Genomic DNA, 72,089 nt, shown 5'->3' on the forward strand with positions numbered 1-72,089 from the left:
TTAGCATAATGTGCTGTGTGAGTCATACGTTTTCTGCTGATGTCTTCTGTCATGTTGTTTTCTGGCTCTGTGAAAACGACTTTCAGCAGCAGCAGTTCAGCAGGAGATTGAAGGTTAAGAGGGGGATTTTCAGGTACTTAAGCTTTTACTCTGACTCTCTGTCTGAACCGTATCACACACACACACAGGCATGCACACACACACACACTAACAAGGGTTAGCCAGCTAAAACCATGAAGATATATTTGAGTAATGATAAATTCTGCATAATTTGCATAAAATTAGGGCACATCTTTCAACACCATCTAGTTCCTACTATGAGTAAGCTCTTTTCAAGCTGTCGTTTTTATTATTTTTTTAAATATTGAGATAAATATCATATCATAGACTTTTTATTGTGGTATTACTGTACCTTGAGTTTTTGGTTTTGTTCCATCCCTTGCCGTGTCTTTTAGAAGACACAGCATCAGTATAACAAAACCGATTCTGATCTGCAAAAGCAGAATGGTCAGCACAACAGTATGAGAAACTCGACGGCCTCAGTCAGCAGTTTGATGGGTCTAAAGTCGCGCTGAGCTAAATGTGGAGGAGGCTTGTTATTGTATAATCTTCCATACTACTTTTGAAGGCTGATAAAGATGTATATCACATCTGTAAACATCAACCTCATCTCATTTATACTGCCTGTCTTATAACTCTTTATTTAAGAAGCACTTTGTCAGACATCAGGAATATAATTCAATAGAATATTTTATTGTTCAAACTGGGAGTGTGGGGAAAACCGGAGCACCTTGAGTAAACCCACACCGACACAAGGGAGAAACTTGTTGTGACTCTTGGTTTCTCAGTGGCTGGATAATCCTCTGGTAGCAGACTTTGCTGTCGGGGCAGCTGTAGCTCTGGTCGATCTGGTCGTCCACTAATCTGAAGGTCTGAGGTTGGATCCTTGGCTCCTCCCGTCCGCATGTTGAAGTGTCCATGAGCAAGAAACTGAGTCCCAGAGTTTGTGAACGTTTCTTGAAATGAATGTGATATGTTCAGTAGCTGTAAAGCTGTTAGATAGACATGAAAAACAGATCATTTATCTCCTGCAGCTGCTGGTTTATGGGATGGACGCGATTAAAACTAAGGTGGACAGTAAACCTGCAGTGAAAGCCATGACCTGGAGCAGCTCTTTCCACCACTTACGGGAGGCAGCTTTCTTTGCAAGCTGAGCAGGCAAGTCTTTGATGTGAGCCTGCAAGGACTGGATGATGACAGTGTCCACAGCTGGATCCTGCAATAATATCACAGTCTCCAGCTGCCCGCAGAACTTCTTCCTCAGGTCTTTCAGCACAGCCTTGCAGACTGTCTTGATGCTCTTGGCGTCCATGCTTAAGTCCTCAGTGACGGCGAGCCCCTCCATCGTTTGGTTCACCAGTCTCTTTATGTGGGCGACCCACTCCTCTCGTTTGCGCATCTGAAGAGCATGACACTTTCTCAACACCCTTGCCGTGAGCAGGGTGACAAACAGCCGGAGCTGGTTCTCGCTTACTGTCCCGGCTGTAGACTCACGTCCAGAGGGATCATGAGAATCCGTAGATGCTTGACTTTGGCCCATGATGATCGCAGAGCCGTCGTCCCTCTGCAGGATCGTCTCTGGTGCTCGTTCCTCAGATTCGGTTCTCGTTTTTGCTCCTTCCATTTTCTTTGATACAAACTTGTGTTCAGTGGTTCAGTGGCCCCTGAGTGAGATCTGATCCTGAATGTAGGAAACTGTTTTGACGTGTTCCACTTTATGCTTTGATGTGCTCAACATCCTAGAATCCCAGTGTGATGTCACAGACACACACGTGCGCGCACAGACACACACACAGGTCACTTTACCTGCCTATGGAGTTAAGTGGTTTCCTCTGTGAGGTTTAGTTTGTCAGTGTGGCTCAGGATTAGAGCTCCATGTCTCCTGAAATGCACTGATGCTTTTACAAAATGATTTCTAGGTGAATCATTTTGTAAAGGGTAAAACGAGGACAGCAATAGCACGTTTACAAAAAAGGATCCCTGCTATTTTTTTTTTTTTAGAAATGACCTGCTTCACACTTAAACATAGCCATTAAAATGTTGTTAAAAATAAAACATCTAAAAAAAAATGCTGCTGCGTTGTGTATTTTAACTCTGTAATCTCTCATGATTCATTTATTCTGTTTGGTTATCTTTTGAGAAAAAAAAAAAAAAAAAGAAAAAGTAATAACACTGAAATGTTTGTAAAGTTTAATTATGTAGGCCTATTTATCAATATGCATGCTACTACATGTGGTAAACAATAATGGTTGCATATACTCACAGTAGTATTTTTTCTGTAGGGTAAGAGAAATGATTATGTGTATTTTATAAGATTATTAAACATTTTATTTCAACATTTATAACGAACTTCCTCCTAGAACGGTCACAGAAAATAAGCATATGTTCTGGCAAAAGGCCATAAACAAGCTAATTTAAAACATAAAAGCATATAGAAGCATTCAAAATTATGTAATATGTATAATATACATATTGATGGCTACTTCTAGTGCATGCAAAGAAGAAAATAAAACCAAAAAAGTTAAAAACATTCTTACTTTGTACTTTGTGGCACGATTTGAGAGTTCCAGTGAGTTATAGGTGCTGAGTCAAATAGTGTTGCAACCATCCCGGGTCTCCCCTGCTTCTTCAATAATTCTACTGATCAGGACAATTCAGTCTTTATTATTCATATTTTAATGCAGACAAATTAATGGAACTCGAGACTGCATGCAAAGTTTTGTTGACAGAGACAATGATAGCCGCTAAGCAACGAGGATGCATTTTGAAACAGTCAACATAATCACATATGGCCGAAATAGGTAAAAATGGTCACATTTTCTTTGCCTATTGTGTAATTTGAATAAAAAAAACCCATTTTAAATGAAAATACAGACACTATTAGGAAAGGTCAGGATCCATTGTATTTTCTAATTAAACAAAGTTATTGCATATATAAATTTGAAAAAAGTCACATTTTGGTGTTAATGGAAATGTCAAATCAATTTTTAGTTAGGCTATAAAGACTAATTTCCATTCTGGTTACATACTGTCTTTAAAATCTATGTTTAATTTGGCTTATTAGACTGCATTAAATGCACTGAAATCTCCTGTAGCCCTTGATCTTATGACTTCTTTCTTCAATCCCAGTTTTTGAGTGCAGTCCAAGTCCCTGTCTGACTCTGAGCTCAGAGCAGGCAGACAGACAAAGCCCTGAAAAGGGGTCTGGTCCCTCGACTCCCCCGGCCCTTTGTTCAAAGTGGGGCTGTGTTGTACTTGCTGTTTTAGAAAGGGCCCTTTTCAGCTAGGCCGTAAGGCGATCCTGGGCCTTTCCTAGCCAGGGTGTGCCCCAGGCGTCTCTGGTTTACCTGCGGGACCAGGAGGGGTGGGGTGGGGTGGGCTGGTCCTCCTTGGGCCAGGTAGTAGTAGTAGCATTAGAGGGAGGAGAGGGTGGAGGAGAGGAAAGCAGCTGGTCAGTGGAGAGGAAGAGAGAGAGAGAGAGAGAGAGAGAGAGAGAGAGAGGGCCACATAGAGAAAAGAGGGGAGGGATGGAGGGATGGATGTAAGGCGAGAACGCTGAGAAAGGACAAATAAACAAAGGTGGCGATGAGGGTCTGAGGTGAATTAATTGTATCAAGCTCTTTCTCTCTTTGGTGGCGGTCTCCAGAGACAGCAGCACAGGGAACACTAGACAGTGGATACAGTATAAGAGACCTGCAGCTCTTTAAGAGTCAACCAGCTGGGTAACACGTATATTTCATGGGCCCTTTAATGTGCAATTTAATGTTTAACTTTACTTCACTTCTACGGAGACGAAGCGACATCACGTCATGTTCTCACAGCGGATGAAATTTGATTGCAAAGATTTATTTTAAGCATCAATGCAGATGTTCAATGATCAAACAGGGAAAACTAGTAGATGCAGCAAAAGCAAAGGAGTCCACCTCAGTGTCATCAGTGACGTCCCTGTTTGGCTTGTCCCCAGAGCTGTACCTATTTTTTTAACTGGTGGTGGAAAGAGAACTAAAAATCTGTACTCAAGTACAAGTACTGTTACATTACTAAAAATTACTCAATTACAAGTAAAAGTACTGGTGTTAGAAAAATAGTTAAGTAAAAGTACAAAGTACTTGTCTCACAAACGACTCAGAGTATTAGTTTCTTTCGAACTGTTTATGTTTAAGACATTATCAATAGCAGCTAATCAATCAAATCTTCAGTCTAAATTTCTCCCAGCATCCTCTCTGTTCTGCTCAGTGATCACAGTCACCTCAAATTTCCATTTTCCTTAAGCAGTAGTTGAAAATGCAGACAATCAATTAGTCATTAATAATCTATAAGATACAAAACACGTTACTGAAAACTTTTTTCTAATTTTCATTTTTATTTTTATTTTTTCAACAAATGGCTTCGCCAGACAAAACAGTGTCAAATGAGGTGCAGTTACTGCCATTTCTAAACAAAATACTCATGGATACAGTGTTAAATTATTAAATTCTTGATGCTGATTGATCATTGATCATTAACATTCTTACTCCAAACCTGCTGCTACTGCAGTGTTTAGTTTTTCGTCCATATGTCCTGGTTGTCCATTGGTCCACTGCAATCAGATCACCTGATTGGCTAGAAAAGTTTGGATGTTAATTCAACTTGTACTTGGTACTCCATTATGTTTTTAGAAGTAACTAAGTAGATTACATGGTGTAATGAATACTTACATAAAAGTACAGACTTGAAAATCTCCTCATACCCAAGTACCCAATAAAACTACTTAATTACAGTAACTTGAGTATATGTAATTAGTTACTTCCACCCCAGTTTTTAACTGTGTATTAAAGAAGATCTGAAGAAAAGTGAACCAGACAGAGTCTGAAAGGTAAAGATATGTTTACAGAATCCGTGTCGGTCTCATCAGCTGATGATGTCGATTATCCAACCAATTAAAGACTGCTTAAAACACCCAGGAAATAATCTGTAGTTCATTTTTTGAATTTGGGTCAAGTTGAATGTAAACAGCAGCAACAAGACGGTGATGATAATATGATTAAAATAAATACAGATGAATAAATATATGAAATGGATCCAGATTTTATATGTAAACTCACATCAATTCAGCCTCTGAGGAATGGGGAAAAAAACCCCATAAATAATAATAATAATAATAATAATAATAATAATAATAATAATAATAATAATAAATAATATAGATTTTTTATTTTCACTTCTCTAAAATATACTCCTGACTCTCTCTCTCTCTCTCTCTCTCTCTCTCTCTCTCTCACTTTGCATCCGTGTTAAAATTGTCATGAAACTTCCGCCTTCCAGTGCACCATGCCTCAGACTCAGCCTATTGTGGGTTTGGATGCTGACATACAGTTTCCTTTCAAAATGAGATGGATGGCCACTGTTAGAAAAAACAAATGATGCCTGCTGTTTACTGACATTAAACTTATTTCCAGTAAACCTACCATTAACGTTATGAGTCATGCTTGGGCATTCGCTTTCAAAATAATTATATTTTGAGGACATTATCGGCTTAAAATATTCACAGCTCAATTTCAGGAGGGGTTTTGTTGCCTGTACTTGTGTTTTGGAAAGAAAGACACTGTTTACACCACTTGCAAAGTCCTAACTTTAAAAGTTTTTGCAGTGTTTCGGGATACAGCTGAACCTCTCAGAAAGCTGTGTAACAGTCAGTCTGAGTGCTAAAGAGGAAGGAAGAAGGCGGAGTGTTTTGCTGTGGTTTGGTCTCTCTGTCTGAGTGAAGAGATGACACCAAGCTCAGTGGATAAGTTGTCTGGTGTAACTTCTGTCCATCTTTCATATGCTGTTGGGGGCTCATTTTTACAGCAAAGATAAGTGAAGATAGTGGTTTCATATGAGAGTAGATGACCTAAGACATCCATTGATTCCAACCCAGAAGGGGGCTAAATAACACTCCAAAGTCAGGCTCAGTGTTGGTGAGGAAAAAACTGGCATGGCCATTTTCAAAGGTTAATCCTGTGCAGTTTGGTGCAAAATATTTACTTTATTGCATGAAGTATAGATGGGTTATTTTTGCTTATTCTAAAAATTGTGTATATTCTTGCAAACTGGGGTTCTTACATAACACAATCATGAACTATTAACTATCATAGTGGTTACTTGTTGGACTTTAATTCAGTTATTGATCTTATCAGCTCAATGCTAAAACATGAACCCCTTGAATAGCCAAAAACTCTACTGTCAAAAATGTAGATTTCTATGTCTACACTATAAAAAAATCATCCAAGATTCTAATGGAATCAACTAACCTTTTCTAATTGACTTAATGTTATTTCTAGAGTGCATTTTACTGCTGTACAGCTACATGGTTGCTTGTAATGTTCTAAATGAATTAAGTTTGAATTGAGAAATTTGGATTCATCATCTTGTTCGTTGTTTTCTTTTTAAGTTTATACACGTAGGTGAACCAAGAATTCTGATTACAATGCTATTACGCTACTTAACACATCAACCAACCATAAAAACGTTTGTGGTTGGCCTGTGTAAGTAACGTTAGCAGTTGGTCTATGTAGCTAAAGTTGGCAGCTGGTTTGTGTAGCCGACACTAGCTTTTGGTAGCTGAGGTCAGTGGTTGCTCTGTGTAGATCAAGTTGACAGTTGGTCTGTGTAGCTAACGTTAGCAGTCGTTCTGTGTAGCTAAAGTTAGTCATTGGTCTGTGTAGCTAACAGTTGTTCTCGGTAGCTAAAGTTAGCATTTGGTCTGTGTAGCTAAAGTTGGCGGTTGGTCTGTGTAGCTAAGAGTTGCTCTATGTAGATATTGGTTTGTCTGCTTAGCTAACATTAGCAGTAGTTCTGAGCAGTTTGAGTTTGAGGTTGGTCTGTGTAGCGAACAGTTGATTTGTGTACGTAAAGTTAGTGATTGTTCTGTGTAGCTAACATTTACGGTTGGTCTGTGCAGCTAACATTAGTGGTTGTTATGTATAGCTAAAGTTGGCGTTTGGTCTGTGTAGGTAACATTAGCAGCTGGTCTTACTTGAAAATGGTTCTTTAAAATATATATTGAGACAAGATAATGGTGAAATTTCCACCTATAGTGAAAGCAGTTTTCAAGGGATGTTTGATGATGATGGCAGCTGTCAGATTAGCTGGTTTCACTAAAACCATAGTGATGTTGAGATTCATGAAGTGTTGTAATGTGTGTGCACTGCACATAGCAGTATATTATTATTTATGTTAAGTGTGTTTTAAAACTGTAATCCTGTAATTGTATCCTTATTATGTAATCCCATTACACGTAATCCATTACTCCCCAAGTCTGATTGCAGTATGGTATACGGTTATAACCGGAAGTATAAAATAATTCTCGCTGTTGTGTTTTATTTTGAAATCTACGCAGGAAGTCCCATGAGTTAACTCCGTGCAGCTTGACTCTGGTGACAGCGGGTGGGCAGAGCTGCGACTGTGACAAAGTCAGTTATAACCTGTAGTGACGGCGACTTTTACACAGAAAATTAGAGGAAACCAGTTTTCATGTATCTGTAGCGCTTAACTCTGGTGAAGTGTGATAAGGATTATTCTCGGATTATTAAATTATTCTGATAATCGGTCTACAGTCATATAAATGATGAGTTAATGTAAATGAGGAACACTGATGATAACACAGAAGGAAGAAGGAGAGGTGATGGAGGAACCGCCACGACATGAGACCAAAACAAATGAAGATGAGGCTTTTGTCTGAGGGGACCACAAACAGGGTTTTAATGGTTTATGGGATTTGAAGAACTTTTCTACCATGCGTAAGAGATGGATCCGTCGGAGGTTGCCCGTCTTGATTTTCACCTTCTTTATCATCCTCTACGTGGATTTCCAGTTACGCACCAGCAGCCTCCCTAAAGTCCGTGAGGGCCCCCAGATGATAATCTCTCAGCGCCCCAGTCAGCAGGTTTCACCCCCGGTAGAAGACGCACAGAACCCGGCTAGAAACAGCAGCAGCAGCAGCAGCGAGGACGGAGGAAGACATCCGGCCGCCTCTGAAGGCGCACATGCAACCCGGCCAGAACTGAAGCTGGAGGACATCTTCATCGCTGTGAAGACCACTGGGAAGTTCCACAAGACGCGCCTGGCGCTCCTCTTGGAGACGTGGATCTCCAGAACCAAGGCGCACGTAAGTGTCCGTTAAGCTGTGGAAGTGCGTAAAGTTTAGACTCTCAGCTGCTGCTCTCAGCCAAAGACACCCGCATCAGTAATTAAAACAGTATCCCCACTATTAGATTTAGTTACTTGTCAATCAAAGTGGACTGTTGATCTCTCTGTGACAACAAAGTGATTATCATAGAAAAATCCTGAGAAAAGATATAGAGAGATTTATGATTGCAGTTTTTGCCTTATCTGTTCATATATATTAATCAAACTTTCTTAGAGAGTTGAGGAACTGCCATATTATGCATTTATGTCATTAAACATATTCAAAACCTCAGTAAGCCTATAAACAGATCACTTCCTTCCTGGTTTCTTCGACTGCAGGTCTGATGATTGCCTTGGTTAAGGTTAGGTTTTGTTCCCAAGTGAGTTGATTGGTCAGTTTACTGCATCTGATGAAGAGACTTCACAAAACAGATAAAGAAAACATTATGAATTCCAACATGCACAGAGAAATTTGAGAATTGCCTGTTGAAACTTTGGTGTCAGTCTAAAAAAGGACAATTTCAACAGGTTTTCTTACTTTCATCTGTGATACAACTCAAAAATGTATGGTGTGTGAGATTTACACGGCTTTGTTGGCAAAGTATGACAGAAATGGAATATAATATTCATAAGTATGTTTTCATCAGTGTATAATAAACTGAAAATAAGAATTTTGTTTTTGGTACCATAGAATGAGCTGTTTATAGCTACAGAGGGCTCGTCCTTATGTTGCACTGCCATGTGTCTACAGTAGCCTCGACTGGACAAACCAAAACATGCATGCATTTTGCGCAAGTTTTGCAGCAACCATAGGTTCTCCTACATGCTTGGAAGGGGAGGGTGAGATGAAGTGTTTTGCAAATGCACTAAATACCACTAAATCCTACATACTGGTCCTTTACTTCAGCTTTATTTGTATAGTGCCTAATCCAAGGAAAAACTTCCTTTTAACAGGATGAAACCTTCGCCCAGATCCGGGCTCTTCATTAAAGGGCGGCGGCCATTAATTAGGCCTTTTCACTGGCACTTTTTGCCATGCTGAGTCAAAGCGTGCTGCACTGATTTGCAGTTTATGACACAGAGCCGTGCCAAGCTGCACCCAAGATAGGCCTGCTCTGGAGTGGGGCTAAAGTGAGCCTGACCCGCCCGCGAGCGGGTTGCAGTAACGTGTCGCTGATGGCGACCAACTCTCTCACCCTCCAACAAGCAAGTGTCATGATACTCACCCCGCGTGTGCAGGAGAGCAGAGACGAAGATGTTTTTTTAAAAAAGTCCCTTTATGTTCAGCTCTCAGTACTTTTGTAGCTTTTAAGTGAATCTCTGCTTTGAAATTAAGTTTCTCTCCCGTGTTGCTGTTTGAACTTTCAGGTATCTGCATTATTTAAGTGCTGATTCAACTTCTTCATTCAAGTAAAAGTAAAAAAAAAAAAAATAACAAGCAACAAGACCGTTTTTAAAATGCAAGGAGGAGAAAGTACAGATAGTTGAGTTAAAACATAAGACGTAAAAGTGAAAAGTTGTTGGAAAAATAAATACTCAAGCACAGAAAACTTTACGTAAAGCTACTACAATGAACAATGAACTTTCACACTGAGTTGTTTTTGGAGGCCGCATGGACAAAAGCGGTAGTGTATCTAACCTCGAAATTAGGGCTAACATAAAATGATCTTAATAAAAATCTTTTCCAGCTTCTTTCACCTGGCTAACGTGCTACTACTCACAGTAACTTTATCTGGGAAAATTTTAGCACAGGTTTGTTTTATCTGATTTCGAGGAGAATCCGACCCAAAGGCAGGCACCGAACTTTTTGTGGATGTTAAGATGAGATGGTTTCATATTTTCATATTGTATTTGTAGCAAAGTACAAATACTTCTGTACTTTGCTACTTTCCACCTCTGTTAGGTATTGCCATCAGTCTTTAGTGATAAAGATTTGAACTTTTTAGGCTCAGCCAAAAAGTAACAAACCTGTTAGCAGTCCTTGTCTTTGGGATATCTGACATTCTACCATAAATCCAGTTTAAATGTTTTATTGCAGATCAGTTCTGGTATTGAGTGCTGAATTTCAGGGAGCAGTGGCCCATTTTATTCCTCCCCATCTTCTCTTTCAGTTCAGTTATTGTTAAATTCAAAGGTGGTTTACTGTCTTTAAATACAAAATCAGTTACTGCCAAAGCAAAATCGACAAATAACACCGTGTAATCAGATTCAAACGGTGTCTGGTGGCTCTCTCTCTCTCTCTCTCTGTCTCTCTCTGTCGCTCTCTCTCAAACACACACACACACACACACACATACACACACACACACACACACACACACACACACACACACACACACACACAGTAGACTGGCGGCATTGTGCTTGTCTTCTCAGTGAGGCTTTGCCAGCTCCACAGTGATGTGATAAGTAGCTTGTCAAAACAACACACAACACTTTACCAGAAACATTATCTTCAAGTTCAGCATCTCAAAGCCGCGGTGGATTGATATGACCAACCTGGCCTGTAAAATCAGAGTTGGGTTAATCTTCAGGAATGACTCATGTAAAGGATTTTGAGTTTGTTTTGTTGGCCGAGAAATGAAGACTCAGAAGTTACAGGTTGACAGCAAGGATAGACAGACACACCATGGGCTTTGTTTAACAAGAAACCGTGGAAAAAATGAAATGCTGACTTAGTTTTCAAGTCTCCACACTGCAAAACACCCACTTTGTAACAAACATGTCTTTCAACTGTGCTCTAAGACTACACTTGGTTCACATGTTGGGGTTTATGAAACAGCTAATTTCCTTTTTTTGAAATAAGTGAAACAGATGAGCAATGATCTTGAGAGGAAGCGTTCATCTCGCAGCTTCTCGTTTTCTGTCTCACAGTGGAGTTTTCAAGTGTTTTAAGTAAGAGGTATTATTTTAAGGAGTGAAAGAGGAAGCTATGGATACTGTCTGCCCCTATAAACCCTTTTACACTGGATAAAACCCCCCACTAATACCCACTAACATGTGGCTCTTGTCTTTGGTGGGAAAAGGGTACAATCAGCATTCATTCTCAGTAGTGTTGTCACGATACTGGAATTTTTGATATTTTCAGTATCACTGGGCAAAAATGTCTCAGACCTGAGTGCATAAAATTTTACAATAAGATTTATTAAAAGATATATTTAACAAATGAGAAGAGTGATGAGAAGAAGACAGCGCTGTGGGTAGGTGAGAGGAGGCGGGACTATGTGGGCACTGCTGCAGTGTGTGTCAACTCAATGTCGGAGAGAAGAGAGAGTGAGAACGTGCAGTCGGTACTGTCGAAAAAAGAGTATTGAAAGTATTCAAAATATTCAGTATCAATATTTTTGACAACACAAATTCCTGAGTCATGTTTTTATCACAGACCCAACTAACCCTTTGGTGGAAATGCTAATGTTTGCCCCTTTTTGGCAAAGAGGGCTTGTCGCCTCTGTTGGTAACTTCAGCAACTTTTTTGCTCCTTTTCCAACCGTCATGTGCACTGCTTGGCTTGACATGGTGTGAGTCGGTGCATCAGCCCAGCACAGTGGAGTTTGTACCCACTTGAGGGTTTGTGTTTAACCGATGATGATCTTGTCTTTGATCGTGTGGCTGTAATTTCTTCACAATAAAAGTCCCCCATTAAAAGCTTTTATTATGAAGCAGCAAAATCAGGAAATGTTGTGTTTTCATCTGCAGTAACTTAACATGACTCCTCTGCAGCTGAAAGTGAACGTAAAACAATATAGTAACAGATATCTGAAAGTACAAACAACGACACAAGAGACAAACCAAGCTTCAAACCACAGGGATTCAGTTAGAAACTACAAAAATAGAGAGAGCTGAGACTTTAGAAACTCTTTTTCTCTGCTCTTCTGCACACACAAATTCAGTCTCGGCTGTCCGGCACACATCAGACAAAAAACAGAACGTGTTTAGCGGGTTTGGATACATTTAAAAACCTGACAAATATGTGCTAATATTGGTGTAAAAACAATATATATTGCTTTGGCCAATTAATGTATTTGAGAAGACACCCACAGAAACAGACAGGTACATATATACACATGTACGTGAACACACAAAGATGCAAGTATAGTAAGCAATATAAGAAAACACACACACACACACTCAGGAAGCTGTGCAGGCAGGCTGTCTGGGTCGAAGGGAAGCAGCCGCTGTGTAGAGACTCTGTTAACAATGCTGAAACGGAAGCTGGTCATAGAACAGGAAGTGGAGAGGCAGATTGCGGAACAGAATGAACCTCATCTTACCTCCGCCCACATAGACACACATATATTCACACACACTAAACAGCGCACACACATATCTCAAGACTTTGTCCGTCTCACAGGGTGAAGAGTCAGTTCTAACCAAACTGCTAGTTCTGCTAAGAGCCGGAAGGAAACAGAGGCATTGCGACAAAGACTGTCCCCTAACCACAACATGAGACGGTAATATACTGAAGATCTCCAGAATGATCTAGGGCCCCTCTCTAGCTCCCCTGAATCATTTTCTTTCAGCCAGTACAGCAGCTTGTTCTTTGCCCCATTGCTTCAAACTGTGACGCCTGTAGGTAACCCTCCAGTGGTGGATCAATGGGTCAAACAAACACAGGACTTTGACGCAGGAGACATGGGATGTGTCTCATGTGAAACCAACAGTCAACTTTGATTTCTTCTTTTCTAAATTAAAATACACGAGTTATCTTAAGTTAGCCTATGTTATGTATGTTAACTTAAGCAACTAACGCACATACTCCGACTCAACCAAGTAGTTTTGTTGCCTTTATATTGAAAGTGTTCTCGAACGTTGCATATTTATTCCTGCTAACTTGACTAGCAATGCACCGATTGCAAATTTTTTGGACGATTCTGATCTCTGATTTTTTTCTGGGTCTGACCTGACGTTGATTATATTGGCCGATTGTGATTTTCAGTTTTTCTAAGAACTGTTTCTAAGGACAAACAACAATTTTTGTAACTTTTCTTTCTTTCTTTTTTCCTTTTCTTTTCTTTGTAAAATTCAATTAGATGTTCATAATAAAACACCCACTATTAAATAAGTTTGACGTTTTCTCCAAAAGTGCTCCAAGTGACAACCAGGTCTTATTACATTATTATATTAAGGTTATGTACCAGAGGGAGCACTGTTTGACGCGATCTCATAAGGAAGCAGATGTACACGAACCAAAGACTGACATGGTGCAGCAGTTTGCTGTATTAAAACTTTGCAATGCAAAAAACAGAGGCAGAAGTGAAACGAGTCTGGATGAGAAATTCATCTGACATTTGTTCAGCTGCTCCTTCTTCTTGTAGACTGTCTGTCTTCTCTTTATCCTGATCCTGGAATCTATTGCTAACGCTGACATCATGCAAGCGTGTGTCTGAGTCTGTGTGGCTGTGACCAGCACTGATGTGGCCGTGATGTTACTGTCTGTGTCACTGTGTGCAGGACGTGACCATTGTGCAAATTTGACCGATACAGAATCGGATATGCGACACTGACTGGTCTCTGGCCAGTCGATCGGCGCATCTCTAAATCTGACAGGCAGAAGTGACCCTAGAGGGGTACACAGGCCGTCTTAGTTGAGAGGCTGCTCACTGCAGAGCCAGTTGGTGGAGTTAGGACCTAGTCCAGCGCCACCTCTAAGTCCAGCTGCACCTCAAGACTGACAGGAGACCAGTTTGCTAACAGGGACTGGGTTACCCCTGATATTTTATCCTTTTAGGCAGAGTCAGGAGATCACCAAAGTCATTAGAATTCATCATAGGGGGGCCATGAATGCTTGTCCAAAATTTTGTGCCAATCATTTTTTTTTATATAGAGACATTTCACAATATATGTGAACCTGTGGTGGCGCTAGAGGATCATTATTGCTTCTGGACACCGTGGATATCTGTATCAAAATTAATGGCAAAATATATTTAATTAAAAGCCAAAACTATTAACTAAACTTTTAGGATATATTCATTAAGCACAACTGTATTGCATTACTGGACTCTATAATCTGTTGTTAACAACACAGTCCTGGCTGTTGGTATCTGTGTGATTGCACTCCTGGCTGTGTTGTTAGATGTTAATATTGAAGAGAGTTACGACAGTAATGTTTGGCCTCAGAGGAGCAAAACTGGTGAGGCAGATATTTATTGAATGTGAAACCTCACCAGGAGTTAGAAAGCTTGTATCAGCACCTTGTCAGTTTAAAATTTGAATTGCTGGTAAATGACTTTGGAGGGAGGTTGCTGGATATTAGTGCATGTAACTGCATTTTATTTTCTTTAATAATGATCCCTCTTGTGAACCTTCGAAACGTGTGTAGATGGTGTTGCAGGAGTCTCTGCAACTACAACTAGTTTATTCTGTGAATCAGATTATGTGCACTTTTTTTTAATCTTATTTACATTATGTTTAAGGATCAGTTTGACACTTGGGGAAATATTAAAATGTATTGGCTTTCTTTTTTATGAGAGTTAGATGATACCACTCTCATATCTGTGCGAAGGTGGAGCCAGGAAGTAATTAGCCTAGCTTGGCAAAAAGACTAGAAGCACAGGGAAACAGCTAGCTTGGATATGTCCAAAGTGAAAAAATCCACCTGCTGGCCCTTCTAAAGCTTTCTTTTTTGTTTTAGAGGGGATTATGTGCTTTGTGTCACTATTTATTGATGAACAGTGAGGCTCAGTCTGAAATTCTATACTAACATGCTGTTTAGTGTGCTACAACAGCATGTGACATTTTAGTATGTCCAGAACATTACTATGAAACAAATAGTACGCATGGTGCATACTGCTGCCAGGGAAATATTACATTATATACAATCACTGGACACATAAATATCCCACAATGCAATGCAGTAGTGACAACAACAACAACATAACAGACAATGGCACACAGCGACCAAAGCTGTTCTCGTGAAACATCAGTTCTTCTATGGAAATATAAGGTTTCACTTTGTTTAATGTAATATATTCACAAATTGTGAAATTATTACTAAATTAGTTCGGCTTTGGCATGAGTTGCCATGGTTATGTGTCTCCAACAAGCAAGGAGGCTCTCAGGAAGTGATGCAAAAAGATCCATACTACACAAAAGTATGTCAAAAGATAGTACACATTTTGGGTACGTAATGTATAGTATATGATTTTGGACGCAGTGTATATATCAACAACAGCATTTCCAGCATCTATGCTGGTTGCCAGGCAACCACACTGTAAGAAGACGACTCTAGAAAGTCACTTCTCCTGCCTGTTACAGCAGGTAATTTGCTGTAAAGCTACAAATTGTCATGTTTACATTAGTGTTTGAGTTGAACAGAGAACCAGACTAGCTGTTTCCCTTTGTGTCTTTATGCTAAGCTAGGCTCATCGGCCTCTGGCTCGAGCTCCTCACTTGACGTAGATGTGCGGGAGGTTTTCGATTTTCTCATTAAAATTCCTCAAAAGCTTTGGTTAGACACTTTGTTGGGTCCTTGGCTTGAATCACCCAAGCAATTGGATAAATCAACAGGGATAAAGTTTTCTTTTTCTCTTTAACAAATTCCTCTCTTTGCCCAATTAGTCTCATCAAAGTTCACTTGAGGTGCCTAAAAAGGCCCCAGTGGAACTTAGTAAAGGTCCAGTGACACATTTGAAAGCCAGATTCTCGTCACACAGCCAAGGAATCTCTGAAATATTGATCAGAAATCTTACAGAGATATATTGCAGTAATTTTGTGCTATGGGGCAGTATAAATCTTACTTAATGGCTCTTTAACAGTGTGAAAAACAAGCTGAGATTTATGCCTGTCCGCCTGACCTCAGTGAAGTGTCCTCTGGAAGTGTGTTTATGAGACGCTCCATGTTGACAGCCATTTTTGTTGCTCAGTCCGCGTCGACTGATTTCACTGCAGGTAGTTTAGTCTGAGTTATGGCCAGAGGGGAGGAAACTGAATGCGATGGCGGCCCTGTCTCATAGGGTGTTACCGGGGTGGATGATGGTGGTGGTTGTCTTGGTGATAGAGGATTGATCAAAATCCCTCCTCCTCCTCCTGCTCCAGTGATAGAGGGATGAGAGGAGAAAGGGAGGAGCTTTATCTGTATTAAAATGGCTGAGGTGAAGCTATAGTTTGATGTCAAGACAGACAGAGACAGAATATTAAAAGGTGATGGATGAACTAAAACTGCTTAAATATGTGTAGCCTTTCTGAAGAAACAATATTATGAGTCATTTTCAGGGTTTGGAGGGTCAGTAACCTAATCCAAATATCACAATATTTAAGTAATGTAACTTGATTACTTACATTGTTTAGTCTTATTCAGTGTTTTTAGGCTGCAACAAGTGATTATTCTCCTCATCGATTAATCAGTTGATTATTTTCTCAATTGATTGATCGGTTGTTTGGTCCAGTGCAATATTAGGAAATGGTGAAAAATGCCGATCAAAGCTCAAATGTCTTGGTTTTGTCCACAACTTAAAAATATTCAGTTTATTGTCACAGAGGAGCAAAGAAAACAGAAAATGACTTCTTTTAATTAAAGTATGATTTAATAATTATTAGTTAGTTAGTTATGTCATGAAGTGTGACTTTTTTCATGGCCCTTCTGTCTGACACTACAGAGCCACTGTAGTCTGGAAGTGACCTGTAGCAGGTGTGAGTAGTCCTGTGCTTTTTTTAACTCAAATTCACACAGGTGGATTTTTTACAGTTATCTGAAGTTACGAACTAAATCTGATGTGGCATATTTGTATGAGCCCTTCATACAAAAGAAAGTAAAAGAAATTTGAGATAAGAATACAACAGTGTTCTTGCAGGAGGCCCAGTGTCTTGTTTCTTTATTTCTACAGTTTTGTTGTTGAGGAATCATTGAAGTAATGTAATTAATGAGAATTAGACAAAGACTCATCCTCTAATGAAGCTGATGGGACTTCGTTGAAATCCTTGGAAGAAACAGAAAGAGGAATGCCTAAATGTAGTTAGAACCTGTTTCCCCGAACCAAACCTGAAACTTCATCATCTAACCTTAACCTTAAAACTGAGTCTAAACAGGCTTTTGAAAAAGTGAGGACTGTCCTCACTCTCAAGATCTAAAACTCAAAGCCTCACAGTGGTAGGATAACAAGGACAAACACATCTGGATGCAGTGGTAGCTCTGTCGCCCTCTCCTGGATGACTGCAGAAGAGCATTTCTCCTCTCTGTCCCCAGGCCTCCTCCTCATCTCTTTGACCATCAAAAGTTTATGAAACCAGTAATATTGCTGTCATCTATATAAAAGAACAGACCAAAAGGTAGACCCCTGGTACTAATGGATGATATTTCTCTAATCTGATCCTGTAATCCACGGATTACAGTCATTAGCTGGAGCTGCCTGTCAGGCAGTCTGGAAAGCTTCTCTCTCACTGCACTTCTCTCTCTTATTCATGCTGTCTATGCACGAACACACACACACACACACACGCATAAACTGACACACATATCGTACATTCACTGTCTCTCTATGGTGGGAAATTCAGCTTCACACCTCGATCGCTTCACACTCAAACCCGACTATCTCCTCTTTTAGTATCTGTATCTTATGCCATGCACACACACACACACACACACACACACACACACACACACACACACACACACACACACACACACACACAAACAGAGCCATGCACACAGACACACACACTGTCCTGCCTGGTTGAAGTCTCATCTCTTGCCTTCACTGTCATTTGTAATTCCACAATATTTTCATGATCTTTTAAATCATATTTATGCTGCTTTCATTTGAAATAGACTAATAAAGCTGTTATGAATACTTTCTATGCCTCTGCGCTGGCGATATCTCAAGAACGCCTTGAAGGGATTTCTTCAAACTTGGCACAGGCGTTCACTTTGACTCAAGGATTAGCTAAATGAGGTGGTCAAATGTCAAAGGTCAAAGTCACGTAACCTCACAAACGGCCATTTTTGGCCACAACTCAAGAATTCATATGCAAATAATAATAATAATAATAATAATAATAATAATAATAATGATTTACATTTTATATGCAAAAGATCAAAGGTCAAACTCCACTGTGACATCATAATGTTCAGCTCTCTATCAGTCCTCTGTCCTCCTCTGTCTCTAATTGAAGACAGAATGTTTCCCACTGGAATCATACATAATAATGATAACGTCCATTTTTCCCCAAAAATACACTTACTTATTAAATTCTTTAGTCATACACTACACTATTCAGTAGAACAAGCTGATGAAGGTCTGACAGAAATCACGTTCGTGGACGTGGTGATATTAAAGTTCTCTTCCCGTCACATTTAGTCAAGTTTGCAGACTTCCTTCCTCGCTCTCTGACATATCCGACATGTCCCATGTTTTCCCGGAAGTTATGGCTACTGGCAACAATGGATGGATTTCTCTGCGTTTGAACATTCATGGAAACATCTGGGGATAATGTGAGCACACAACTCACAAAATTTATAACAAATGACGAGCATTTTTAGTTTTTTAAAAGATATTTTTTGGGCCTTTTATGCCCAAGAATGGGGATGTTAATGTGCAGCAAGGGGCCGCAGCCCATGCCTGCTGCAGAGGACTGATAGCCTCATTACATGTGGTGCATGCTTCACCAACTGAGTTACCAGGGCCCCCCATGACAAGTTGTTTTAGACATTTTAATGTAGAAATGTTACATATCATAGCTTTAAGAAGAAGTCAGTGTTAACTTTTGGTTTCACAATCCCTGGTCTTCAGGGTGAAAGTCCATCCATCCACCCCGCCTCCTCCATACATGGACTTTCCTGCTCTTTATTCTGCATCACCTGACTTCAACGGCACTTCACAGCATAACACTAGAGGGGTACCTGCAGCGTCATAGTTTGAAGAATAGGAGCACTGACCAAGCTGCCATGTTTGATGTGTTTCGAGTGTGAACCGGCTGCCCAGAACCATCTTTCTGAAAATGCTGTAAGAAAATTACCACTCAAAAAAAATTACCACCCTCACATTTAAGTGTTTATCTGAGAAAAAAAGAGCTTTTGGAAAACAAAAGGCCTGCCAGACAACCCTCTGTCACCTCCAATTTTCTCTGCGAACACATTTTGGATTTGAATATAGCCATTTATACAGTTATTATTGTGCATTTTGCCATTTTTTTTCTAGATGGGTTTGCAAGCATAACATAATAGTAATCTGATGGACATTTAAGGCATCTTGACTGACAAAAAAGTTTTCCTCTTTTGTCGCTAATTTCAATAGCAAGTAGGAGCTTCACATTCTGATATTTACAACTAAAGGCAGTTGAGGATGTGTATTTTTCTTTTCCATTCTTTGCTCCAGTATTTTTTTTTCCTGTTACTCATCTCAGTGTATCTATCAAAATGATACAGGCTCATATGTTGTAGTTGCTCAGACAGAGTGCATCTAAATGCCATAAAATGCTTGAAACCTTTTAGTATTCTTGTATTCTAGCCAACAGGCAGTGAGACACATTAATACATTTCCAGTAGTTGAATAAAACATGAGTTATGGTTTGTGTTTATCTCATCTAACGGGTGATTTGTCCCACTCTGAGGTTATTTAGTGCCTGCCTGGCAAAGAGAGTCCAACACACTGCGCGGTTCAGCCTGAGGGGCTGCAGAGACGGAGTGTGTGACGCAAGGGTTGCTTGTTCAAATCCCCCTGGCACGAACCTCCCCAGCCTCAGTGACTCATGCACCGTACAGATTTGTATCATTTGAGTGAAGTGTCTGGCAGATGGAGCTGCTGCTCGATGCCATCTGGTTGTAGAATTTCTGAAATGTTGGTGAATTCTAAAGGAATCAGGAATGATTTTGCATTTGAATCAAAAAAAAAAAAAAGATGCATATTTTCCAGAGAAGTCAGGAAATATTTTATATGGAAACCTTTTTTAATTGTGTATAATGTGATTTTATGGGTCTGCTCTGTCTAAAGACGGACTTAACGCCCAAAACATGACATGGTGGTTTAGTGAATGTTCACAGGACCATTATCTAGTCGGGCATATGGCTTCTGAATAAAATCTGCACTTCTAAAGTATAAATCAAACTTCTTGAAGCTTTTGTTTGTTCCAGCCTTTTTTTTTTTAAATTTTTTGTATTTTAATTTCTTTAGGTCATTGTGTTGTCAATGTGAAATGCATAGTCAGATGTCTCTCGTTTTTTGGGGGATGTTTTATGTGAAGCAACTGTGTGTTTATATTTCTGTGATTTTTTTTTTTTTTTTAATCTTATTTTATGTAGCACTGTGCCCAAGACAAATCTCCCTGTAGGGACAACAGTTTACTTTGCTAAATACCAATATTCAATATTTTTATTCTGTGCTGTCATATACTTTATACTTCACAATACACACTTTCTCTAAAATTAAATACCATAAATTCTGAAATAATGATGATCTCATAGAATATGATGCATTGCTGTAGATTAAACTATTATAGTACTATAAAATAGGGATAAAGTAGAAATATGAGATATAGACAAAATCAAATTATGTCCACAGCCTGTTGAGACAAAAAAAAGAAAAACCCTTTGAAAACGGGTCGGAATAATCTAGGCTCCATCCCACACCAGTCATCAAAAACTCTAGAAAGTTAATTGGTGCTCTTCAAGACAGCAACACCAACAACCTCGATCCCTGGATCAAACCAAAGAGACTCGATTCACCTTCTTTTATAGTATTTGGATTTGTAACATTGTCAGTTCTCCCATTTCCTTTTTGAGTTCGCAGGAGAAGTGGCATGTCTCTGTGTGCAACATTGTGGATTGTGGCTCTTAGACACAACCTGAAGTAGCAGTTTCTCTAGTTTAATGATGCATTACATTTAGATTAATTGATGAGAATTTCTACATTGTGTGCAGAGGACATTTTACAAACTTAAGTCCTAAAGAAGTGTGGGTCAAATGCGTACATTGTCTACATCTACCAGAACTGTGACATTGGTTGAACCCTTATGGGACACACACACACTGAGGAATACAGCCCACATACACATTCATTGTTTTTTGTCACTAGTTCGCTTTATTCAAAACTGTTTATTCTTAATTCTTCAATAGAGTTCTTTGTTGAATAGGGTGGTATGGATGTAAAATAATCAATTAACCTCTCATTGTTATATCTATCACCAGCAAGTGTTACAACTTACCCCAGTAGGGGTGGCTAATTTACTTTCTGTAGATCTAAGTAGATAGGGTAGGTTGTAACAATGTAACTCTTTTTTAAAAAACTTTTCATTGTCATCTCATCATGGCGTACATTACCCATTTTATATATTTTATATAACCTGTGTAAAGATGGCAACATTTTTTATGCATAAATAATGTAGGTAGGTGTATCACCCACTGATAACCTTCATCATAATGACAGTCACAGTAAGTTAAAATAGGTAACAACAATGTTTACTGCACAGGTTTGGGTTATGACACTATTTTGAAATTATCCATTCATACAGCATTGAATTCATACAAACACATCTTTGATCCTTGAAAATCTGGCTACTGTATTTCATAAACCCATTCGTCTTTTCACCTAAGTTTTTGTACCTTTAGAACATTAATTATGACAAAGCAAACAATATTATTTGTAGTAGTTAAGTATGAGCACTGTGTGTAAATTTGAGAGATCTAGCACAAACAACCACTGAGGAACGGGTGCTCAAACCATCCCTGGTCTCCCCTGTTGCATTTCTGTCCATCCTGTGAGGTTTCTTCCATTTTTCCAGTTTTTCCTAACATGAATCAAGGAATTCATACACTGTACAGATTGTAAAGCCTCCATTATTTGTCTGGGGAAAGTTTTTCATGACAAGTAATCCTTTGTTTTGGCAGCACTTTCCTCATGAATTTGGAAGATAATTATATTTTTTATAAAAGGCTAATTAATTACTCACAAGACAAATCTGAAATTTTTAATCAACTATATCAAGTTTCCTCAAAGAACAGTAAAATCAAATTACACCACCAGAGGTCAGTGTTGTACTACAGATCTATCTATCTATCTATCTATCTATCTATCTATCTATCTATCTATCTATCTGTCTGTCTGTCTGTCTGTCTGTCTGTCTGTCTGTCTGTCTGTCTGTTTGAATGACTGTAACAGGCAGTAACACTGAGATGTTTGCGAGTGCGTTTGGTTTGAGACTTATTTGACTCGTATATCTGCCACAGAACAAATTGACTCGGCCATTTAGTGCCCCTCTGACCACTTTGGGTCATAAATGTGTGTGTTAGTGCGTGTGTGTGTTTTGGTGTGTGTGTGCGTCGGTGTGTACTACATCTGTGTGCAGTGAGCAATATCTTTAGCTCACTGTGGGGAACCTTGTTTTTGTCACATCGAATTTGCTCCGTTCAAAACGATATTGATCCCGTGTGTGTTTGTGCGTGGGCGCGCTCACACCTTAATGAAGGCGCTCTCAGGATTTTCTGTTACAGATGTGCAGAAGTAGAACACTATAATCAAATCCAGTGTGTTTAAATCCCTTTTTTTCATTCTTTTGTTTGTTTTTCTGTTTTCCTGTCTAGACGTTCATTTTCACGGACACGGAGGATGAGGACTTGCGTTCAGCAGGTAAGCAGCGACTGTGAATCTAATATACAAAAAGTCAAATTTTAGATTTAGAGTAAGATCTATTATCATGTGCCTTGAGTCTGTGGCTGTTTTTCATAGTTAGGGTTAGTCCCCTTACTTCATATTAAAGGGTACTTTTTCTAATTTCTACACATTTGGAGTCTAAATGATTCATAGGTAGAAAATGTTTTGGAATTGAGCCAAACTAATCAATCAAGGCAGCAGTAGACCAGCACCTATCATGTTCTGTGAGGTTGTTAAAGGGGTCTGGTGGCTTTGAAGAGAGCGATATAACAGCTTCAGTTACTGTCGAAAGGGGCTGTCTGAAAAAGATGGGTTCATACCATTCTGGTTTAGTCTGGTTGGACTTCATGGGGAAAAGTGTGGACACCATTTGAACCAGTCGCAGAAGCGTGTCATTGTATGTGCTTTTCATTTTTTAAAGAACATTTTCTCTTCCTGTTTTGGTGGCTGGTGAACTGAAAGCATGTAAATGTGGACTGTGAGGGGACAAACCTCGACATTTGCAAAACTCAACAGCCATGTCTTTATCCAGAAATCATGCTCAAAATTATCCACAGACCTTGTTGTGAGTAGTTTCATGTAGGCACTACTTTTTTCTGCAGTAGAACCTGCTGGAACTACTTGTTTTTCTACTAGAGAGAAAGTAGTTCCAACATGAAACTGCTCATGACGAGGTCTGTGAATTATCTTGAGTAATCAGGTCATGATTTCTGGAAGAGTCACTGGTTTTAAATCTATCACATATATGTTTTTGGCATTCTGAGGAAAAACCCTTTAAGAATAATGGCATTACTCTTTAACAGAAGTCTTAATTGTACAACATACAATAATATTTTAGTCAATAGTGTACTTTGAACTTTGTGGCAACAATATGTGGAAGTTCCTTTCCTGTTTTAACTTAACAATGCACCAGCACGGATAGCAAAGTTCATAAAGAAGTGTGTGTGCTGCACACTATGATTATAATGAGCACATCAATTGTTTGGTCAGAAAATGTACTGCACAAAAGTATGATGCACTATAAACACCTTTAAAACTGAGAAATTCCGGCTGTATAAATCAAACAGACGTCTCCCTCTCTGTGTCTCTGCAGGTGTTAACATGGTGGTAACAGGCTGCCAGTCAGATCACAGCCAGCAGGCCCTGTCCTGCAAGATGTCTGCAGAGTACGACGGCTTCATGGCCTCAGACAAGAGGTGAGACAGATTAAAGTCCGTCTATCGTCCTGCTCGCACCGGATTTAAAGATCGGATTAAGATTACAAACTTTAATGATCGCCGTGGGGAGATCGGGCCGTCGGAGCAGCAGGTAGTGAAAGGAGAACCCAAACAAGTAAATAATCTTTTAGGGTTACATAAGCATATTCACAGGTGAGAATTACTTAAATCAGATTTATTACAGGGGCAACCTTTGAAATTCTTTGCTTTTATTTTGTCAACATCTTTGCAGTAATTCAGATTCTACATGCGCAGGATTTTCCACCTGTCAATCAAACAGTGTGGGCAATACATATTTAGTTTCCTTATCTTCTATAATTATGAATGTATGAATGAAGTCTGCAATGCATTACATCATTAGAAGTACTCATGTAGAATGGTCCTTTCAGAATAAAATACATATCACTGGATTATAATGCACTGATGTGTAAGCATCCATTATTTCAACCACTGTATATACCGCCTTGTGATTAATCTATAACTATACATCGTAATGTATTAGCTGATTTTTTATTTTGCATTAATCTGAATCTCGCAATCTAACTCGCAATGTAGAGTAGTAAAAAATACAATATTGGCTTCCAAAATGTAGTGTAGTAGAAGTAAAATTACCATAAAATGGATGTTGGCGGTTTTGGTTTAATAGAATTGTTCTGACATGAAGGTCTATGGATTATCTTGAGCAAACGGTTCATGATTTCTGAAAACAGACACTGCTGTTGAGCTTTTCCAGTGTATTTTTGGCGCTTTCAAAAGCACAAGCTGAGTGCCATCTAGTTCCATTCTGTTCAAGAGAAGGCAGACACCTCTACAGCTGATATCTCCAAAACTCGACAGGTTATATCAAAACAATCCAGCCTGGTCCTTTGATTTGTCGCCGCTCCTCTGTGACTCACACAGACTCGGACGGTTCACAACTTAAAGTGATGTACCGAGCTTTTCATGTGACTTCAGTGTAAACCCATTTGCAGTTGTATAAGACACTGTGGGGTGTTGATGTAGTATAAAGTTCACAGATGGATGAGGTGGAGTGGACGCATGGCTCAAACAAACTCTGGACTCTCACCCAGGAGACCGGTGTTCGTGTCCCATGTGAAACTCAAAGGCTGCACATATTATGCGTTTCACATGACTTTTGACTTTTGTGTTGCGAGGAGTCACTTTAGTGACAAATGACTTATATATGTCACATGACTTTCGTTCATACAAAACATAATGTAGCTATTGTAACCCCAAACACGGTCTGATACTAAACTTAACTGAGTAGATTTAGTATGTAAAACTAACCAATCGGGGACCCTTTTACAGCATTAATTGTGTATTAAAAACAGTTGTATCAGATACAGCAGCTAAGGGGTCCTGCATCTGTAAGTGTGTGACAACTTGGGATTAGACTGCTGAAAAGTCTAGATGGATAAATAGCACTTCAAGTAACAGGAAAAATATGTATTTCTGATTTTGGGATGAACTGTTCCTTTAAGACTGCGTATGTCACAACAGTGTGTCCCATTTTCTGTGACAGCATTGTATATACCAGATATTTCTATGCATGTGCAGTCATTGAAGTGAATAAAGGAAGTAAATAAGTAAACAATCAGATATGCACACTGGTGTTTACTCAATTCATGTAAATTAAAACTATAGTATTTATCAGAATCCTGGTACACTATGTCAAAGGTAATACATTATCATGAGTCTTACCTGAGCGTCTCGCTGGTATTCATCACTCTGTCAGCCACTCAGTGGCAACATCCTGATGAAGACCTGGAAACTTTAGTTCTGAACGGCAGCCATAGTTTCGGTCTCATAGATTTTGTGTTTCACTATTGGCCTTTGATCGTGTGTACAAGTTATAAACGGTAAAAAATTTATTATTTTTTAAAATAGCTTTAAAAAAACAAAGCAAAATACTGTATGCTACCTGTGTAGCACTGCCAGACAAAGTTAGCAACTAATATATTGGACGTACGTTAGCCAGATAGACAGAAATATGTCTCAAAATGAATGCCACTGTTTCTCTGTTTCTGCTGGATGTGTAAATAGGCAGCTGTTCTATAACAGCCTCAACATATCAACTGTTAATATCTTGTTTCTGCTGCCCTGAAACGGCCAAAAAAACAAAAGGTAATAATAAGCAGTAGAAAAGCAGTATTTTGAGAAGGCTACATCATATAATGGATAACACACTGAGATTTGGATTTGTTTGACTTGGTTTCAACTCACGACCTTCCTTGAGGCTGCCATACAGCACAACTGAACTGCTGATACTGGGTCATATTTTTGATTTGTGGAAAATACAATGACGCACAGGAGCCTTTGTTTGGTGTGTGACTAAGGCTTCGCCTGCCGTCCTGTTATTGAGACGGCAGTGAAAATGAAAGAGAGTTTCAGTTTGGTTCCTGGGTCCGTTTTGCTGTTTTGGACTGAAGAGAGAAGTGAGGCTGTTTGGTTTGGACGGAAGCCTTTTGTGTTGTTGGGCAGCCATTAGGATGGCAGAGGAACAGCACTTCAGTTTGGTACCAGCAGCTTTGTAATTTGGACTCTAATGTTGCAGTAAGAGTCTGTTCGGTGCTGGAATGAGACTTTGACATCATGTCCAGTCATTAAAGTGGCAGAAGATATCAAACAGCTTGATCACTCGCACTTTCACACAAATTCTTGCTATGAGAACTACAGGATATCCGGTCGATGTGTTCTGACAATTTCACACATTTATCTGATAGGATAAATTTATGAGGTGATGACATTTTGCATCCAAAAGGTCATTGGTCAGCTTCACTGTGACATAATGATGCTCTGGAAAAACACTAGAGATTCTCTATCAGTTCTCTGTCCTCTTGTTTTTTGTGTCTAATATCACGTCTGTATGCAATGTGTAAAATGTTTATATCACGAGATTTTGAACATGCACAGTTTAAAAGAAACACAGATGATAGCTGGCTACATTAACTGTCTTGAATCATGACAGTCCCTTAAACTGTGACGTGACCTTTGCTTCACTTCTGTATTTCAAAATACGTCCATGCTCCCAGCTAGAGAATTTAACAGTCGCATGAACGAGATGGAAGACTCGCCGATACGGTTCGTTGAAACCACAGGAGTCGATGGAACAGTGTGGATTCTACTATGTTCAGTCTGTCCTGGTTATTGACATATATAAGGATGGACAACATGACAGCTCCCCAAAAGGTGAAGCCAAAATAATCTGGATCACACCCTGGTGGCTGGCTGCAGCATAGACCATAAATTTCCCCCACCGTCATGTTAGCAGATGGGACATGGGCCAAGCTATGAAAAAATAAGTTTTTCCCATAGATAGTTCCTGACATTTCAGGTTAAGTTAGAGTAAAGAGTGATTTGATGCTATAAAAAATGTGATTTCAGTCATAATTGACAGCTGAGCTCTGGTTATGATTGTGTCAGCTGGCTGTGTGTGCGGGACCTCAACTCAACATGACGTTATCGGAGCGAGATGACAGCGCTTGTATGCAGGATATTATGGCTTCATTTTTGTGCAGTGAGAGGAAGTGGAGATGCGTCTTTGTTTATAGTCAGTGGTGTTTTTTGTGTGTATAATGACAACACGCCTTGTGGGTGGTGCTGTTTTTTTTATTGTTAATGCTCAACTTTCTTGCATATGCAGTCCTAAAAGTATCATGTTTCAACCATGTTTTATTCTTGTTGCTTTTTGGGGGTATATTCACTTGCAAAAACAGATAAAAAAAAAAAAAACATTTTAAAAATGAGTGAGCCAGCAGTCTGATTGATGTTCCCTGGAGCGCACAATTAAAAAACATGATTTAGGAAAATAAATCAAAAGGGAGATAAGTGCTTTTGCAAATGAACCCCTCATTTGATCACAAATCCAGGCGATATTTGTTTTGATGGATTTGAGGAATTTGGGAGACTTCCATTTCTCCCTGTGGGCATAAGGTAATTTAGTGTAACAAAATGGTTTCACTGAGATAAAATCACCCAACTTAGGCACAACGATAATCCAGAAACTTTTGCCTTTAAAAATGAAAAACTGAATGTTGATGTGATGCATCATCTGGTGTAGCTCAGACAATTTTGGAAGCTGTAGTTGGATTCATTCTGTGCATGCTTGAAACCAAAAAGGAGGAAAATTTGTGTTCAATTTTCAAATCTGCCCGGCTGCAGACATCAACAGGAGTGTAGAGGAGCCAAGAAACCCAGTGTTACATTTTAACTGTTGTCTGTTGTTCAATCTGTGGCTCCTCAGGTGGTTTTGCCATGTGGATGATGATAACTACGTGAACCCAGAGGCCCTCCTCTCCCTGCTCTCGGCCTTTCCCCAGGACAGCGACATCTACGTGGGCAAACCGAGTCTGGACAAGCCCATCAATGCTCACGAGCTGCTGGAAGGCAATGCAACGGTACCATACCACAGCGTTTATTTAAAAATTAACTCCTCTCAAAAATGTGTTTTTCATATGTTTATGGCCCCTGAAATGTTTGACCTTGACTTTACTGACCACCATCACCATAGTTTCCCTATTTTTGGGTCTCAAGTCTCAAGGTTGGCAAGCATGCCTTAGTATCTCATACAGGTGCATACGGTACCCTCTAGTGTCTGTACAGACAGTTTACCCAGAAAGCCTTTTTAACACATGGCTCACTAACAAGGACCACACCATATGTTCGGTATAAAAGGTAGTTTATTAGATGGTGACAGGATTTGCTGAAGATGGGAAGAGGGTCATGTGTGGAAGAATGGTAAGCAATGAAAAGAGGGATGTAGGGATCAAGAAGAGGGATGAGGGGTTTTAGGGATGAAGGGGTTGGGGAAAGGGGTAAAGGGGTTGAGGTATGAAGGTGTTGAGGAGAGGGATGAAGGGGGTCTGTTTGTCATCGAAGAATCTGAGAGGTTAGACTCATGATGGCGGCACATCTCGATGAGCATTGGTGCCCTGTGCCCCAAGGTTCCTGGCAGAGACCCAACTTGATGCAGGGAAGATGAGTGAACTTCCTGTGGGGAAAACCTGGGACCTTCTTGTCGAGGGACCACTGTGACGATCACTGAGCTGCATGCTGCCTGCAGAAAAAGAATGGGGTCTTGGGGTCAGGGGGAACATCAGAACTGAGACGAATGGGAGAGGGTTAGACGTCCTTATATAGGTATGCACCGGTGATCGGAGGACAGTGGTGCAGGTGACTAATGAGACGCAGGTGATTTAGGTTCGTAGGAGGCGCGGGTGGTTTCATTAGCAAGATAGAGCAGGTGATAGTTTGGGAGAGAGTGGTGTGGTCGTGTTCACAAATCTGGTCATAAAACTTTGGTTAGGTTTGGTTAGGGTTAGGCAACAAAACTTCTTGGGTAGGTTTTTGGAGAAGATCATCATCATCAAGTCAGTGACACATGCAATGTTATGAAGGACTTCAATTAATGTTGACTTTTGGTTTCCACATGGAAAATGTACCCGGGCCTCCTGGGTGACAGTCCTGTGTGACCCATCCATCAGCCCCACCTCCTCCATAGGCGGATTTTCTCGCTCTCTATTATACATAACGTGACACGGTTGACTTCTCTATTCGAGAGCCCAGTGCTAAACCTTGTGTGCCTGCGTGACACGTCGAGGGGCATGACAAAACGATGGTATTTGAGAACTTGGAAACGCGAATGAGCTGCAAGTCCTAAAGTTTCCCCAGAGCATTTTTAGGATTGGAAAACCCTCTGAAATGGCATTTACACCACAGCACACTAAAACCTCCCTGAGACCCAGACAGAATTTAATTTATGTAGACCGATAACTCCTGAAGGCAGGGTGACCTCTCTGTGATACATTACTGTCTTTAATGTAACCCCACAGATTTATTTTTTTCTTGGTCTCCTGCTTCCTGAGGTTCTTTGCCTCCTATTTCGATCTTGAATTTCACCAGCTCTCTCCCACCTAGACAGACCTGTGACGGTATTCACTCACTGATTCTCATGAATTCATCTGTTCCTACTTTTCTCTGTCCTTTTGCTTACTTGTTTCTTCACATCTTTCTTTCGTTCCTTCTCTTTTCTCTTTTTCTTCCTTGCTGTTCCCTGATGCTGCTGCACTGTGGAAATACATGAACTCTCAAACCAAAACAAAGTCCTTCCCCGTGGACAGGTTAACCGCTGCCATTCAGAACCAAATATCCCACTATTTTTCTAACTCTTCGCCATCTTTCTGCTCAAAGAAAAATCTCTTTACAGTAATACACTTTTGGACGTACTTTTACGATGGATGCCAAGTCAGTTAGCACAGAGCAGATCGAGCGGGCAGGAAGTCAGACAGAAAAGGCGGGGAGAATCCAGTTCATTTTCAAATTAAATAAAAGACCCCGTGCAGACTCACGATCATGAAGACGGACAGAAAAGAACCTGCTTATCCATGGTAGAACCGTGGTGCAGACGTGCCGTGCTTGGTGGGATCAACCCACATTGTGAGAACCTGGATTTGATTTCTCTTGCATTTTTATTCTTTTGTTCATCCCTCTTTCTGATGCCCTGTGTTGATGCTCTGATGCCAAGGACACTAATGAACTGTCAAACAAAGCTGAGGTTTCCTTTTTTTGGTTTCGTGCCAGAAACGCAGCTCAGCCAGGTTAACCACAGCCGTTCAAAATCTATACCTCACTAATCCATACTTCCACTTTCCATTTTGGCTCCCATCACTGCTGATGGAACATGGAGGAAGGGATACATGTATGTATGTGTGGAAGTACACATGTAGCACATGTAGTATGTTTTTTTGTTCACATGGTGAGGAAGTGAATCAATGAGTGATTAGTATCTTGTTGGGATATTGATTGGTGGTTTAAAAAAACCACACACACATGCACACACACACACACACACACACACACACACACACACACACACAGGCATGCACAATGAGGAAGACTCCCTGGGGGAAGGAGGTTGTCAAACTACAGGAGGTCGATGGTTTGTTTTTGCAATACACATGCAGCTATTCCCAGGTGTGTGTGTGTGTGTGTGTGTGTGTGTGTGTGTGTGTGTCATTGAGTTCACATGCTTTACAGTAGAATTAATGCTTGTATTGAGTTAAAGTGCATCCTGCTCTTTGAATAGCGTGTCGCCCCCTCCTCTCTCTCTCTCTCTCTCTCTCTCCCCTCTCCCCCTGCACTTTTCAATCTCTCTCGCTCATTTCTTCAAATTACTCTCTCCGTCTCCCTCGTGTCACATTCTCCACTCTGATTGCACCCATTTACACTGGAGAATAGATCTTTATTTATCTTTGCTTCCTAACTCTTTCTCGCGCTCTTCCCGTCCCCCTTCCCTCTGTCTCCATCGCTCTCTTTCGCGTTTCTCTTTTCTTGCTGTTTTTCATCATTTCCATCCTGTGCTGAGATTGAACGGGTGATGGAGAAAACAAAAACGAATGTCAGGCTCCTCACTGTCTCCTTTTCTCTCTCTTTCTCTCTCTCTCTCTCTCTTTTTTTTTTTTTTTTTTTTTTTTTACATTTTTCGATTTCCTGTCACTATTGTGAGGCTGAGAGGAGGATGAGAGAAGGGACGAGAAAAAGACAGGAAAGGAATGGAAAGAACAGGAAAGGAAAGAATTTAACAATAAAACAAAAAAGAGGTAATAAAAAGAGAAAGACATAGGAAGTAGATGGTTAGAGTAAGGAAGAATGGCAGAGAGGAAAGGGAATTAAAGGAAAGGCCTTCAACACAAATGGGGAGGAAAAGGAAAGATAAAGATCCTAAGGAATGAAAAGGATAAAAAAGAAATCAAAAAGAGCAGCGATTTATGGGAAGACAGAGAGGCACAAACACAAGACAGGAAAGTGGAAAAGAATATAAGGAGAGGGATTGTTTTTAAAAAATGTTACAAAAAAGAATGGGCTGTAGTCAACCAAAAAAAAAAAAAAATCTCTGTCCTCTTCAACCAATCCATTGATCACCGGGGGAAAACATCTGCTCGATATCTCTAGGTGAACTAAATCGGCCGCGGTGCACAGAGTGAACTCTACCTGCTGGCCTTAAAGGGTGCTCATCAAAGTTGTTGCCAAGCAAATGAATTCCTGCAGGTTAACGATTTCTTTTTCACTCGTGAGGACAAGCGGTTCTCAGCTCGACTCGTCACATACAGACGATTTGTCACAGGCCCTCGTGTCTGAAACTGAAGCACAAGATACCCTTTAGTGACTGTATCTGACGTGGCCAGAAGGGCTTTTAACACATGCTTAACTCTGCAGCACAACAAAGGACGGAGACGTGGATGAAAGGGTAACAAAAGGAAAGGATGGGAAAGGAAAACTTGCAGAGAAGAATTGAAAGAAAAACAGAAAAGGCGCACGGTTTGCTCTACTTGTGCAGTTACAGCCTGCGCTAAACTAAAACTCCTAATCTCACCAGAATGATACATTTCCTCCTGTAACATATCACCTTAACAGTTTATACTGCAGGAAATAAAAAAGAAAACAAAGCATCTGCTTGAGAAATTGCAGAGAGTTAGCAGATAAAGACTCGCAATTCATATCAGGCTGGTTTGGAGAAGACCGAACAATCAATATGAGTCTGAGGGGAAACCAGAGAGAGAAAGAAAAGTGTTAGAGTTTATTATTTAGGGTCAGTGATAGAGGCGCTCCTTCTCTTCTGTTCTGATTCTTATCTATTACAGATATTGTGTGTATGTAAGAGAAATATGCTGCATCAGTTTACATTCATTACATGCATTCAGTATTTCTTAATATATCTGTGTGTGTGTGTGTGTGTGTGTGTGTGTGTGTGTGTATTTGTATACTTTGGTGGTTACAGCTTTTGTATATTTTGAATTTTAAGGACGTTTATTATCAGAAGAAGATAGTGACATACACTGATCAGGCATAACATTATGGCCACCTGCCTAATATTGTGTTGGTCCCCCTTTTGCCCTGACCCGTCGAGGCATGGACTCCACTAGACCCCTGAAGGTGTGCTGTGGTATCTGGCACCAAGATGTTAGCAGCAGATCCTTTAAGTCCTGTAAGCTGCGAGGTGGGGCCTCCATGGATCGGACTTGTTTGTCCAGCACATCCCACAGATGCTCGATTGGATTGAGACCTGGGGAATTTGGAGGCCAAGTCAACGCCTCAAACTCATTGTTGTGCTCCTCAAACCATTCCTGAACCGTTTTTGCTTTGTGGCACAGCGCATTATCCTGCTGAAAGAGGCCACAGCCATCAGGGAATACCGTTTCCATGAAAGGGTGTACATGGTCTGCAACAAGAGCTGCAGTTTTGGAGATGCTCTGACCCAGTCATCTAGCCATCACAATTTGGCCCTTGTCAAACTCGCTCAAATCCTTACACTTGCTCATTTTTCCTGCTTCTAACACATCAACTATGAAAACAAAATGTTCACTTACTGCCTAATATATCCCACCCACTAACAGGTGCCATGATGAAGAGGTAATCAGTGTAATTTACATCACCTGTTAGTGGTCATAATGTTATGTCTGATCAGTGTATTATACTGTATATGTGGACTGAACAAAAAAAAAAACACTAACACCCACTTACACCTGCCCTTTGTCTTCAGTGGGAAAGGGTACAATCTGCATTTTCCAGGTTAAATGACTCTGCAGCAGTCACAAGTATTTTTCAGCTCTATCTGGACATGCTAACTTTCAGATGTTCGTTCAGCAATATCACACAGCAATATCGTACAGCGACTTAAAAATGATCAAAAACAAAAATTAATCATCCATATAGAAACAAGGGGCCAAGATATTACACCGCATGGTAAAACCATGCCATGTGCACCACATTACATGCTCTGTCATCTGAACAAGACGGCAACTGTGTACACAGAATTAATCGCAGCTCATCACACAATCACTCCTTCTGTTCTTCCCTGTCAAAATAAAAGCCCCAGACTGTGCCGCTGCTCTACCAGCTGCTCGATCAGTGCCATGCTGATGTGTTTGGTTGCTCTCAAAAGTTTTCGTTGTGGGTTTGTGGAAATGAATTTAAAAAATTATCCTGCATTCAGCCTTTTTTGGGATTATTGATCGTATATCATACAGTTCTTAAAATTATGGGACAAACATGGTAATTATCGTACATCTGGCAACATTGCCTCAGGCGGTAACGTGTGTGTCATCTCAGCCACAAATTCCTTCAATCTCTGTTCAAGCAGCGCTCGAGAATTGTTACAAATTAGGCAGCAGTTAGTTTGGAACCGAGACTGAATAAAGTTAAAACCATAACAGTGTCACAGCCTCCATGCTGCTTTCTTCTGTGCGTTAACCATGTTTTCTGGCACGCTTGTGGCTTTGAACTAAAACCAAAAGTGCAACTCATCTAATGGCAGTGGGATCAGACATGAAAACAAACACTTTGCCAGGAAAAAAAAAAGTTATTGGTAAAAAGTCTTTAGCTAAAAGTTAGGCCAGGCTTTTCAAATGCTGAAAAGATGGTCTAGACCAGTGGTGCCCAACCCTGTCCTGCATCAGGCTGTTGTCTGGCTTCTGCAGAGGCTTGATGATGAGCTGATCATTTGAATCAGGTATGTTGGAGCAGGGAAACATCTAAAACATGCAGGACAGGGTTGGGCACCACTGGTCTAGATGATCAGGTGGAGACGGGCTGGTATAAATACTGCAGGTGGTTAATGGGGGAATGAGGACCTGGTGAGTGTAGGTGGGAAAGTATGAGGGCGTCGGGTGGATGGATGGAGAAAATTGGTTGGGACCTCAATGTGATCTTAAGGGATGGTGTATAAATAGCACAGCACTTTTAAGCAATTTTTGTGCGTTAAGCCTGCACATTTTAAGTTTCTTGCATGTCATTTAACGCTGTTAACCCTGGCACATTTTATGAATTTTGGACTTAGTAACTCTAGTCAGGTGACCCTTGTGATCATGGTGTTCTTCATAGCAGCTAACATTATGAAACTGTTACAGTTTGGGTTGTTTTAAGCAACAATACCTTTTGGTTAGATTTAGGAAAAGATCTGTATGTTAGTTCTTTGAAAGACGATGCTGTTTAGCCAAATCTCACAGAAACACCGGAAGGAAGGATATGTTTTGTTAATGCAGTGCAATACTTTGTTGGAAGATTTTAAACACTTCAAAATCAGGGCTGAGAATTTAGTTTCAAAACAACACTTTTTTTTTTCTCTGTCTATGCGTACACCATGTATTGATATCTCGGCATGTGTTTTGTTGTCTCAGAGGGAAGTGCAGTTCTGGTTCGCTACAGGAGGAGCAGGATTCTGTCTGAGTCGGCGGCTGGCGGAGAAGATGGCTCCCTGGGCCAGGTATTTATGAACTGACTCACTGCACATGTGTGTGTGTGTGTGTGTGTGTGTATGTTGCCTTCTTAGGGACCAAATGTCCAGATGAGTCAGAGACTCCACAATAAAAACAAGTGCAGATTTTCCCTTCATCTCATTTCAAAGATGAAGCCTCCAACTATCGCACATTTCTTTAATGAACATTTTGGTGTTTTTCTTGTTAATCCATTAATTCATGAATCAGTTTAAAATGTACTATAACTTAACTTTTAAGAGACTTGCTTGAAATAGGTAATCCATCACAGTGAGCATTTTATTGTCCTCATATTACTTGTCAAAATAATATAATAGTTACTCAGAAAGAATTTTTTTGATGTGGATTGATAAAGTTTTATCTCATCTTATCTCAGCAATGCAGCTGAGAGATAAATGTTTTTAAAATATGTTGTTGATGTGTTAAGATCCTTGTCAAAAACTGTCAAAAACAGATTTGAGAGCCTGAAAATCAAACCAAAAGGGCAAAAAAAAGAAAGGAGAAGGGCACATAGATGTCCCACAATACATAATGTGATATCGATGGCCTCTTGCTGTTTGACTCTTTTGTCACAGTTTCCTGCACCAACATTTTGAAAACACTCTTTTTCTCCAACCGCATTAACCAGCAGGACAGCTTTGATGAAAAAATAAAGCTGACTAAATGTTCAAAGTGATGAATCACCAATCTAAAGTGAGTTTCGGGGACTCTGCAAGTTTGTATTTATACTGCTCTCAAAGAACTGAGACTAATGGCTTCCCAGGGCCAGAAGGTAGGGAATCAATCTAAAAATTTACGGTGTTCTTTGGAAAAGGTCAGCAGTAAAGAACATGCAGTAGATAGGTAATGGGCCAAAACATGCAAAATCACCAGTATTGTCTCTGTAGGATGAAAGTTTGGCAGTTTTACAGTTTTTCTTTTGGAAAAGTTCTCTCCTCAAAACTAGAAAAATAGCCTAATTCAAAATTCCAATCTGTGATCTGTGAATATGCGAAAAAAGCTTTAGTCGTCTGTAAATCTGCAGTAACTCATACGTGTGTGGGGTTTTTTCTGTGTATATTTTAGCGGCTCCCGGTTCGAGCAGACGTCGGCGACGATCCGTCTCCCCGACGACTGTACGGTGGGCTTCATCGTGGAGAGGAGGCTGGGCATCTCCATGGTCCACTGTCCTTTGTTCCACTCCCACCTGGAGAACCTGCTGCTCATCAGCCAGAGAAGCATACCACAACAGGTAGAGACACACACACACGCACACACACGCAGAGAAATCCCTGCAGATGCACTTCCTCTAACGGTTGTGTGTGTGTTTTGTCCACTGCAGGTGACTCTGAGCTATGGGATGTTTGAGAACAAGATGAACAGCATCGAGGTGAAAGGGAGCTTCTCTAAGGAGGAGGACCCCTCCAGGTTTGTCTGTCCCTCCACGAACTCCACCACTGTTGGTGTACACAGATATATGACTATAATACATGATTAAACATGATTAAACCCACTTCCTTGTGTGTGAGATGAGCACAGGCAATTCCCATGAATCATTAAACTGCTTCTAACCTGTAATGTGGATGTCATATATTTTCCTGAAGTTGCAAAAGGATGCAAACCCTGCTGTTACAAAGTTATAAAAATGAATATTGGGAGCGTTCTGATCCACTTATGGTAATGGGGACGATACTGACGTATTTCATTCATCAGATATTGGACTGACCAATCCACATAACCGATCTAGACTCCATAGTCTGATGTTTACATGAATTATAAATAGACTAAAATTTGGAGCACAAATGAATCCATTAATTTGCAATTAAACTGTTCTACAAAGTTATCAGTTGCCCCCGTGTTTATCACAGACTCCTCTGAGTTAGACATCCAGGCGGAGTTTTCGTTAGACCAGTGATTCACAAACTTTTTAACAACAAACTATCGCGACCCAGTTCACAACGGGCCTCATGAATAAATCTTAGGAAGAGTTAATTTGTCCATTTTTGAACATTCATGACTATTTTACTGCCACTGTATCTTATCTCAACATGTGTTATTTATATAGGCATCATCATCATCATCATCATCATATCCTTTAGGCTGAGTTAATGAGCCATCTCACTGTTTTTATTTCCTTTCATCAGACAAACAAATATAGGACATTTTATCCTCCTTCAAATTAAGGGCATTTAGGCAGAAAAAACAAGCTCTTGTTTTTTTCCTGTCATCAGTAATATAATAATCACATTTAAATGCTCTTAAAAAGGCGAACCGCAGATATAAATATTAAATTTGCAGAATTTCTTCTATAGTCTTTTAAAATGTCCTGTGACCCACCTGTGCTAGATCATGCACCTGATTAGGGATTAATAATTTTCCCAAAAATTAGACATTTTCTATCCTGGGAAAAGAAGCCAATTTTTAAAGGCATAACTTCAGCTAAGCCCTGCTCATTTTCAAGCAAGCAACCTGACCTTTTCTGTGTATTATTTTGATCATTATTAAGGCAAAAGAACACAATTTATGTCCATCAACATTAGAATTAATATAAGCTTCGCATCCAGCTTGAACTTTTTCGTCATATCTGCTGCTCCACTGTGACTGCCAGAATTCTGAAATGCCAAATTTATTGTCCGTCATTTGTCTTCTGAGATTAACAACCTCATGAACGTGATACATTACAAATCTTCATTATCTGAACTAATGAAATTCATTAAAGCAAGTCTTTTGGTGTATTCTCCGGCTGCTCTGCTGGTGTGAGCCGAGGCTGCGAGCCTGAGTTACCTGCAACAGGAAAATTCGGTGAGCCAACCGTATTAACTATGGTATTGGAGCAATCTCAAGAGGTCAGCCTGCAACAGGTGTTCCCGTACTACCTACAATAGAGGCGCAGACTGGGAGCATAATAAATATGCAACATATAGTAATAAGCCTGGGTACAATACTTGACTGACAAGACCGAAGTCGAAATAAAAACTTAAAACCCGTGATCAAGAAATCAATATTAAAGATAATGCATACTATCATGCATTATGCATATTATTAAAGAAAATATTTAAGATTAATTTACGAGTGCAGTGCTTGAATAGTTCATCTTGCTTGTTCACTATGAGCTATGCTTTTAGAAATCCACAGCACTCATCTTTGCAGCTCAGCTGATCCGAGCTGAAGACCTGACACCTCTGTAGCTCCAGCTCATCTTGTTCTCTCTGTTCTCTTGTTCATCTTGAGATAAAAGCAATTTGATGTAACACAACGGAACAACAGATGTGTTTGTCTTTCCCGGTCCCCGCCATCACCAGCTGCAAGAACATATCACCACAAGCGCTTCTAACTCTGTCGCACAGAGTTACGTTCAACATCGCTGCAGCCTTAAAAGAACAGGCTAAGATTTTCATCATGGTTAGACATGTTTTTTCTCATATCTTTTTTTTCTTTGTTTACCTTGGTATATTTGACAGCATCATGGAGAAAGAATAAAAATCTTGTCATATGAAAATACAATCAATCATAAATGATGAGAGAAGATAAAAGTTGTGTGGACAGTGTGGGACACAGTCAGAGCTTTGAGTCAGCGCACTAACACCAAGCTGATGACATGATTTCATGGTGCAGCAGTTTCCGAGGGAGAAGATGTTAGATATGTGCCGTCCCATAGCATGAAAAGTGGCTTCTGAAACTGTGAGCAAAGGTTTCCCATCCATTTGCCTCTTAAACTTTTACATACAATCACTTAAAGGAGTTATATGTATTAGTATTACTTGAAAACATTCAAAAATAAGAAATTATCAGCATAATGAGAAGTTAGCATGCTAACCAGCTAGCCCCAGCCTGTCCTGCCTCAGAGTCTGCTATGTTCCACAAGCTTTCCGAGCTTTTTTACTCAAATAAATCAACAAAATAACTCACAAAATGTCACGAAAAGGACTTTTCTTACAGCTTGATTCCACCAGGAATAGCTGTGTCGTGTTAAAGCTGTGCACGTCCGCACGGATGTGCATCCCAGAAGCGGCTCTCCGCTTCAAATACGTGCAAAGTCGGTGCAAGTCAACATAATCAGACAGGCAAAACACTGTGCAGCCGTGAGGAGGACTGATCAAAACCATGGTGCAGACATGCCAAGACCATTAGAATCGATGGGTCACACCAATTTTTCTTAATAAACAAAAAATACTTAATTCCTAAATCAAGTTCCTCTCTTTTGGCTCTGGTTCTGGCGCCCCTCTCTGCACTGCTACCTGCTGGCATTCCTCGTCGGGTCCCCCACACCCCAGGCCACTATTAGCTGCAGGATAACTGAGCTAACTGGCTATGGTTAGCAGCAGTTAGTAGTTACTCTGATGATATGCAGCCGCCTATTTGTTTGGAGGACAAGTTCGACATGTGGCCAAAATCTTGCAGTTCTTACATATTGCTCTTTTAATGTCACAAAAGGAGAGTCGGTGTGAACTGAAAAAATAAAGAATGAAGAAAAATGAAAGGATTTTTGGAGTGTTTTGAAATGTTACACAGTGACACAATAATGGGAGATATGCCAAATGTTTCTCACTTAAAAAAAAAACAAAACACATCTCACAATGTGAAGTCCTTTAAAACTGAACCAAAACTGTCTGAAACAGTATCTGCAAGAAGTGTCGCCCAAACATCCAATATAATAAAAGCACACTCTCAAGGCCAAAGATGCAGACTTAAGTTAAATCCTTGAAAAACTTCCAGGATCCGTACAAAATACTAATCATTTGTTGTTTGGCCCCTGACCCGCTTTCCACCAATTTTCATTTAAAAACTTTTAACAAGTTTGTGAGATTCCAGACAACCAAACCAGAGCGAAAACATAGTCTCCTTGCCGGAGGTAAAAAAAGAAAAAAATCATAAAGAAGCATAAACATTGTGGTATTATGATGTTACTGTATGACATCTTCATTAGACGCCTCTGCCCGGCTATTTTTAGCTTCTTAAGCTTTCTCTTTTTTTTGTAGTAGTAGCAGATCATCTGTATCAGTGTCGCAGTCTCTACTGGCTGCTGATAGAGGACAATACAAAGTCACAGATAACTTAATGTCCTCTTTAACACACACCGCAAACTGACAGAGCCCACAGTTCACTGTACATACTACACAATATATAGCCTTAAAGCACAGCAGAGCTATTCTCTCCCATGTAATTTAGCTGGAGTTTTTGTTGTCAAGGCTACTGAGAGTCTGATTCACGTAGTTTCATCTTTATATATCAGTTGGTCACTGCAGACTTTGACCTGTAGTTACAGCAGCATATGTTTATACATGTTTTATACATTTATACCAATTTACACTGTGCTGCACTGCGAGGCTGGAGATTTAATTAACTGGCTGTCTTCTCTCAATACAACAGTGACGTGCTTCAATTAAAGGATTGACGCAAAAAAGATCTCAACACATTATTTCTGTTGAACAAACCAATTTATTTTTGGTCATATTCATTGGGATTCATATGAGCCATTCTAACATTGTCATATCTACAGTATGTTTGTGAAAAATCCAAAATATATGCTGTAGGTAGACATATAGCAAGGTCAAGTTAGCAATAACAAATATATAACACCTGAGTAGACTTTAAAAATAAAGGCACAAAAGCTACTTAGTCAGCTTTATGAAAATATCATGGTTTGGGTTTTAATATGCTCTCCCATTTTAACTTTTTTAAAAAACTTTAACTAATATTTTTTCTCTATTTTTACAACAATACTTTATGTAAATCCTTTACAATAAAAAGTAAAGTGTGCTGTGAAAATATTTTGATTAAAAGTCAATAAAATGCAACCAGTTTTGGTTGAGAAAATCAACGTGCCACAGGGCTTACCTTGCAAGTTTTTAAATATTTGCTCTGTCCATCCTAGTTATCGCAGGCCAATCAAAATGACTGACCATTCAGAATGACTGACCATTTAAAGGATGTACATAGCAACAACGCAGTAACACATTTGGTGATTGGCTGCTAATATTTAAAGAGCCCTAAAACTTTATTTGTCCTATTGTACCTGATGTCCCAAATTACCTGACTCCATGTTGATTATTGGTTGCACAGAAGATACAGACAGCAGTCTCTCGGGTGAAAGTCCTGTGTTTACTGACCCATCCGTCCACCCTGCTTCCTACACATGTGAACTTTTTCCCTTTTCATACCAGGTCAGCTGACTTTGACGGAAAATCAAAGTGTAACGCTGGAGGGATGCCTCTGGAATAGATACCAGAGGGTCTACAGAGTCATAGTTTGAAGCACAGGGGCACTGACCAAGCTTCTGTATTTCACACGTTGGGTATTTCAGTTCAAACTGTATTACAGACTCAAGCTCCAGATGAAAAACGACATGTCATAAGTTAAGTTTGGACTAAAGAATTCCAAACAGTGAAGTTCTGATTCATCTACTCTGTCTTCTACAGGTTCAAGACTGTCCACTGCATCCTGTATCCTTTCACCAGCTGGTGTCCTTGAACGCCTCATAAAAGACTGCAACTTACAAACGCACACGCGGGACGAGGCTGCTGATCCTGCCGGACGGAGTGCTTTTCCTGGGTGGTGCATTTAATTTGACGGATCAATTTGTGATGCGGCTTCCAGAACCGGAGAATCAGAGAAGCTTTGGACACTAGAGGACAGTAAAGATCCCAAGACCGCTCACTGTTAGTTCACCTCCCAAACCTGCTGACAAGAGTCATCAGATGGACACTTGTGGACTCACAAATTAGGACATTAACAGGATCTTTTCTCCTCTTCATCTCCGTCTTACAAACAGACTGTTACATGAATAAAATGGGACTTTATGTGTTTTTACTACTGAATCTTTTTGTATGTTTGGATGATTTTATCTGTGGCAGCGAAGCACTTAAGACAAAGCAGCACTTATGCTTTTCACTGTTGTAATCATGAAATTGTACATTTCTACAATTTATACAAGTTTTGTTTACATTGATTTGATTAAAGGGATAGTTCATTCAAAAATGAAAATCCAGACATTATCTACTCACCCTCATGCCGAATGAAGCTCAGGTTTAATTTTTTAGTCCACAAAACACTGCTGGAGTTTCACAGGAAAACAGCGTTGTGGAATCCCATAATGTGCCTCCATACTGCTCATCTGGTGTAATCCAAGTCTCCTAAAGCCCCAACATGCCGTTCACTTGCATGCGCACACTGTCACAGCACAAACACTCAGTTCAGAGTGTGTGCACATGCTGGTGAATGTTGCACCAAGCTAAAGATCCGCAGTAAAGATTTAGGCTAAAAATGTGGTGTAAATTATGTCTTTCAAGTCAGCTCGGCATGCTGGGGCTTTAGGAGACTTGGACTAGACCAGTCAAGCAGTATGGAGGTATTTTGTTTTTTTGTTTGGTTGCTTTCTGAGCTGATCACCAGCAATTCATTTAAATTGTGTGGGAGATTCTGCAATACTGTTTTCCTGTGAAACTAACTAAACCCGACCTTCAATCGGCATGAGGGTGAGCAGATAATGTTAGATCTGTATAGATCTGTAGTTTGTTGTTTCACTATTTCTAAAATGTTCAAAATATTGACGTAAATGATGATTTAAACTACACAGAGTGTGGACTTAACAGGACCTGAATTACATTGAGGTTGAATTTATTTTAATTTTCATTGATTTCGAGCGTGGTCTCATCTGTGTGTTTGTGTGTGTCTTGTTGTGAAGGGGACAGCGTCCTTGTGCCTCGTGAAGTCTGCACACGATGAACCATTCTGACCCACCCCATTCTCCCTCCTCATCCAAACCTCCTGTTCTCCCTCCCCCCCTTTTCTCACTTGCTCCCTTCTTTCCTCCACCCCTCCATCTGTCTCTCTGTTTACTCAGTTTTGTCCACAATCCAAGGCCATGGCTGAAAGTAAAATGAACTTCAACTCATCTTTTGCCTCAGTTGCACTTATTTTATTTTATTTTTTTTAATGAAACAGACCACCAAAAGTGTGAAGAAGATCACAGCTGACATATCTGAAACCTGCTCCCCCGCAATGGCTTGAATAACGAGCTCACATTTGCAGGCAAATCTTATCGAGCTGGTAAGAGCGGGTTCAGAACCAGAATACGAATCTCACAATGAAATGCACACAATCAAATGTTGGTGTAGGAAGGGAGGCAGAGGCCATGTGCAGAGAGATGACACCGCGCGTGCTGCCGGCGGCCTGCAGGTTGCTTGTTTGCTGTGAATAGAGACGTGATGAATACAGATACGCTGCAGAATGCGTCCGGGGTCGACCTTGTGTGAAGTGGATGGAAAGTGGTTGAGAATGTGCAGGAATGACTGTGCGGCCCCGGCACATCTCCACAAGAATACCGGGACCCATCATGCGAAGTAAATAACACAAGTGTTCAGATGCGAGCTGAAAGTTCACTGTGAACTGTGAATGTAAAATCAATTTCCTGCACTGGTTACAGAATGAACTATTTCTGTATTCATACTTTTTCAAAGTGTTTTCTGCTGTAATAAAAGGAAAGTAAGATGATAAACAGTGTTTAGAAGATGTGTGACCAATGGAGATTTGTTTCAGTTGTGTAGCACACGCTGTGTGGAACATTTGGAGGATGTGTTTTCATCCAAAGTGCTTTACACGACTATTAGTGCATGTATAGTCCCAGTGTCACAGGAAAAATACAAAAAATGAACAAAAGAACAAACACAAAAACAGCTAAATAACAAGAATAAGAGTCTAAGCTGAAATCACAATATTTTGACAAGGGCACTAGATGGAAATGAGAAATCTGTAATATTATTTATTGTAATAAATAATAAAATGACCATGATATGTCATCAAAGATCAAAGAAACATGTCAAATTGAAAAATTCACTTCACTTGACAACAATGTCCACACACACACACACACACACACACACACACACACACACACGCACACACACTCCAGACCAGAATAACTGTTTTGTTTGTTTATAAATTGTAAGAAATCATTAATAATCTCGTAGAAGGTGTAGATGTTTGTAACTATTAAACTGAGCTGGAGTTTGGCAGGCAGTGAGACCAGCAGCCACTTAACTCATCCTCCAGAGTGTGTTATTCCAAAACAGTGGGCTTTTGTTCTCATTAAGGGGCTTAACTTTACATTGACTGAAAGTTGACACTTTTATGAGGTTGTGTGCGTCCTGCGCTCCTGCAACCTATTTATCATGCAGTCTATGGCTTCAACTTGCATTTTTGCACACATGGTGGCTATATGTTGTTCCTAAGAGAACTCATTACAATTCACCCTGAGGGGAACGTAAATGTTTCATGGCATTTGATAGTTTTTGAGACATTTCAGTGTAAACCAAACATGTCAAAAGTAGCTCTAGATGAAAGGTTGTGAGATCACCAACATCATTAAGATACATCCTCTGGGCATCATAAATATCTGGTCCGAACTGAATGGATTGCCATAAAATTTTCTCCAGAGTGGTGGACGGACCAACATGATTTCGTGAAACAGCGGGCCACTTTTAAGGACTTATCAGGTGTCACTGACTTTGACAGTATCTCCACCATTTATGACAAAATGCTTCCCTGCCATTGTTTATTCCAGCAGTTCACGTTTTTACTTTTAAATGGTAAGTTACAGCAGTTAAGGTACAGCAGCCCCGGGTCCAAAACCAAACGAAGAAGATGATCAGCCAGAAACAGAAGAATAGAGTTTATGTACAAGAAGCAGCAGCAAATCATTTAACACCGTTTAGTCTAGCGTATGTTATGAGTTTTAGACGTCATAACAAGACAGGTGACTTTTGTTGTCATAGACAGATGACCTTCGTCATCATTCTGATCTTTGTCTTGGTTATGAAACGGTCACAGTTTGGTTAGGCACCAAAACTTCACTTACGTTAAGTTCAGGAAAAGATTGTTGATAAAATAAAGTTATTAACTTAAGTGATGGACACACATCACATAAATTAAGTACACTGCATAAGTAAAATTATGTTCTTAAATCTGCAGTAGGTAGAAAGCCTGAAAACGGTTGATTTTTGAGTCTCAACTGAATTAGGTTTCGTTTTCTGTGTCCTGAGCCCCTCCCACTAGACGAGCAGCACGCCCTTCAGAAGAGCAAGCAACAGACACCTGACAGTAAGAAACAGACAGAAGAGAGAAACTACACTTAAAAACATAAAGATTCAGTGTGAAGATAGAAAAGTACTTAGAGTTAAACATAAAGATACTTAAAAATGTCTTTCTCTCTGCTCTCTTGCACACATGAGCTCAGCATCACAACCCTCACCTGTTGGAGGGGGACAGAAAGGAGGCTCGTGACCGTTGGGCTGCGGTCAGTGCAATGTGACCGCAGCCTGCTTGGAGGTGAGTTGGGCTCGCGGTTCATGTTGGGCGCAGCTCTCCGCGATATAAGCAGTCATGAAAATGCAACTCAGCAGCAACACAGTTTGACTCGCGCAGCCAAAAATGTCAGAAATGTATAGCACGGTGTCACTTACTCACCCTGTAAACAGCGCGGTGGGCTCCTCCATGATGTTGCTGCACACAGGTTTACAAGTAAACATGAGGATAAATCCACTTTTTAATTCCAAAAGTTTAAAAAAACAAACTCTGAGCTCTCATCTAGCCGGTCAGCACATCCGTGATTGTTTTGTGAACCACTGCTGCAGAGGGGCTGAGGGGCAGGAGTAAAAATAAATCCACTTTTTCATCTCAGAAGTTTCAAAAACAAACACTGAGGTCTCCTCTGGCCAGTCCGCGGCTCCGTGATTTCTTCCTTGTTGCTGCAGAAGGTTGAAGCAGGAGTGAAGATAAATACTTTTTAATCCCAAAAGTTTGAAACATACACTCTGAGCTCCTCTCCTGCCTGTAAGGCAGCTGGCATCACAGCAACTCCCGTGTTTTCTTTTTCCTCCAGAAGCGCCAGTCTACTGCAGACCCTCCTCTGAAGAGCTCCACGGCTCTGAGCAGCTGTTTGTCGGCTCTGTGTTTCAGCTCCGCCCGGTCCTCTCAGCAAAGCTCCACGATACCCATGAATGAACACAACTGAAAGTGAACTCAAAAGTAACCGAGCGACCTGATAAACTCCTGGGCTGAGCATGTTGCTCATTAGGCTATTTTCTCTTTATTATAATGCCGTTTTATAGCAACTTTTCCTGCAGTAGTTTCCATCATTGATTCAGGGTCTCACCGAAGGAACGTGCATGCACAGCTGCACTAGTAGGAGGAGTCCCCCAGGTCCTAAAAGACCTTTGATTGGTTTAAGTCTACCGTCACGGGGCAGATTCTCTAAATGCTGAAAACAGAGCAATAGAGGAGCTGCTGAAGTGTAGCTCTCTTGAGTTAAAATAAGCCAATGTTGACTTTCGGTTTTACATGGGACATTAACTGCGGTCTTCTGTGTTTGTCTGAACCATCCATCAACCCCAACCTCCTCCATAAGTGGACTTTCTTGCTCTTTATATTACGTCACCTGACGTCTTTCACTCGGTGACATCTGTACATAAGACGACACATCATCTGCATAAATCTGTACAAAATAACTGGTGTGATTTAAGACACTGGCATGCTATTTGTATGACTTTCGTTGAGGGCAGGCTGGATGGACTGACAGAACAACCGGCCGACTTTGCCATCTCTAGCTACAACATCGCATTGATTACATGTATTATTTCCTTCTGTTATATTGCCCATTTTGGAGTTGCAAATTTTTAGCATGGCTGAGACAGGTTGGGTTAGTGCTGTACCAGAGTGAGCGTGATCAAAACATGGGACATGGGTATTTTAAGCCAAAGTAATTTATTACTAGATCTTGTCTCATCGTTTTAAAGCTGAATTAATTAATTTTTGGCCACTAGGAAGCAGATGAACTCCCTGTTTTCATATCAAGCAAACATGAATTAAACTTATCACAATCTGGAGTGCTTCTTGACACCAGATGAAGTTCATTATCCTCTCCTTTTAGCTTTATTTTGGTCTCCTCCATCTCCTGAGGAAAATATCTCATTAATGTTGCACACTCTTTCTTCACCAGCTAGTTGCTGACTTTGTCTTATTTGCCATTAAGTGACAGACAGACAGTGTACTGCGGGTTTATCACAGCATGTATTTCCGGCTGGTTGCCACATCAAAGCCTCCAGGTGTACTAAAGTCTCAGTATGCAACTCAGATGCTGTGTGAAACTGAAAATTGATACGTTTATGGCAGAAGGTAAAAACCTATCAAGGTTATTTCTGGTGTTTTCTTTTTATTATGACCTTCAAACTGTGGAAGCTTCCCACCTCTTTTAGCACACTGCAACTTTAATTGAGGTCCTGTTTCTAATTGATCTGATTACAATCACTTTAGTTGATACACTTGAATGGCAATTAAATTTGTGTATGTGTTGGAATGTGATTAGTTCGGTCTTAACATAATTACAGCTCCCAGTAATGAGTACAGAAACCATATGTGCACCAATGTGTTTTATTTCTCTGCCCTTATTACTCTCTCAGAGCACCGGCTCTTTGGTTTTATTTTGACTTTGATATTTGAATTCTTTGTTGAACCTTTTTTTTTTTTTTACCTTTGAGGTTAGAATCCTCTTTTGCAAGAAAGACCAGACACAATTTCCAATGGAGCTGTTAATTATAACATTTACAACAATAAGTTATTGGCTTCCTCACTCTAATTTCAATAGCCGATGGACTTCAATATCAAAGTTTTAATCATCTGATATAAATACACGCGCTGGAAACCAAGAGTTTGCAAGACGGCTAATCATTTTTTAGGTCTTTTATCTTGAGATCACAGCAAGTTAATTAGCTCATTATTTCTAGACAACAAACCAATTTCTTGTGAGCGCAGTGTAATTAAATTATTCTTTCAAGATAACACATTGTTTTGTGTGTTATATTTGATCATTTTCTGTATTTCGTTCATTTGTAAAGTGGTGAGCTAAATCAATAGGTATGGTGCTAATAAAATTAGCACCATACCTATTGAGTAGCAGAAAATGAGCTAGAAACAGATGATGGCTGATGGCTTGTTTCACTCTGAATGTGTCAAATACAGCGCCTGGTCAGTTTTCTGGAAGTGCCCACATTTTGTTTTGCTTTGCTACCGAAGTCAGGTGTAGCATAAAGAAAAAGAAAGTCTATGGATAGTGGAGGTGGGGGTTTCTAGTTGAATAATGCACCCCTAAAACTGCAAAAGTTGGTGGCTCTGCTACTTTTCTACTACTAAGTTTGAAGCAAAGTCCAATGAAACTGCTCCCAGCAAAAAATGTTTTAAGAACACTACAGCCTCTAGTAATCCCCACACCTGATCCAAAGATGGACCCACAACTCAAAAATAAAAAACAAAATACTGTCGAAGTTGAAGGCTTTAACGAAGCCTGGACGTCACCTGAGGAGTCAACCCTAGAGCGGTGAATCTACAAAACTAATGCAGGCACTGACTTGGTTTTAACAGCCACTGAGTCACTCCAGGCAGAGCTTTAAAAAAAATAAAAAAAACAAGCAAGAAATATGGGCCAGAATCGATTCAGGAACTAAAGAAGTTACGACCAGAAAGTAACGCTAAGGCTGTGGCTATACAGGAGCTCGAGGTAGCATTAATGGCTGTGCCCCACAAAGCTGAAATCAAGCACCTGTCAATACAGCTTCCCAAACTCTCACAGAAGTGCTTAGACTTGGAGGGCCGGTCTAAGAGGCAGAACTTAAGGGCTGCAAGACTTAAGGAGGGAAGGAGGGAAAAGACCAGGGTAAGTCAACTCTGGACTTTGTGGGTACCCTACTAATGGGGGTGCTTGGGCTACATGCTAAACTGAAGATCGGCAGAGCACATCATGCACTGCAGACACATCCAAGGGATAATGAGGTTCCACATTATCTGATTCTCTATGTACATCATAACCTCAAACATGGCTCAGTGACATGTCAGAGCCATGGTCCCCTCAATACTATATAAACCCCCACAAACCGACACACGAACAACAGTGCCTTCCCCTCTCCTCACCTTCCCTAACAGTCACTGAACATACCTTAAAGCGATAGTTCACCCAGAAATGAAAATTCACTCAATATCTACTGACCCCCTAAATGTCAGCTGTAGCCTCTCAGACCGGAGCCGCGTGCACATGCCGGAAGCGGGTACGCAAGTTGGGCCTTTCTCAATCTGGAAAGGATTTTGTACAAATACACCACCAGGTTTTCATTGCTCTTGCTCTAGTTCGCGGCTGCATGTGGGTCTGTTTGAGCTGCGGCTGCCTCATCCATCTGTTCCTCCTCAGTATATTCCGGCTCAAACAGATATGGCCGAGCAAAGAATTGATGTTCCTCTTCTATGTCAAAGTCCTCTGACATTTTCATCTGTGTTGAAAGTTTGCAAAGTCAGCTGTATGCGTAGCAAGTCACTATGTCTGAGCAGATCTCTCTCTGTTGTGTGAGTTGCTTTCAGGTAGCATGTAAACACAGGTGTGAAAGTATCGCGAGATCTTGTATATCTCGTGTCACGCTGCTTGGGCGAGAGTTTGCGTACCAGCTTCGGGCGTGTGCACATGGCTCCAATCTGAGAGGCTACAATTGACATTTAGGCCAAAAAGCAGCTTATGGACACTTGGATTACACCACACGAGCAGTATGGAGACATTTTGTGGGTTTTTTTGGTGTTCTTTTTTTACATTTTGAAACTGGTCACTGTTCTCTTCAATTGTACTGGATTTGGCTGCAATGCTGTTTTCTGCTGAAGCTCCAGGAGTGTTTTGTGAACTGGAGATCTTCACCCATCCTCACATCAGCACAGGGGTGAGGAGATATTGAATGAATTTTCATTTTTTGGGTGAACTATCACTTTAAGTGACTGTCTCAGTCTAAATCAGCCAGCAGTCCACTTCAGCTCACTTCAGTTCCAACAACCTGACACAGAAGTAAAAAAAAAATAAAAATAAAGCATCCTCCTGTCACCGTCTTCTGGTTCTGGTGGCTCAAACACATCTGGACATGTCCAATAAAGCTGCTAGACAGAGTGTCTGTGTTTCAGGTTTCTTCAAGTCATAGTGGTGTTTGACACTAAGACAGCAGAGCGGACACACCTCCAGCATTTCATAGCAGACTTTGAGACCTAATTTTATATTCCTAATGTTTTTTTTAATCATTCGAATTTGGCTGGGTGGTCATTAACACATTTCTGTGATGTGACAAACTTGGAACACACATGTATTGTTGCCTTACGGTAACTTTAATCATTTTGTTCAGTGAGACAGTCTTCAGAAATAAGCACCATGTTTATGTTTTTTTGCAGCATCAGACATAAAAGCAGATATAAGCCTATAAATATGCTACACCACAATTTGCGTGACTTAGCATCAAACCCACTTAGTGGTGTTTACGTGATGACGTTTAATGTCAACCTCAACCACTGTAGTTTCATTTAGTCACTTGTTAGTAACCGCCTTTGCAGAGACAAGTAAAAGACTTAATTTCAGGCAAATAATGAAAAACCCAACCCATAGTCCTACTGACTTTGACGCCAGTGAACTGAAGTGCTAATATGCTAACTCACCTCTGTATTTTAGGACTCATTACTGCAGCACTCTATTAGTAAGAAAGATATCATTGGAAATGGAACAAAGTCAAAACCTTTCAAAGTCAAACCCTTCAAGCTGCAGATTTTGTGGGAAAAAAAAACATGCTGGCAAAAAAGTTCAAGGCTGATAGAGGCTGAAAGTGTTCTCAGCAGCACTCTTATGTGTTTACAGCATGCAGGTAACATCTCATAATGAACCTCGTAATGATTTATGGATATTAATCTAGCAAAAGGCGCAATCTCCCACATTGCACCTTTAATGACTTGCTTGAAGAACCTTTGATATACGCTGTATCTGTACCAACATCCTGCATATTCATTTGCACAGGCAGGGAGCTTGTCTCGTCCAAGAGTGTGAAAATTATATTCCTGCATCCTCCTCCCCTGTGTTTGTCTGTGTCCCTTGTACAGTGGATTTATGACCTCTGCTGTCCATAAACAGGACTAACTGTGCTCGCAGAGGACCAGGTCAATTGGAGGCAGAGTGTTACAGCTGTCAGAGGAATGCTCTCTCTCATCTCCCCTGTCCGTCACATTAAATCGAAGGGGCCTTGTAAAGGACAGGCGGGCAGAAAGGGTGCCTGGGAAGAATGAAATGATGGAGGAGGTGGAAGGGAGAGCAAAGGAGTGACAGACAGGTAGGTTTCGATCCAGGATGACGAAGACAGGGACGGAGTGCGGAAATTTCACATTAAGTCGAGCAATAAGATTGACTGATTTCAATTTACTGAATTACTTTTCAAAGAAATATTCCAGGATTTGTTAGATGATAAATTATGAAGTCACAGACCCAAATATCATCAACCAGCCATCAATTACAGCACAGCAGCTGGATATCTTAACCTTTTACCAGCCATGGCTCCACATGAGGGACACAAGCACTAACCTCTCTTGACTGCTAATACAGTAAGAGTTCACAAACATATATATTATAGACCTGGTCACATACTGCTCTACAGCTGGGTTAGGCCTCTAAATTAAAATTAAGGTAAATCTTAACATGACAGCTGTCTTTCCATCAACATATTTTTATGCACATTTTGAGAAAAGGTTCATGAAAACAGCAAAATTCGAGAAAAAAAAAAAACTTCCTCCATTTTGCAAAAAGGAAAAGAAAATTGCTTCAGGTTGCTTGGATGATTTTCAAATGAGTTAATGTTTTTGTAAAAGAGTTAATGCCCCTGCAGCTCAGTTGGTAGAGCCTGCGCTCCATGAGCTGAGGCTGTTGGAACACAAAAAGTAGGAACACAAAGTGATGGCGGTGGATTGTGCAGGCTTCATTAAAGCAATGTGGCCAACCTCAAACTGAAAATGTCTCTTCCTGATTAGTTTTTTCTGTGGATCTGACAGGGAGAACAAAATCTGTGATGCTCTAACTGCTCAGCTGTCTCCTCTGACCCCGACTGTCTCCTCATGGCTCTGTAAGACATCCATGATCAAAGGTTAGTACATGAAACAAACAGAAATATCACATTTCCATTCTGTTTTATTATGTTTATCATCTTGTCATGGCCTCTTCCTCTGCAATGGTGTAATGCCTTCCCAGAGTTGGCGCCACCTGCTGCCGACCTCGATGAACCAACTCCTAATAATCTCCTAACAGTAGCGGATAGAAACAAACATTTGCATGTTCTTTTGATGATTTACTCAAAATTTTTTGAGAGTTTGCAGAAGGCCCCCTGTGCACAAACTCAGGTCCACAAAGTTTTTCTGTGGAGTTTTGTGTCGAAGAATTTGACTGGCCTGCACACAGATGTGACCTCAGCCCCATCCGAGACCTCTGGAATGAACTGAGACGTCATTTGCGAGCCAGACCTCATCGCCCAACGTCAGTGCTGGACCTCATTAACTCTCTTGTGGCTCAGTTGGAGCAAGTCTGTGCAGCCGGGTTTCCAAAATCAGGCGGAAAGCCTGAAACCGAAAGAGCGTTTGGCTGTTATAGCATCAAAGGTATGATTTGGGGTTACATGTTCAACAATCACATACAGGTGTAATGTTCAGGTGTCCGCATAGCTTTCATCTCATCTCATTGGTTATTGTGGTCAAGATAACCCTGACAGACAGCAGGATACAGAACTGAAACCTCATGAATATTTTATTTTTATACCTTCAAAGCTGCCTGACAGTCCAGCAGTGTGAGCAAATCTTGAAAACTCCAAATTGATGGGGACTATTGATCAGAAATAGTGTGTTTTATGGTAAATATTCCTTGAATAATATGTTCAAAGCTGTGCTGTGTTTCCCAAAAGAATCATAAAGTGAAGATGAAAGTAAAATCAGTCTCATGAACCTTTTTAAGTTTTTAAGAGAAACATTGAAACATGAAATAGTTGAACATGTTCCTGCAGATTTTTGTTCATAATTCATACATTTCTTATTTTGTTATTTTCTATTTCTTCTAGTTTTATGTTTATGTGTTGCTGCTATATATTGTGCTGCACACTGTAAACCAGAATAAGTTTGCAGTTCTCCAAAAACCTGAGGCGATCAATTGGCACAGTTTTTTTTTTAAAGTTCAGAAACTCAACAGTTGGAGGTTATCAAATATATGGACTTTTATTACATGTACTGTTTGATTACAGTGAAATATTTTCATTAAATGCAACTTTCTTTCATCCCTCTTATTCTAATAAGTTAACTGAACTGAATACTTTTTATTAATTATTTAATTTTGATTAATTTGAGTTTAATAAACACAAAGAAAGAAAATTCTACTCGCACTCAACCTTTTTTAGTTAGCAGAACTTCTTAAAAATTAAAAAAATTCACTACTTATTAAGATGAATTAATCTGAGCACAGTGTAGGCACATATTTTTTTTAATGTACTTCTTATTTGTATATATTTTGTCATATTATTGCTATATTCTGTTGTAGAATGCACATCACATGCAGTTTTCTGTGCTCTTCTAGTTTCTCTATGCTTTTATATTTTTCTCCTCTTAAATGGGAGCATCTGTGACGTGATCGGTTTCCCTCAGGGATCAATAAAGTATTTCTAATTCTGATATCTGTGATAGAGAAGACATTTTAATTTCAATGTAGTTTTCCCGCATGAAAGCTGAAACTAAAACTTCCAGAAGCATCAAACATTTAAAGATTTTATGAAGAGAGATTCTCTTCATCTGTCTTCGCGATTTATTCAGCCTGTCACTTTTCTTCAAAGACGCTTTATTGACGAGAACGTCAAACATTAGCAATATCGGAGATATGTGATATGCTTGCGTGCTGTATCTACCTTTCTGCTGCCTGTCTGTCTCTGCCTGTCTCATTTCTTTTTTGCTTCCATCTTCTAGCCGCAGCCTCCTGCTATTAAGTCTCTTGTGGCTTCTCAACGTCAATCTTGTTATTTCTCCATTTCTCTCTCTGTCTCTTATCCCATCATTTCTCCCCTCAAGTTTTGTTTCATGTTTTCGTCTTTTGTATTCAGCCTCAGTTGTTTCGTTGCTCACCACCTTCTGCTTCTCTTCTTTCATATCCCTGCTTTAGTAGCTCTCCTCTCCTGCATGCGCTGAGCGTAATGGAAAGATGTCGGGCGTGGCGGGTCGGACTGGGCTGCCGGCCATGATTTCTTCTGTGTGTGTTTGTGGCAGAGGGCAGATGTGGGAAGAGAAGTGAAAACTCACGTACCGCTACTCACGTTTGCCAACTGTGATCAGCTTTGCATGATGGATTCCAGCTTAAAAATAATGACAGAACTTACTTCTCATATACACAGAAAAGTTGACTGACTCTGAGAATTTTAGAGCCTCAACAAAAGTTTAAAGGAATAATATTCATTTGGGGAAAGACTTATTTTTTGCTTTTGCTGACAATATCAATACTCTCATATTTGTGCAGTAAGAATGAACTTAGTTTAGCATGAAGATTGGAAACAAGGGAAACAGCCAGGAAAAGGAAAAAGAAAAGAAAGAAAAAAGCAAGAAGAAATTATGAATTTGGTTCATGTCCATCAACTGCATTGGAGAGATAAACAAAGCCACGCCAAGCGTAGTTTCTCCAGAAGTCGGTGGTATAGGCTTCGTTACACATGGCTGGAATAAACAGAATAGAAGCAGAGGTTACAAAGTGGAAACAAAGCCAACCGCCGACAAATCTCAACAGAACTGCGGCATGTTCTGTGCAAACTGTGCGCCTCTATAGGTCCTCTCGCTTCAGCAAATGGGATGAAAATCAAAGTGAATATAACCCCCCCCCGCGCCACTCGCCCTGCTTCTATTTTAGCAAAGTTTTGCACACTTGCTTCACCTCCAGCACATTTTATCTGATCAAAATCGATGCTGACATCCTTGCAGTTTCTATTCCCTGTCATCAAAGCAGACAAAAGACCAATTAACAAGGCTGAGTAGAGGAACCTTTTATGCAATCCACAGCAGCCTTTTGATGGGGATATCCCCCAAAACGGACAAGGTTTGAAATGAAAACAGGAAACTAGTGGGAGTCACTAGTAATTTAACTGTCCTCCGACTATATAGAAACATGGCTGACATCAGAAAGTTATGAATAAACAGACAAATTACTCATCTGCAGAGACAAAAATAAGAAGCTGCACTGCTGCGACATTGCTCAAAAAGAAGTGCACAGATATTGAACTAGAATATGTGCACGTGTCTGTGATTAACGCCCATGCATGTGAGCAGGGCCTTGCCACATCAAGTTCAGGTCCTCAGGATTTTTTTTTTTTTACAACAGGTTAATTATTTTTTTGTGCCAGCTGGTACTGGCCTTGTTTTGGGCTTTTGGAGAAACCAATTCTTCTTCATCTCCTGCTCTCATAGCAGAAAGTTCATCAGTCATGTGATCAAACGCTTTGCCACGTCGAAGGTGTTTGCATCTCCTATTAAGTGCAACAGCTCTCTTTCAAAAAAGACAAAAAATGCCTCAAAGCAAAATTTTTTCGAATTTGGTAATTTCCAACACCCTTTTCTAAGTGCGATATTTTAAAAATTGCATTAAAAAAGGTTGATGTAAACAGGACTGCAGTGCAGACAGCAAGACACCAATAGGTTTAGTTGATGTATGAGTAACATTATTATATTTCTAAGCAGGGACACAGTGGATTTAATAGGTCTTACACTTGAAAAGTCTTCTTTGCTTGCCAAAAAAAAAAAAAAAAAAAAAAAAATCTCCCTACATGAAAAAATCTGAGACTGTAAAATCATGACTGACCGTATCAGTAAACCAGGCCTCTGCTAACTAGTGTAAGATTTCCACAAACATTTTGAATTATATATAAGAGTGAAATGGAAAAATAAACAATCCCCCCAGTGCAACGGGATTGAAAAACACCCACAGCAGCACTTTCAGTCCACCGCTCAGAAACAAGGCACGCACAATGCAACGAGGACCAAATGAAAATCCACACTGCTCTTGTGCGTCATCAACATGCGAAGATGCTGCTTTGACAGGGTGAAAAAAGGGAATGTGGAATGATGTTGGAGGAGAAAGAGAGAGGAGATCAAACGATGGATAGTTGCTGTCCTAAATCATGGGCTGGATCCTTTGAAGTCTGCATTTCTTAAAAAAAAACTGTCATAATGGGTCAACAAGGCCGGTCCTATTTGAAATGATCCAATAAATGTGGCGTACAAATGCAGCCTGGTTTTGTCTGAATCTGGACGACACAAGCGGCATATTCCATGCAGCCTTTGTTTTAACATAATCCACTGTTCACTGGTAAATTGTTTAATGACACATTCAGGCCTTCCTGCTATGGAAGAAGGGAAGTTTTACGCAACAGTGTTGTGTTTACAGGGTGTTAGCTTTTTAGGTGGTCGTGTGATCACAATAAATGGTGTATCACTTAAACTAGACGAATGAAAAAGACACTGGAAGGTGTTTTTTTTCAGCCACACTCATAGCATGATTTAATTTAATTTAATTTAAATTTAATAAGCCCAATATTTTGATTTATGACCACATACTAAGCAAATGTTATCATGCTAACAATCCTAAACTAAGATGGAATACATAAAGATTATACCCACTAAACATCACCATTTTAGTGGTGTTATGCTCGTAAGCATGTTAGCATACTGGTTTTAAAATTTAGCTCAGTCTTACAAATAATATATAATAATAAATATAATAAATTTACGATTACTTCCCAGCTGTCCATCATGTGCTTGTGGAAAAAAAACACTCATGGAAATTGTCCCAGTTTACAACTAGCGGTAAATTCTTGATTAACTGAGTGCAACATTACATTACCTTACATTCACAAAGCACATTAAATCATGTGGAAACAACCCAGAAAATCAAAAAAGAATCATGCAAGCGCATCAACTTGCTGAGCTACATTCAGAAACAATAAGATGGAGAAAACTTCCCATGATTTTGTTGAGTGGCAGCCCTCCTTCTATAGTGAGGGAGCAGCAAGCCAATTGGAGGCAGAGGAGTGTAGTGGACTTCCTGTGGTGTATAATTTGACCATGTCCTCGATGTGGGAAGGGTCTGAAGTAGACAAGTACCAGTGCCTTGAATCAGATTTGAACACCGCCAGGAGCCAGGTCAGGGTGTGGAGGAGTGATGTAGTGTTGGAGAACTTGGAACAGAAACAAAAGTCACAAAAGTGACAAACAATTTTGCAAACACCAAAAAAAGCTCGCCAAAAAAGTTCAAACCCTGTCAGTTGTTTGACCTCCAGACAGCTGCCTAATTTCTCAGGGAAGTGGGTTCATTTGTCAGACACTGTTCAAGGACAAGCAGTTCTTTTGCGGCACACTGACGCTTTTAGTTTTGGTTTCCTTGAGGTCAACATGACTCATTTGGTGAAGAGGACCAGGTTCATCTTGGCTCTGGAGATCCTCAGTTCATAAACAGATATTTGAATTGGCACAGAAACTGTAGGCGAGGGACAAGATGTTGGTACTGCGGCTACTCTGGTTTCTGTTTATATTCCAAGTAGTAGTGATCAATCACATTTGATCGCATGCAGGTAAACGGCAGTGGTGGACAGTAATCATGTACCTTTACTTGAATATTTGTTTTTGTGGAAACTTATGACTTTCACTCCACCACATTTCAGAGACACATATTGTACTTTTGACTCCGCTACATTTCTAGGAAGGTTGTCGTTACTCGTTACTTTTAGGAGAAGCTTTTAAGTCAGCTGTTGCTGTTTTTTCTTTTCTAAAATGCAGTTGGCCACACGCTGTGTTCCTCACAGAAGGAAACCAATCACAGTGCCATGTCACCCAGCTGTGCTCTGTAACAAGAGCAAGCAAACTCTCCCTCTTTCATTCAAACAAAACTCAGTAATGGTGACGGCAGGAGGAAGACAAAATGAAATCTTAAGATATTATAATAAGAAAATGGGAAATAATTCCAGGTTGGCTTTTAATGTTTTTATCGGGGTGAAAAATACCATATAATTAATGTGTATACTGTTATTTAACAGACCTGGAGAACTCCTTACAGTTGGCTTCAATCTAATTTTATGATGTGATTTTAATACAGTTATGTCAGAAAATGACAATAACTGTCCTTTTTGTTTTTGATTGCATTTCTATGTTGAAGTTTTTATAGGTGTTTCTTTAGGCTTTATGCATCATTAGTTGGTTTCAGAGAGTTACAAGGTTCTGTAAATGCATCGTGAAAACAATACAGCAATGTGTTGATATTAAAAAATGTACTTTGTAATTTGTACTGTTGAATACTTAAGTATTTTTAAAAGCAAGTACTCTAGTACTTTAACTCAAGTAAAATTTTGACTGAGCAACTTTCACTTGTAGTTGAGTAATATTTGACCAGGAGTATCTGTACTTCAATTCAAGTACTGGGGTTGAGTATTTTGTCCATCACTGGTAAACCGTCTGCGTTTAGAGCATTAGTGAAAATCTAAGTCTGAAACCACTGGCCACGGTCTAATGATGATTTAGTTTAGAGTTTTTTAGCTTTTGAAAAATATATTTTCATTCATGTGCAGATATCTGAGGGAGAAATTAATCTCCAACTTCATTCTTGAATCTTGTGTTGCTAATTGGATTGTGAACAGTGACCATCACAAGGAAAAGGAAGTCATCCAGGTATATCTGCTGGATACGCTCGAAGCGCCTAAACATTGGTTGTTACCTCCAGACGCTAAATTTTCATTGGACGATAGTTGAATTGGGACATAGCCTCTGTTTGATTTAAACCAGAAATGCTGCTTATATTATCACCATGGTTGTGAGGTAACCTTGGTGCTTTGCCTTGCCTTTCAAATTAAATAAAGGTGAGCATTTTTAAGGCCTTTCACATTGCAATAATTATCAATAAGAATCAAAGCAACACCTGTGAGATGATTGAAAACTGAAAAGAAAAGATTGGGAGTGAAGGTGGGAGCAGGGAAGGAAGGTTCAGCTGGGAAAAGCGAAGTCCCTGAGACAGATGGCGAGGGGCGCTGGGAGAATCCTCCCCCCATTATGAAAACACCACAAAGCACAAAACTCCAGCTGTGAATGGCACCAAGCGTACCGCCAGCAGCCACCAAGAGGCAGCAGCCTGCCAACAATCACCCACTAATGAATGGAAAAGCTTGATTCAGATGCACCGGGAGCAGTACGGCCTTGTTGTGGTGCATGAAAGAGGCTCATACATGCTCGTCTGCATTACCAAACGGTCACGCTGAGTTCCTGTGTGATCCGTGGACTGGATAGATTCAGAGCCTGATCACCAGTGACGGGTGGGAAATGGAGGGAGTGGATTTCTCGAGATTTCTCTGGCGGCTCTGGTGGAATTGAAGGGACGGGAGGGGAGACAAGAAGGTGGAGAGTCACAGTGTCATGCAGGAAAATGGAAAAATAACACGAGGGAAGAAATCAGACGGCTTACAAAGAAAGAGGAAGGCAGTAAACAGGGAGGCAGGGAAGGAGCAAAGGGTGGAAAAAGAGAAAAACAAGATGTGAGTAAAGAGAAGGGAGGGAAATGTCCAGATGGCCCATTCTATCAAACTAGAGCAGACTGCTGTCCCACAACTAAAAAACAACTATAAGGTAAGTATTAACTAACTGCAATCCAAATTCAACCAGCAGCTTAAAACAACAGACAGGAAACAAATAAAAACAAGCGAAAAATGATAAAAATACAAATAAATACAATCAAATAAAAATGCAAGAACAAAATTACAATATTATAATAAAATGAAAGTTATTAGAATTAAGTAAAAGGATCACAGATAAATAGAATGATATTTAAAAACAAGCTTAAGCTTAAAAGACCAAAGTTACTACAAATTAACAATTAAAGGCCAGACTAATAAGATTAAAAATTAAAATTATTATTGGTAGGGTACTTTGAATTGGGAGGTGGCTAACTCTTAGATTCAAATCCTGGGTTGAAGTGTGGTACGTGTACCACTGGTGGTACCCAAGCTCCCTCTAGTGGTGCACGAAGGAATGTCAGAAATATCAATATGAAAAACGACAAAATTTGTAATGAAAATACAGAAAATATGAGACCACTGAGACAACTCAATATCAGCCTGCTTTGTAGCCATGATCACGCACACAGCTTGCACATACGTCATCTATCCAGCAGTCACAACCTAAACTGTAATGGCAGGACAGTAAGAGGAGGAAAAATGAAGAGAATGACAACAAATGCTTGAAAAACACTGCAATCGTGGATCCAAACTGTGTTGATAAATTAAGACGACAAAGTGCTAGTGGCTACTTAAGAAACGTCAGCGAAGTGTTTGCTAAACCTGTTTGTACCAAACGGTGCAAAACAGTAAGGTGGTACTTGGAGAGCTCAGTATTTTCTGAGGTGGTACAAGGTGTAAAACGTTTCAGAAACATTAATTTAACTCATGAAAATCATAGTGAAATGATTTTTGTAAAATGTTCCATTATTTTGAAATTAATCTTTTTGATGTTTTTGACAGTGAAGTTTTGGTAGTGATAAAAGGTAACAGCTAATCCGTTGTTTGAGGGAAATAAACATCATTTTATCCCAGTTATGTAAATTCATATTATTAATATTAGAAGTATTAGTATTTTTTAGTAAACTCTGTGACATTTAAAATTCTGTAATGTGTGGAATTCCAGCTGAACTATAATACTTGTGGCATGATTGTTTTGGCAGAGACTAAGTAAGACTTAATCCTTTATTGAGGGAAATAAATAAATTTCATCAGTGAGCAATAATAATTCCATAATAACCTTTCAGCATATTGTAAATCAAGTGACTTGAGAGAAAAAAGGATCTTTGCTCCTCCTCTTGGAAATCTGGCCCATGTCAGGAGACTTCGACCAATCACAGGTCATCTCAGTGACTGGGTGTTCCTATTGGCTGTTCAACTGGTGCAGCTGCGTGTGCATGTTCCTTCAGTGAAACCCTGAGCCAATGGTGGAAACTCCTGCAGGAAAAGCCAGTATTCCAGCATTGGCAATTACTGTTTAAACTTCAAAGCAACTCAAAAAAGGAACATGGAATTATCAGAAAAAGAATCTTAGCAAGCTAGTAAGCAACATACTCAGCTCCAGAGTATGTTGGCTCACTTGGTTACTTCTGACTTTACCTTTAGTTGAGTTAATTTGCTGAGTGTTGTGTAGAGAGGACCGGGGCGGAGCTAAAGCACACAGCTGACAGACAGCTGCTGAGAACTGGGGAGCTTTGGAGGAGAGAGCTGGGTCAGACCAGAGAGTCTGGCTAAAGAAACACTGAGGTCACGCTGATTTTGCTCTGATTCCAACTCCTTTGGTGGCAGGAGGAAAACTCAGAGTTTATGTTTAAAACTTTTGGGATTAAAAAGCAGATTTATCCTCAGTCTTGCTTCTTAACCTGTTTGCAGCAGCGACCCCGGAGGAGTCGACCATGCTCAACTCTTTACTGTACGCTGATTAGTCTCTCGGTTGACGTCGACTCCTGACTGGAATTTAGTGCATTTTAAAGTGGCTTTGTGAATGTGCAGAGAATAAGGGGGAAAAAGTAGAGACAGGAGGGACAAAACAGCTGTGCATATGTGCACTTAAACTCTGGTGACGGCGCATATGAACAGCTCATGCCTGCTGACCAGTGCTTGCTTGAATATTAACTGTACAATTACTAGAAAGGATGTTACATAGTAAAAAGTTCTGGAACAAAAAGGTATTTACCACTCTGACCTTTCTATCTGGACCATTCTACAGAATTGGTTAAAAGTTAGAGACAAAAAAGACAAAGAAAGGACATAAACAAACTCTACCAACCCAGCCTTCACATATCCAACTGTGTTGTTTGTCCCAATTTGATCCAAGTACCTTCAGTTTCACAGTAGGTCTCTGCTTCTCTCCTACAATTACTGTTTACATGTCATGTCAATATGGCCTCTCCTTTCCATAAAGACCACCTGGAGAAGACGGGTCAAGCTGTGCTCTTTGTGTGTGTCTTCTTGCGGTACAGTATGTGTCCTCCTCCCCCGCCTCATTTAGTATTGAGAGGCGGGTGAGTATTCGACAACAAACCAATTTCAGATTCCATTTTGGCTCAAATTAATCCAGGAGCAGGAGAGTCTAATACAACACACTACGATTCTGCTGGATTTTCGAGGATTAGCCTCTCCATGCTCCGTGATTTGCTCTGGCAGTTTCTACGTGAGTGGTGCTTGACCAGGAGAGCTGAAGTTGCACAGTAATTCAGGGAACAGCTCTCACTCAAGATTAGATGGGAAATGTGATGTTATCTACACATATTTTTCTTTTTTTAAAAAAGGAGAATTTAGTTTGATTCAAGCCTTCATTCTCTCCATAATTTAGAATATACATTTTCTCTCTTTTATTGCTGTAAATCTTTTAATTTAAACTCTTATTACATTCTCAGCAGCCCCTACTTATTAATAATAAATATTATTATTAATGTATCCTCTTAGCTTTTAACTTCAAAACATCCTTGTACCTAAATGACAGCATAGGTCGAATGCCAATAAACAGAAAAGGACATATAAGACTGGAGACAGATCTTTTGTGGTAAAAACCAACTTTGACTTTTGCTTTCACTCTTTTTTTTTCTTTTTTTTTACTCTCTGACTCCTCAAAAAATGTCTAGAGACGCAAGTATAAAATTCTCTATTTTCCTCTAAGACTTTTGTGGATTTGCTGTCCATAGCAAGGAGATGACGAGCAAAGCCGGCAAAATTTACAGGAAATGATGCCAAACCATAGACTATGACGCTCATCTCAGTCAATAAAATATTTTAAATTTTTAATGCTGTATTGGCTGCGTATTTTTACAATAAGAGAATTAGACTCCATTTATTTGTCAGGCACGTACAAACAAGACAGAGGGCTGTGTGTTTTTGTGAACCCAGTGGTGTGGCACAGAATGCAGTCAATGCATCATGACGCACCCACAGTTTGTGAATCCTGTGAGTTTCAGCGTGGTTACTACTCGCTGCTTTCCATTTTCCTCACATCCCCTGCACACCAAGGCGTAAGGTGTAGTCAGTATCAGAGGTTTTCAATTTTCCCTCAGCCAAGGACCCCGAACAAGACAGAAAATATACCAGGGACTCCCTCATGTATGTCCCTTGGCTTTTGATGTAGCTTATTTTATTTTTTACACTTCTACTTCTGAAAGATAAACACAAGAGAAATATACAAGAAAGATATTGGACATTTATTAAAAGATATTTGCACCATGTCAACAGAGAATACCCATTTAGATTACATTGGAATATGAGCCGGGGGCTAGGCACCTAATTTTATGAGCCCCCTGAGAGGTTGCAAAGAATATATTTTGTGCAAAATAATTCCATACTGCTTTACAGAAGTACATGTCCATAATAAACTATATGTCCCAGAATGCATCCTGATTTTGTTATGACATCTAGCATTTGCATTTAGTCTTTTGAGGGAAACCATATTGCTGAGTTTGACACCCCTGCATTACCGCTGAAAATTAAGATATTGGTTGAACTATGAAGCCTTTTGTTGTTATATCATGCTAATTTAAACTGATGACCCCCTGGCAGAGTGCCACAGACCTCTCGAGGTCCCCGGACCTGTATTTGAGAACCACTGGAGATGGATCATGTTTGTACAAAAAAAATTGAAAAGAAGGATAAACGACACATTCTACTTTGTCTCTTCTTACACGTCACATTACACTCCTGTCCCGTGAATGTTCACACTATTTATGACAACTGAAACTCGACTGACAAATTAAAGCATGCGTTTCCTGATTTCTGTCATACCCACATAACATTATCTATTTATTACCCACATCAAAACTGTGACATCACACTCTTTTTTTGGGATGAAAGACCTCATTTGACTGTTGTATTTTTTGACTCATAGTACTTGGCAGCTGAAAACACAGAGAATTTTGGAAACAACAGCAGAAAGGAGCTGGTGAGCACAACCTTCATGATCATGGGGTTAAAATTTGTATGTAGTAGACAGTGAAGATCCTCTATTATTCATTTTTTAATAGTTTTGTTTTCTGAAACAGTGATTTAGAGGAGAATGATGAATATTCCGCTTTTTCTGTTGTGAAGAGAATATTTATTCTCAGCACTGAAACTCAAATGGCTGAGAAATAAACACATTTGGAGCCTTTTTAGTTAGGCTGTCAGTTCACATGCTACTAATTTGGCTGACTCCACATGGCGTCAGTAATTTTATTTGTAATGGAGCAAATTAAAACAAAGAAAAAGACTAAAAAGACAAAATTATATTATAATATGAATACTTTAAAGGGCCAGTGTGTTGGATTTAGTGGCATCCAGCAGTGAGCTTGGAGACTACAACCACTTGGTTCGCTTATGGTAGCTGCCAAACGGTAGAAGCATAGCAGGATCTGATATGGTTGTGGATATTACATTTTTTTTTTTTCCCAAGTCAAATCGTGAACCTTTAAACAAACTTTTATTTGACGTGTGTTTACGTGGGCTTGAACCTACCAGTTTCATCCAGTAATATCATGACATCCACCCATCGATCAATATTAAACTTTTAGCAGCACAGAGCTAAGATTCATTAGTGAGCAACCTAGCACGAGCATGGCACATTGGGTTATGACATGCACACATTCAAATCCCATTCCTCCCAAACATATGCACGCCTGCCTGTCCCATTTCAGCTGGAAATACATCACGATACGGAAGCTAGATACTCTGGAAAAAACATTCAATTGGTGAAACACAAGGTGGCTTTTGTTGGGAAGCAGCCACAGGAAGTGTAATGTTTTTGTAACTGAGCTTAGTGCCGATGATGAAAACAAGAAAAAAGGTAATTTTCAGCATTTTTGTCAGTTATTTTATATATTTCAGGTGGGAAGTTTTTTTCTTGCAAGTGCACATATGCAAGGACTTACTTCCAGGGCTGATATGCAGCATGATAAAAGTAGAACAGTGATTTTTAACCATGGGAAAATATGTTCTAACAATAATAACAGCAGGAATAGAAACATATGAACACTCACTACCTCATTCTGCACATATAATGTTGCCATGCAAATATTGGCTAGTTCACGTCGACATCACAGGATCCTTAGAAAGCTGACAGAAAACATTGGCTCGGACAGTCGGAATGGCTTCTTTCCCCGATGCAAGATGCTCCGAGGGCAAGTCAGGAAACAAACAAGTCTTCACATCCTAGATGCTGAGATCAGATCTGAGACTGCTCCAATTATAAAGGACACTTCGGGGAGTTGGGAGCCAGCCCCGGTGGATTAATCTTACAGCTTAGGCACACAATTTGATGATGTGAGTTTTTCACTTGTACACTTCTCTGTTTGAGGCCTTGTTTGTGCAACAATTTGATTTCCACATGTTTCTTAAATAATAAATATACTGTATGGCTTCGGAAACGAAAACATATATCACCAGAATAATTTGAAACATATCCCACAAAAACAGTCTGTCTTTAATTTATAGAATTCACATCTTCTACAGTACTGAGAACCTGTCCTAATGCCCAACATCCCAAATTAAGCACTCTGCTTTAAGAAAAGTAAAAAATAAAACTTGTGTCCATAATTAAGAAACATGGAACAGCGCCAAGTTTGGTTTGCTTCTATGCTTGCTGAAACAATTCTCCTCTGGTTTGTTCTAGTTTTGCATAGGCAGACGTCTCTCCACAGCGCCCAGTGCTGGAGAAAGGTCTGGCTCCACACATGCACATTCTGCTATAAGGGGAAGAAACACCCTTGTTTGCATTTCTTTAAGCCGATCACAAATGTCTTTAGCCTGGGATGCACTGATGGTGCTTCTGCAAAATAGTATTGAGAGGCAACATTTAGCAGCATTACAATGGCTGCATCACTCCAAAAGAAAAGGTACAGCTGCTAGCTAGTTTACATTAATACCATTTGTGTCCCAGGCGCTAATTTGTAATTTTCAGCGCGTATGTTGCAGCTTGGAGGCTGTTGTTGTTGTCCTGGGGACTTTGAAAGCATAGCCAGCAGATGCCGCAGTGCTGAATGCAACAAATGGCAGGCTTACAGCCACAGTGTGCATCCAGTGAGTCAGACAATGTTTGTTTAGTCTGTACGAATAAAGTCATTGTAAAAACAACAATTTGTGGTTTTATGGGGGGGTTATGTGTTTGACTTGGCTGGGAGTGGTGATTGTCTCGTTGTCATGTAAGATTCACAAACTCCAGAAAGACATTCAACCCTTCTCTTTGTACAGATTAAACAAATAAGATTTGTGTTAACTGCTGAGAATTGGGTGGATTTTGACAGAGAAAGTGTCCTGTTTCACCCTGTTTTCAGTCTTTATGCTAAGCTAAGCGGCTGTTTGCTCTAGCTTCATCTCTCAGAAAGAAAGCAAACACAGTACATATCTTCAAAATATTCCTTCAAGTGGGCAAGGATTAACAACATGGTGCAAAATACAGAAGGTCTTAGGGGTTCCAAGATCCCTTGATTGCCACATGAGACCCCCTGAAAACCTGGAAACCCCCGGCAAAAAATTTGTAACAATATCTGAACACAGCAAATTATCAGAAAGAACTTTCGTTTACAGTAACTACAGTAAGAGATTAGAGGTGGTCAAACAGAATAGCACATTTACATTCTGATTAGCCTTTAAGTGCAAATAGTATGTCTGAAAAATATGTAAATACATTCGCTGTTTGGTTAATCTGTATCTACAAGGCTAAGTCTCTACTGTGGAGACAGAGGAGGGGGTGGAGGGGGTGGTGGGGGCGGTAGCGGTGGCGGTGGTGGTGGTGTGCTTCTTTCTTAGGTGCTACTCTGTGAGATAAAATGAACCACTGAGACATGACTTCATACAGTACAACCAGCAGTGATATGAACATGCATGAGCACACACATGCTTGCAAACAAGCTGGCAGGTGGCGGAGCAGCGAGTCAGTGAGGCGTGAAGACACACACAGAAACACACCATCGACAAATCCCTCTCCCCCAAACACACCAACGCTCAGAAAGCTGTCCTCTCCATGCGCACAATCCTCACCCCCGCCGCCACTCTAATCGCTCTTGACATTTTTTCGTCTCCCCCGCGGGCACATACCCACACTCCATTCCAGCCCCACAGATGCCAGCGTCATCCTCGGACATCCCGGCCGTTTGGCGCTCATGCTCTGCAGTTCGCTCACGTTCCCGTTGCTGGGGCGACGATGCATCTGGCCTGGCCGGCCGCACGCCTCTGGGAAAAGGTTCTGAGGATCGGCCTGGGATGACTAATGGAGTTTAGGGTCAAGCGGGTCTGTAGCCACCCTGCCTGCTGTCCGCCCTGCTGGGAGACGCTCTATTAAGTAGTTGTCTTACTGTTTCCACAGAAGAAGAAATATTATTGCGGGGGTCATCTGCCAAAAACATGTTCGAAAAACAATATGCTGCTGTCTTTGAGACGCAATAAGCTTTATTGCTCCATAGCTCACAATAATATACTGTATCTGAGAGGGTTATATGGTTGTTTATCAATACCAGCACAAAGTGCTTAAAATTACTACACAGCTTCAACTTTCTTTTGTACCAAAAACTCTCTCAGACTATTTTACTCTAAATGGGACCATAACTTACAAAAAGAAAAAAAAAGAAGAAAACTAGACTGGGACTCTAAACTCATGCAATGCAACATGCAAACACACTTCAAGTCTGCATGACTTTTTGTCAAATACACATTATCAGTGGTTGGTAACGCAGTGAAGACTTTTCAAATCAGTCATCACATAAACCGCAGCAAGTACACTAGGAATTAATTTTCAGACCATCCAGGAACCAATGGAAATAAAGGGCTGCTTAGTTAGCTAAAAGATTTTAATGTTGACATTAAAGGTACAATATGTCAGAATTTTAGGGTAAAACATACAAAAATTGACTTAAGTTAGCGGATATGTGAATAAATAACAGTTTTGACATCATGCCAAACATGTATTGTGTTGTAGAGATATCCACTGAAGTTAGCATGCTAACCAGGTAGCTCCAGCTCATCCTCTCTTAACACCACTTTGTACCTCAAAAAGCCACAGTGAATCACTGTAGCAGCCCACAACACCAGGGTGGTTTTCATGCCAAGTTTGGCCTCTGGAGGTGGGTGCTAACTGATGCCTGACCTTCCTCTTGCTCCTCTCCCACTTCACGCCTCTCCTGTTCCTGATCCTGGTTGGAACTGTTATAAATCACCTTGCTACTGTATTTCCTGTTGTCAAACTGGCTTCTGTTGGTCTCGGAAGCTGTGTTCGGTCACTCGGATGTGTTCACTGTGGAAGCTGCTGAGCCCATTTCCACTGTCTGGACACCGAGCTCTGGTTCTGGTGCCCGTTTTGGCACCACTCGCTGCCAACAGACACTGTTGAGTCATTCCCTTGGTGTCCTGGACAGCATCGCTAACAAAGTAGCTAATGGCAGCTACAGTTAGCTGTTAGCTGCTAACTGTAGAGGTGAAATGCTGCCTGTTATTTGTTTGGAGTTTAAATCCAACAGGTGGCCAATTCTTACTCATTGCGCCTTTAGTGGAAAAGCCTCCATTGCTTTCTAATTATTCAGCAGTTTGAGTAGAGAAGCACTCCTTCTACATGACTCATTAAGTCACCTATTAAGTTTTGATATTTGGTCTCAATTTGTATTTGAATAGCAGCGGACATAAAAGCACCATTCCCAAAGAGATTTTTATGAGAGTAGTCTTTGAATTTAACTACAGATATGGACATAAGTTTATTTAACTCAGATTCAATGTCTGTCTTGTCATTTATGATTAAAAAAAAAAATCAAATTGTAACATTTCTTTGAAGACGTTGGGCAAAAAATGTAAAGTCTATTTGACTTGTAGTTAAAGAGCCAACACTTGATCCCGTAAGTCTTCCATCTCTTTGAATTTTTGTAACTGATCTCTGGAGGATGTTGGCAGGAGCAAATGACTTCCATTACAAGACATTTTTACAAACCAAAAAAAGGACTGTGAGGTGAATTATGTTGTTTTTATTTCAGCTTTATTTAACCAACCTTGAAATTGGGTCAAGTACAGGTCATCAGGCTAACAAATGGAATCTGGGTCAGATGATAAGTATTAAATAAACATCGATTTATTTCATACAACAGAAAACAGACGTGTTTCAGCTTTTCTCTTGACTGATTCAGTAGAATCCAGAGCCACTTTCCCAAGGCTTTTGTTGTGATGGGAAGACAAGCAGAGAATTGAAAACCCTTTGAGCGCAGGAATAACACGAGGAACAGAGATGAAAGGCTTCCCACTACTAGATGCCCTAATGCCACTGGCCATGTGAAGTCTGCAGGCTGCGTTTTTAGGATATCGACAGTTGGCCACTGAGGACAGGAAGAGAGAGATAAAAAAAAGAGAGAGAGAGAGAGGAGAATTTTAATAAAGGCATCATTTTAAACTGAGTAGACTGCTGATTTGAACGAGGAATTGATATCATCCTGCTTCTTTCTGTTATGTTAAAACAGCAGGGGAAGGTGGTGTTGCTGCTGCGCAAATGAACAATCGTCAAGAGCATATCGGATTGACTGGGACTGACGATGAAGACCATCCTACATGCTGAGAGACTGTGGACACTTTAACACAAGCAGTTCAGTCTGAATCAACCAGAGGTAGGAAGTAACTAAGTACAAATACATGGGTAGTGTGTTTAAGTAGAGTTTTCAGGGATTAGTGCTTAACTTACTCCATACATTTTAACATAAACATCTATCTCCTGACATTACTCCTCTACTGCTCACATTTTCAAAACAGGTTGGGAAGTACTGATTATTTTTATTTTGCCTCATTGTGCACCATCTTCCCAACATCAAGACTGATTTCGGCCTAAGTGGACGAGACAATAACATAGAAAAGATGATTCCCTGGTATATCGATCAGTGCATATCACATATGACAGACGTACAGTAATAAGACGAAAACAGCGTAACAAGGGCTGACACATAGAGACAAACAACCACTCACACCTACGGGCAATTTAGAGTCAATTAACCTATTATGCTTTGGACTGTGGGAGGAAGCCAGAGTACCTGGAGAAAACCCACATGGACATGAGGAGAACATGGAGACTCTGCACAGAAATGCCCTGCCCAAGCCATAAACTCCCCAGGCCCCCCTAGCCGGCCAGGGGGTTCAAACCTTCTCACTGTGAGGTGACAGTGCAAACCACTGCACCACCGTGCCGCCCGAAGTCAAAGACGTGACGACGAAAGCCACATTAGAAGATCCAACATAATTAAAACATGTGACAAGATAAAAAAAGAGAAGACATAATAAGATGAAAACATAAAACAGGTAGAAAAAGAATAATGACCAAAATGTAACAAGATGAAAACAAGGTAAAAGCCTTAACAAAATGACAATCATGTAAATGTGTAACAAGATGAAAATGACTTAAAAGGTGTGATAAGATGAAAATGTAAAACAAGTAACAAGATGAAAAAACAACAAAGACGTAACAAGATGAACAATGATGTAAAAGATGTGACAAGACGAAAAACGTTAAAGACTTAAGATGAAAATGATGTCAAAGACATACCGAGATGACACAGATAAGAGGGGGAGACTCGACTGAAGAGAAAAAGTGAGGTTCAGTTAGCTTTGCACAGCAGAAACAGCTGGTTAAACTGTCTTTCAGATGGATACTTTTTACTTTTACACTTTTACTTTGGTAAAGTTAAATCAGTACTTTTTTTCTTTTACACAAATATTTGTACTTTTACTTACTTGAATAAAGAATGTGTGTACTTTTGCAACCTCTGAAATCAATGAGCAATTTGCCTAAACAAATATGGGAATATGAATGTATCAAGGAGCCATGATGAAGTGCACCTGCATGAGGTGATCTGAGATTTGTACAGTTGTATTGTTAAATGTATACTACATAGTCTGATTCATCTGTACTCAGAAAAAGATATTAAAGACATTTACAGAGCTTTAAACACTTTACATCATTTTCATTAATCTCTGTCACCTTCCTTGTCCTCGCTGCAGTCAAGCAGCATCCCTTATGATCTGCTGCTTTAATATTTCTCTGTGCAAACAAAATCACAAACTATATTTCCTGAATGAGAGGTCAGTCCCGCCCACTGTCTCAAACTGGCGAGACATCGGACAGCCTGGCGATTCTGCATGTCAAACTTGTTGAGTCACTCCCCTCCAGCAGGAGACTTTTTACCCAACTGCCAAAGCTCCCCACTTACATCATCCACATTTTAAATTTTCTTATAATGCATGAAGTGAACTTTTAACCATTCCCTGGTGAATACTTTGCACATTTCTGCACAAAAACGTACAGCTATTTGATTTAAACGTATATAATTGTTCCTTATTTTACTGTCAAGTTTCTATTTTCTATTTATGGTTCTTGACTTCTATGACTTCCGGAAGCCATCGTCTATAGTCTGATGCTGATTTAGCCTCTGAAGGTAGCAGCCAATGTCTCTGGGCCTCCAGTGTAAATATCCTCGCCAAGACATTTCGGCTAATCTAGATATCAGCATATGAATGCAGAATGCAAATAAAAAAGCGCATAAGAAAATAGCCTATGGGTTCACAACAAACAGAAACCAGAATGCTTCTAAGACCAAAATCTTGTCACTTGCCTACAGATTCTGCATTCATATGGAGATATCTATTTATAGAGATCAATATCAGAGCAGCTGCAACATTTAACAGGATTATTAAAACACGCTCACTACAGGGTATATCACATCTTTTCACTGTTGCAATTCAATTCTGAGGTGGACCCAAAAATGCAGAGACGCAGGAGTGAATAAACGAAAAGATAACTTAATACTAAAGGCTGGCTGGAAAGACCAGGGGCCTGTACATGTACTACGAAGCAGGATTTGTGGTTAGCGAGGTCAGGGTTAACCCTGGGTTTTCTGTACTGCGACGGTGGTTCAGCTCTTACCAGGGTAGATGCTGAACGCTTAACCTGCT

The 72,089-nt window shown here is 40.1% G+C and overlaps 1 protein-coding gene across 1 annotated transcript; it reads left to right on the top strand.

Moving 5' to 3' along the window:
- Positions 1-7,452: 7,452 nt before the first annotated feature.
- mfng (MFNG O-fucosylpeptide 3-beta-N-acetylglucosaminyltransferase) lies at positions 7,453-42,279 on the top strand. Its single transcript, XM_084714781.1, has 8 exons — positions 7,453-8,188; positions 22,718-22,763; positions 23,881-23,983; positions 28,248-28,401; positions 35,179-35,264; positions 36,340-36,505; positions 36,596-36,681; positions 41,673-42,279. The coding sequence occupies exons 1-8, from the start codon at positions 7,817-7,819 to the stop codon at positions 41,722-41,724; spliced, it is 1,065 nt and encodes a 354-aa protein (XP_084570907.1). The 5' UTR covers positions 7,453-7,816; the 3' UTR covers positions 41,725-42,279.
- Positions 42,280-72,089: the final 29,810 nt, after the last annotated feature.

The sequence above is a fragment of the Lutjanus erythropterus genome, chromosome 3 (genome assembly GCF_056507025.1).
Source record: "Lutjanus erythropterus isolate fLutEry1 chromosome 3, fLutEry1.hap2, whole genome shotgun sequence".
NCBI classification, from domain to species: domain Eukaryota; kingdom Metazoa; phylum Chordata; class Actinopteri; order Lutjaniformes; family Lutjanidae; genus Lutjanus; species Lutjanus erythropterus.

Coding starts and splice junctions, on each gene's coding strand:
- mfng (XM_084714781.1), top strand. CDS start 7,817: ATGCGTAAGAGATGGATCCGTCGGAGGTTGCCCGTCTTGATTTTCACC. Junction 28,402..35,178: donor TGCTGGAAGGCAATGCAACG/GTACCATACCAC, acceptor TTGTTGTCTCAG/AGGGAAGTGCAGTTCTGGTT. Junction 36,506..36,595: donor AGAGAAGCATACCACAACAG/GTAGAGACACAC, acceptor TGTCCACTGCAG/GTGACTCTGAGCTATGGGAT.